This window comes from Theobroma cacao, chromosome 1 (genome assembly GCF_053813885.1).
Source record: "Theobroma cacao isolate CCN51 chromosome 1, ASM5381388v1, whole genome shotgun sequence".
Lineage (NCBI taxonomy): Eukaryota > Viridiplantae > Streptophyta > Magnoliopsida > Malvales > Malvaceae > Theobroma > Theobroma cacao.
Genome location: NC_142639.1, coordinates 35204403 through 35274090, shown reverse-complemented (window position 1 = coordinate 35274090; position 69688 = coordinate 35204403). Strand labels below are relative to the sequence as shown.

Sequence of the window (69688 nt, the reverse complement as noted above, 5' to 3'; positions counted from 1 at the left end):
TCAAAATGAGGCTACGTAACTTAAATTCTCTCATGCCAAGATAATTGGGCTTAAACGTTTTGGATGCCAACTAAATTGAGCTTAAATATCTTTGTACTAATATAATTGGGCTTAAACATCTTAGATACCAGTTCAATTGGGCATAAACATCTCGATGCCAATATAACTAGGCTTAAACTCTTTTTGTGCCAATGTAACTGAACTTAAACATCTTGGATGCTAGCTAAATTGGGCTTAATCGTCTTTATGCCAATATAACTGGGCTTAAACATCTTGGATGCTAGCTAAATTGGGCTTAAACTCCTTTGTGCCAATGTAACTGGACTTATACATCTTGGATGCCAGCTAAATTAGGCTTAATCGTCTTTATGCCAATATAACTGGGCTTAAACATCTTGAACGCCAACTAAATTGGGCTTAAACTCCTTTGTGCCAATGTAACTGGACTTATACATCTTAGATGCCAGGTAAATTGGGCTTAATCATCTTTCGTGCCAATATAATTGGGCTTAAACATCTTGGATGCCAGCTAAATTGGGCTTAAATCCTCTCATGTTCGGTTTTTACTTTTCTTCTCTTGCCAATGAAAGACTTAAATCTTTCTTCACTTTATTGCTTGAAAATTGTATCAGTCTTGACACTTGTTTGAAAATTTTCAATTTTGATGATGCATGGTCATATGCATGATTGGACATGTATGCATGATTGAATGATGGATAAATCATGCATTACTTCCCTTTGTTTTGCACCATATATTTCTCACTTGAAAGATCATTTTTCTCAACTTCGCATCTTTTGACGATGTTCTTATGTAGTTGCCAATTTCTTCACCTCCAAAGAACCTTTTTGCTAATCTCATCATATTGATTTGGATTCTTAAAATCACTTTTCCACAATGGATGTGAACAAAAGGTCACCAATTCAAATTGGATTTCAATGCTTCCGCACATCTTGATCATGAAAGCTCTTCCTCGCATTGCTTTTTCTCACTTTTTTTTTTCAAAAAATGAACTTGTCTTTTTCAAAAGAGCTTATCTTATCTCACAATGATTGAAAGATTTTCCTCACAAAGATTGTAAAAATTCTCATTCATCTTCTTTTTCTTTTGTTTTCAAAGACATCTTGATTTTGACAAAATCACAACAAAATTGCCCCACACAATTATTTTTATGATCAAAGATAGCTGGATCTTGTAGCAAAAATGTATCAAATCCACACTTTTCTTGAGGAAGTGATAAAATATCCAAGTTTGAAAAAACATGTGATATTTGAATCTCTTAAAAATCAGTGATTACTATTTAAAATGACTCGGGTGGGTCAAGTCACAATTTGATCTTTCAAATGGATTGAAAGGTTCAACAAATTAAAGTCTTGCATAACAAAAAGGTCTTGCTATTTTATGGGGAAAGGAAAGATCAATGTTTCTTCGTCCAAGCTCACAAATGTTGCATGATTTTCTCAAATTTATACTTTCTGAAAATCGAATTCTTTACAAAAAGACTCATTTCAGATCGCAATCAATTTTGACACTCTCTTAGTCTCATGATGTGTGGCATTTTGATAGATGTCAAGATTAGCTTTAGAGACTTTAGATTTGCAAGGTTATTTTTGGAAGAGAATGGTTCAAAGTTCAGCATTGGTTTTATGACAAATCTTGAATTTTACATTCTTGGACGTTTGGAGGGTCTCCAATGCACTCTAGTTGTTTTGAAATGATCTTTATCGTGCTTCTTATCAGTCAAAATCACAAATGGTTTCGTAAGTTCCCATGTTTGCTCTAAGTTGCCTTTTCAGGTTTTCACCCTAAAGCTTATTTTTCTCTCTCTTCTTTTTTTTTTATTCTCCTTTTCATCTCTTTTTTTTTCTTTTTTCATTGATTATTCCATCATGCACTTGAAAAAGATTCAAACTCTATCCAAAATGGATTGACGGATTGACATGGATCATCTTGGCAAAGAAAAAGAGACCAAGGCCTCATGGATTTTATAATGCCTTTTTCTAGAAAAAAAAAAACTCTTCAATTTAAGCATCCACACTTGATTAAAATGAACTTTTTAAAGCACGTAATGTAGGTTAAGGTTAGGGGCTTTGATAGAATGGGTAAAAAGGCTCAAAATATTATATTTAAGGGTGATCAACCAAGGATCATTCATGTGAAAATCTTCTGAGACATTTGTCTTTTCAATTTTTCAAAGCATATCTTTCCATTAATTTTCTTTTTCTTTTTCTTTTTTCATCACTTTTTGATCATCTTTTTTTCATCTTTTTTTTATGGGTTTAACCCAAGGTTTGTGCCCAAATCCGCTCAAGGGGAAATCGGATCAGTAGAAAGCCCGCTTGCCCACTTCAAAGATTCAACTTTCGTCCTCCGAAACGGTGCCGTTTCAAGCTCTTTAGTTGCCAAAACACCTTCACCCAAAACGACATTGTTTTATCTATATACCTAGCTATAAAAGCTCTCATTTTTCTTCCTCCCCTCATTTTCTCCCTTTATTTTCTCTCTCTACCTGGCCGCACTCTCCCCTCTCTCTATTTTTCTTTCTTTTCTTCTTCTTTTTCTTCTTTTTCTTTTTCTCCTTTCTTTCTTTCTAGGCACGCAGCTCTCCTTTGTCTCTTTTTTTTTCCCAGCGTCGTTCCTTTCCTGCCGACGTCTCTCTTTTTTCTCTTTTTCCTCGCTTGCCGGCGTCGTTTCTCTCTCGCTCTTTCTCTTTTCGGCCTTTTCCTCTTCCCCCTCTTTGCCGTCGACTACCCAACCGGGTCTCTTACAAACCGACGACGTAGATCCTAACTTTCTCTTCTCTAATCGGCGTCGATTCGACCCCCCATTTTGGCCTGAAATCCTTCCTTTTTCTTTCTTACTCTGGTGCCGAATCCTTTCTCTCTCTTTTCACTACTGGCCAACCACACCAACACAAATCAACTCTTTTTTTTTTTCACATTACCCGAACCCCCTTTTAAAACATTGAATTTTTTTTGTGCTTTTTAATTCTTTGATTGATTTTGATTTATTTTTTTTTATTGTGACTAAGGTAGCTTACTGGTAGAATTTAAGATCTTTGGATCTGATTTTGTGGTTTTGTTGGTTTAGAGAATGAGATTTTTCGGTTGTTTTTTTTATCTGGTTTTTGTGAAAGATTAGGTTTTTTGAGTTGTTTCTTGACTTCTCCCTAAAAATTCCTCTTTTGAACTAGAGTTTTAGGGTTCTTATAGAACCCAATTGTCCAAATCTTTGGACAATCAAAAAGGCAATCATGCTCTTCTCAGCATGAATTCTAGATGGGTGGCCTTCAAGTCAAAAAAATCCACTAGAAATGATTCCAAATCCCAGCTGCCCGAGTGAGCATTGAATGCTCTGAAGCTGGTTTGACAATGGAGACCACGTCTCTCTGTTTTTTTCTTTTTTTTTTTAATTTTTTTAATTTTTATATTATTATATAAAAAAGGTGTTTACATATTCTAATTTGTTTTTAATGTTTTTAATTGCCTGATCAACAATTAAATTGATTTAAGAATTTAAACAAACTTGAGAAAGGGAGTTTAGTATAGACTAAAATTGGGATACAATATGATCATATTAATTTATTTACGTATACGATAGGGATATAGCCAGATTAGAGCCTGAACTTAATGATTCTGTTTTAATTTCAATTTTCATAAAGATATAGTGTTTTGGTTAAATAAATATTTTTATAAGATGAGTCAGGAAACTCTTATAAATAATTCAGGATTCTAGGTTAACAATTCAATCTATTGAAATAAGTTAAGGAAGAGAGGTAAGATTTAGATGGGGGTGAGGGATATTGTAATTCTAAACTTGTTTGATTTGATATTTACTTAAATTATTATTACTTTAATTTTTCTTTTTAGTTTGAATTTTGGTTAATTAATTTTAGTTAATTAATTAATTTTGATTGTTTAAATAAGATTAAATTATTATAATTTTAATACTTAGTAAAATTTTAAATCAATTTTCTATAGGATTGATACCGTGCTTACTTATATACTATCTATTCGATACGTATATTTGCGTAATAAAATTTTAACTGACATATATATATATATATATATCTAAGGATTTTGAACTACATAAAAAAGTGACTCTCTCTCATCTCATATATCCTATCTCAGAACTGTGATATCCTCTTAAAAATTCCTCTTTCTCATATACCAAAAGAAAAAATAAATTGGACATTAAATAACGACAACTCTAATCTTGTAATATTGTAAGGTTGACATTTGATAAATATTATGAATCAATTCATATCTCAAGTTATTATATGAAAAAAATAAAACAAATCATATCAAGTTCAAGTTATGACAAGCACTATATATATTGAAATTGAAACCAAAAAAAATTATCGGAGACTAAAGCTACAATAGACAAAATTATTAGAATTTAGATATTAAATGATGTAATAAGAACTCAAAATATTGTAAATATCCTCTTGGAAGAACGTCTCTCATATTTTTTTTCCCTTTCATGGTCAGAACACCTGTGAAAGTCTTTCATAAGAGAAAATCAAAAGTTTGGAGCAAATTAAGGAGAAGCCCTGATAGGCTGAGGGTTGGGGGAAAGAGGGGCACTTTGCAGGGTCCAAATTATAATTAATTAAGCCGCCTCTCATAAAAAAAAAAAAAAAAAGAATTCTACTAGTACTTAAGCCGTACAGTATTCGAAAAAGGAAGTGCCAGACCTCATCATTTGACATGAACAAGTAACTACTTCATTGGAGGCTTCTTGATTTTGACTTTTGTGGACACAATCATTCTAGTTTATAACATCATCCCAATGGTTAATTTGCAATAAACCATCTCAAAAAGACTAATGCAACAATTCCAAAATCTTCTACGATAACAAATTAGTTCTCACCTCACTGTTTTCGATTACCCCAAGCGCGAGTCAACACTCTACTTGTAATAATTAATCAGCCTTTTTGCCTTACCAAATTATCGAAAATTGCATTAGAAAAAATTTGATCCCTGAAAGCATCTTTTTCAACTTGTGCCGTTATAAAAATAATATTAGCAACATCTCTTACCAATTGAGCAAGGTAGACAGTGAAACCCCTTGGCCTATCAAGGACAAAAGGTAATAGTATCTCGACCAATAACAAAACAGAGCAAGAAAGTGATAGGAAAAAAAGTATATTAAATCACTAATTAGTAGAGGCAATTAACAAGTGGAGAGTCCACTAAGAAGTAAACATGGCTGCTTTTCAACTTTTAAGAGAATGTGCAGGTGCCCCAGCCATTCATCTACTATTCTCTTTTTTGGATGATTTCCTTTACTTTTTTGCTCAAGACCAGGAAGAAGATGGTGAAATTTGAACATATTATCTATATTGCCATGCCCAATAGGCCAATATTAGACAAAACAAGAATTTTTTTTTTCATGTACTCGGGGAAAAACATACCTGTCCATCTACTATTCTCTATCCGCGTGAAGGTGTAGTGCTTGTCTTTTTCAGCTTGAAAATGGGTTTGGCCTGGCCCATCGTTTGGGTACTGGAATCAAGTTGTCAAGCCTGCCCATTTTTTGGGCCAAGAGACGGATTGGGTGGCAGGCTCACCAGCTCATGCCCCATGTGATTACAACGATGAAAATAGAGCGCTTTGAATAATACCTGTCCAATCAATTTGTCTAATCTATCATCATTTCGTTTGAGACATGGCCTAAGCCGGACCAGACCCAAAACCATCAAAAGGGCATTAAAATATTGGCCTGGGTGCATTAGAGGGCGTCAGGACAACCACCTCAATTTATGAGAACGGCTGGTGAGAAGGTTAGGAGGAGATTGCAGAGGTCGCTGCACTAGCACAAGTCTAGCTGAGCCTCGGGCTGACCATCTAACATTCTTAGTTTAATATGCCAGAGCTCTTTTCAATGACATGACATTCATGGACGCGTCTAGGCCACGCAGTCTACTTGCAGAAACCTGTTTGTAGATGGCAGCTAAGGAGTTGAATTGAGCTCTTACAGCACACAAAGTTTAAATAGCTACCGTTAATTTTAGGACTTGATTCATGAGCGTTACGTAGGTTGACAATGAAAAGAAACATTAGAAACAGAAATTCTAGCGCAAGTGCAAGCTTTGATTCGAGGTTCATAGATATTTGGGATCTTAATTTGCCAAACTATTGGAAGCAAAATAAGGATCAGCACTTCATTTTATCCAAGGGCCAGAATCTCTCTACCCTTCACTTGCGCTATTTGGCCAAACTTAAAATCACCTGTTGGAGTTTAATGCTATTCCGTACGATCCTGCCCCACTCATTGCTTTGAATTGCCTCTTAATTAGTTTTCGTGATGGTTAACTTGTCCTTTTCCGCATCCAAGATTTAACTATTCCAATTAATTAACTTGATCATCGAAGCCAAGGGATCTAACTAGAACCTTCCGATGCCCCTAACCCACTTGTCTACAAATAAAACCCTAACTCATCTCCATCCTTGGTGCTCGAACTAGTAGCTTACCTCAACAAGAGGATCTGTATTCTTTTTTTATTTTGTAAAAGCTTTCCAATCCCATCTATCCTAGTTGGGGTAAGTTAAAAGCATGTGGGAAAAGCTAAAAAGTTTAAAGGAATAAGAAAAATTCTGAACTTTTTGGCAACCGTTCTCGTACATTCTTGTTAGGTGACTTTACTCTGTAGACATCTTTCTACAGCTATAGCCATCCCGTAGCATCTGCTGCTTTCTACCTGTGAATTAAACAAAACGAAACAAGAAAATCGAACGCCCAAAGATTTGCTGCAAAAAGATTGGTCATGTCCAGACACGGCATTTAATAGCTATGGTTGGTTAGCGTAAAGCCGCACATGCTAGAGACAAACTACTTCCAATAATTATGCTAGGGATTTATTCAGTGTGTTGGAAGAGGGGGGGGGGGGGGTGTTTACGTTGATTTTGTTGGAGGTAGGCACCTTTGATCGGCTAATTTGAGACTTGAGAGTTGAATTTTGCCAGTGACAGATATTTAGGCTGTTGTAACGGTAATGCCGTCAGTAAGCTGGGCAGCAGACTTTGATCGGCACTCATGTTATCCTTAGTTATGAATGAAATAACCATTTACTTTTAAACAAAAAAATACATGATTATTGAAAAGAGTTATTTAATTGTCACTCTTATCGCTTAAAGCTGATCCAACAACAAAATCTCACCAGGTTTCTAAGTACAGAATTATCAAATCAGAACACCGTAATGACAAACACCTAGTACGAAGACCAAGAAGGAATAGCAAAACCGTTGAATAATTCAAGGTTGGCCACTAACAAGAAGCAGATCAAAATGGAAAGCACAACAGACTTGTGAAGGCTGTCTATATATATGTTAATTCTACTCTTATTAATTCATTCTTGCTTCATATTAAGATTGAGACTTACAATCATATACAAAAATTTTATACTCACAATCTCATACTGGAAATGACTATTGAAAACTGTTGAGAAATGTTTGATTTTGTTTGTAAGTAGAGAAATCAAATTATTGAATGAGGGGCCAGAAGTTGAGAAAAATTCTTGGGGTTTTTCTCATTGAACCAGGGGCTAAAGAGCCAAATATATACAAGAGCTTAAGAGTAAAATGTGAGAGAGAAAATATAAAATAATTATAAGGTTAATTAACAAAATTAAAATTTAAACTTTTATTACTGAAATACTACGTTTCATTCGTTTGCTACCTTCCTTCTTATTTTATTTAAAATTATGCGCTTTGCTTGTTATTTTATTTCCAGGCTTGCTTCTCTTTCTTTTTGTCCAATCATTTCTCAGTCTAGTGCTCAATTCATTTCCATAGTTTCGAGCTTATTAACCTCTAAACTGTCTAATACTCCCCTCAAGAGGAAGTGTGAACATTATGAACACTTATCTTGCTCAAAAGATTATGAAATTGCCTAGGCTGTAGTGGCTTGGCAAACACATCAGCCAGTTGCAAGTTAGTTGAAATATATACTAGTTAATTTGATCACACCTTCAGGCACCTTTTCTCTGATGAAACAGTAGTCCATCTTTATGTGTTTAGTCCTCTCATGGAAGATCGGATTCTTACTAATATGGGTCGTTGATTAATTGTCTGAATAAAGCATTGTTGGATCATCATGTTTGACTTTAAGATTGATAATAAAGGCTTTAATGAGATAATTTCACAACTTGTTGATGCCATGCATCTATATTCAACTTTTGTTGAACTTCTAGCCATAATCGATTGTTTCTTGGACTTCCATGTTACCAAAGAACTCCCAAATAACACATTATAACTTGTGATTGATCTTTTAGAGTCAGGGCATCCTGCCCAATCACTGTCATAATAAGTCATAACCTTTAAATCTGATTCTGATTTCATAAAAATGCCTTGACCAATTGACCTTTTTAGGTATTTTAATACCTTGTGTGTTGTTGCTAGATGTTCAGGTCCATGAATTGTGATAAAACCCGGACTACATAAGATATATCTGCCCTGTTAAAAGTGAGATAAAGTAGCTTACCAACCAACTACTTGTAATTTGTTGAATTAGCAAGCTTTTCTTCATCTTGAGTCTTTGCTAATTTGTGATTATAATCAATAGGAGTGGAGACTATTTTAGCGCCCAATAAACCATGTTCTTCTAAGAGATCTAATTTGTACTTACTTTGACATATGGAAATACCTTTAGGAGACCTTGCTATTTCAAGCCCCAAGAAATATTTGACTGCTCCAAGGTCTTTGAGCTTGAAATGAGAGCTTAAGAACTATTTGACATTAGTTGCAGCTTGTGCTGAAATGCTTCCAATTAGTATGTCATCTACATACTATAGTAGGACAATGAAATCACTATCATTTGTCTTCATAGTGAACAAGGAATAATCTGTAATAGATTGATGAAAACCATATTACAGGGTTAATGAAGTAATCTCTGCATTCCATTACCTAGAGGCTTGCTTGAGTCCATACATTGATTTATAAAGCTTGCAGACCAATTTTGTCCCTTTTATGTGCTCCCCCTAGATTTCATACCCCAATGGTATCGTCATGCACACTTTTTCGTCCAGGTCTCTAATCAAAAAGTATTTTTCACATCTAATTGTGTCAATTTTCAATTAAGGCTGCTGCAAAAGCAAAGAATACTCTTTCAGTTATTTGCTTAGCAACTAGACTGACAGTTTCTTGATAATCAAATCCTACAATTTGAGTGTATCCCTTAGCAACCGGGCATGCTTTATACCTCTCCACTTGTCCAACAACATTTAACTTTACTTTATAAACCCATCTGCAGCCTATGACATGACAATTTGAAGGCCTAGGTACTATGCTTCATGTTCCAATATCTTGCAAAACCTGTAGCTCAGTAGCCATTGCCTCTCTCCAATGAGAATATTTGGCAACTTGATGATAAGTGTAAGGTTCAAAAGAACGTGATAAAGAAGCAGTAAATGTCCTATGTTTAGGTGATAAATTCTTAGCAAATAAGTATTGTGTGATGGGATATGCAGTGACAAAGTTTGATTATGATGGCATGTCAATATTATAAGCATCTAGATACTTTGGGGTATGTTTAAATCTTGTACTTTTTTAACTTGTGGATTGACACTTGTATATATCATTAAAATTTTGAATATTTTTACTACTAGTAAGATCACTTTCACTGTTAGCTGCAGTAGCTAGACTAACTATACTTGGTGATTTTTGAGAAAAATCATTTGAATTTGGAGTTGAAGGTGTTTCTGAAGTTGAAATAGTTCAGGACAATGTAACTTAGCAGGTGTAGGTTTTTGCGATGGATAATTTAAGAAATTGGAATCAAAATCATACTAATATCTGGTATACACACCAGATGTTTACTAAAAAGAATATAGTTGTAAGACATGTTGCTTAGATTGGAAAGGAAATGTTCTTTCATGAAAAACAATATTCCTTGATATTATGATTTTGTTTGCACTAAAATCATATACTTTCTAACCTTTCATGTTGCTAGGATATCCCAAGAAAGCACAATTAGTGGTTCTTTGGTCCAATTTCTTCCTATGCTGTGATAGTGTGGATACAAAATATAGGCCACCAAATACTCTTAGGTGGTCATATGTAGGAGGTTTATTATGTAACAGTTCAAAAGGTGATTTTTTCTTAAGCAATTTGATTAGGACTCGATTAATGATATGCATTATAATCATGATTGCATCTCCCCTGAAATGAACAAGTTGGATTGAAACATCAAGGCCCTAGCTACTGTTAGAATAAGTTGATGCCTACGTTCAACCATTTCATTTTGTTGAGGTGTCTCAACGCACGAAAGTTGATGAATAATCCCAGTATTAGCAAAAAACTCACTCAGTTTAAACTCAAATCCATTATTTAACCTGATACATTTGACAGGAAAACTGAACTGTTTTTCAACATAGTTATTAAAAGCTGGAATGATTGATAAAACATCATATTTACTTTTCATGAGAAATACACAAGTAAAATGTGTTATAATCATCTATCACAGTTAAAATATATCTTGGGTTTAACTATGTGGGAGTCTCATAAGGACCCTACATATCCACATGTATCAATTCAAAGACCACTGTTGTGTTTTGAACATGAACTGGAAAGAGTAATTTCCTCTGCTTAGCCAATCGACAAATCTCACAAAGTAAATCATTTGAACAATTAAAACTAGAAAATTGTTTTTGAATAACATTCATCCTTCCTAAAAGGGTGTGTCCAAGTCTAAAATGCCACAGATCAAAACATTTGTCTACTGTATTACAAGCATTAACTGAATGAATAAAAGGCAATTTGATGAGTCTGTCAAAACAGAACTTTGGAAGATCTTGTCATCAGATTTTTCTTGCATCAAGTATAATCCTATGAATGCCTTAGTAACCCTAATCACTGTCCATAAGAGTATGTCCTGAACAATACAATGCATATCATTAAAGAGAACACAGGTTTTCTTGTCTTTGGTAAGCTTATTTATTGAAATAAGATTGAATTTGAAGCTTGGTACACATAGGTCATTTTCTAAGGCCAGTGTTGAGTTCAACTTAACTACTTCTATGTGAGAAACAATGGCTTTTCTATCATTTAGAAGCTGAACAAAATAATTTTTGACTGCTTTACCATGGGCAAAAACATCCAAGCTATAAAATATGTGATCTATGGCACCAAAATCTATAATCTAATGATTTTGTCTTGTCATATGAGCATTTGCATTCCTTAGGTAAATTATTTAATGTATTAAAACAAAAATGACCAGCATTTATACTTGTAAAGGCTAAGTTAACAAGTGAATGATTTCCTTGTTGAGTGGTTTGTGAAGTATCTTTATCATCGTTGCTGCATATACCATTCTTATTCAAAAGCCTGCATCAACTTACTCATCTAATGCTTTATAATAGAGATCTAAGACATGGAGCCTATCCCTACTGACTCATCATCTTACTCAGCTTTGCCATCATCTGATCTTGGTGCATTATGCATTCTAATCACATGTTAGCTATAGCCTTCTCTTTCTTGAAGTTTGGTTTTGCCTTAGTGAATTTGAAGTCTTATAAAAACTCGATAAGTCTGTAACACTTATCCTTGGTGTGACCTTTTATTTCCACAGTGGTTGCAAGTGAAATTTTTTTTGATTTTCTTCTTTGCATCAGCTGAAGTCATCATAGCAAAGGATTCAATAACTGGTTGTGCTTGGATTAGTAGTAACTTGTCAAATAGGCTTGGCCCATTGGGCTTTTTATTAAAAATGGGGTGGCTTGGGGTATGAAAATTCAGACTCATATTAAAATCGAGTCTAAATAGGTAGCCCATTTGATCAATGGACTATCCCAAGTTGGTGCGAGCCAACCTTGTTGGCTAGAAAAAAAAACTATTAAGCATAGAAAGCCTCCATATACTGTGACCTATTTATATTCAGCCTAATAATGAAAGTCCAAACTGAAGAAGAACTCCAAGATTTTTTACTTTTATCACTAGACATTTAGGCCTCACATTGTGACGTCAAACAATTTTTTATTCTTTAAAGAGTTAAGGATCTCTATTGATGAAAACTTGAGCAAGAGCATCAGAGGTGACAAGATGGGCCAACCTCTTTTAGGTGAAAGTTCAGTTTCATGCACACAACATTTTTACTTTCAAGTTGACAAACCTTTTTTTTTTCTTAATAATCTAAAGTGAAAAAAAAAAAGTTTACGAGTGCTCTGTTTTCTCATTAACTCATTGCTTTTTTGAGAAAAGTGATTTTGTTGTTGCACCTATAAAGAAAGAAAATACAAAGCAAAAATGTTAAGGAAAATATGGTCTATGAGAAAATTAGACAACCTTACAAAAGGCGTGATGAGGAACATATTTGTTCCATTCCCCCTACTCTCCCCCATGCCTCTTTCTTCCTTTAATGTTGACAACAATTATCAATCTATCACAATAGGAAGTACTTTGTCAGATTTGTATAGAGCTTGAATGACTAAACAAAGCAAACCATAACTTGTAACTTATTACCCACTAAACTCAATCACTTAAGTTCTCTCTATTGGTTTTTCATATTTTAGTAACATAACTCATGAAAAGATATATTCGCTCTCCACCAAATTAAGTATTTAATAATTCAAAAATGTGTTTTCAAGTATTTACTATTTTACCATTTAATTTTTTTATTATTCAATTTATGAATTAAATCATGGAATAATTATATTTATAAAGAGTTTGTTAGGTAGAATTGTAGAAATTAATTTATTCTTTTTTGAAAAAAAAAAAAAAGTGGGTTGGCTCAACCGGACCCATGGGCTGAGTTAAGGTTTTGATAGCCCATGTAAAAAATGGGCTGGCCTAGCCCAACCCACAGTGTTTTGGGCCGAGTCAGCCCATATTGACACCTTTAATTAGCAAATTCTTTTGGGTCTCTTCCCTAAGCACAAGGCTATAGATTTTGTCTAAAGTTGGAATAAGGTCCATCAAGATAATTCGTGACCTAGTGGCTGAGAAGGACTCATTTAATCCATTAAGAAACCTGAAGACCATATCTTTTTTTATGTTTTTCAGAATACTTTCTAAAGCAATTTGGATCACAATTTACATACTCACAACGTGGCAAAGGCCTAGAGCTCCTTAGTTCTTCCTAGATTCCCTTTAATTCAATAAAGTAGGAGTCAATTGTCCTAATACCCTAGCTTACATTTCCTAGAGTATATTATAAGTTGTATACCCTGGTATCATTAGGTCGAGAAAAGTTCTATTTCAAGGTATTCCATATGTCCACTATTGAGTCCATATAGAAGACAGTACTATAAGCTAAGAGATTGAATCTAGTAACCAAGCAACTATGAGATTGTTGCATTTAATCCAAGGTAAGTAAAGAGGGTTTGTGAGTGCTAGTTAGATGATAAATCCATTAATGAAACTAGTCTTATTTGTAACTGACAATGCTAGGAGGAAAGATCTACTATAGGCAACATAGTTACTGGTATTAAGTTTGGGATTAATGAGTATTGATCTTGGGTTGTTAGTGTGATGTAAGTAATAGAGAGATTGTGGATTTGCTGTTGGTAAGACTTGGGTAATTTGTGTATTAACCCGTGTACTAGCCTGAGCTCTTGATCAAAGTTCTCAGTTGTGATTCACCGAACGATAAAGATAACAAATAATAAAGAGCTAAGATAATATCGATGATGATTTAAGAATGTGCTGAAGATGTGTAAATAAGAACCAAACAGCAAAAGCCTTTAAGGCTTTGTCAATATTCAATGAACCTTTTCTAGGTATTGAAAGCGGTACGTTGATGGCCCACTTGGACTTCTCTTTGATCTGATACCATGACAAAAAAAATGCAGAAGAAAACTACAATTCGATTCTCATTGAATCAAGGGCTAAAGAGCCAAATATATATACACAAGAGCTTTAAGAATAAAGTATGAGGGAGAAATGTAAAATGATTACAGGGTTACCTAACAAAACTGAAATTTAAACTTTTATTATTGAAACACTGCATTCCATTCGTTTGTTGCCTTTCTTCTTGTTTTATTCAAAATGGTGCGTTTTGCTTGTTATATTATTTCTAGGCTTGCTTTTCTTTCCTTCTACCCAATCACTTCTCAATTTGATGCTGAGTTCATTTTTGTAGTTTTAAGCTTATTAACCTCTAAACTGTCTAATATCAGTCATATGAAAAGAGATTAATTATCAATTATAAATGTTCCACCATCCATGGTAAGCATTGATCACGATAATCATACACAGGAGAGCTAGAATTCTTTGGTGTGCTCTGCCATTTACATTAATCAAAGATTTTCATAACAAATAGAAATGTACTTCATCATTTTACACTAAAAAAGAGACTAACAGACCTTAATATTTTGTATTTCCCCTTTAGTATATATAATAATTTAGAAGCGACCTCTTACAACAGCTTCACTTGTTTCATCTACTCCAAATTGTGTGCCTGCAACATATATAAATATCCCTCATCCCCATTGCCAACTTGTTGTTATGAAAAAATATATGTATATATATAGTAGTATTCTCACTCTTTTTGTCTTAGAGAAAAAAATGTACATTACGTAGTTGTAGCTAGCCAAGTGTGTAATTAATTTATTCATAATAAAGTGATGTGCAGCTACCTAATTAACCTAGCTAGCTTAATTGTTATTTTCTTAAAGTTCCTTGATTTTGGGAATATCTCCAATTTAGTCCATTCCCTTAACAACATCCAATTTGACTGTTAAAGATAATGATGTTAGTGCTGACATGGCACACAATACTAGCATCGTAAGTAAAGGTGACTTGGTAGTGCCACATCAGCAACCCATCTTTTTCTTTTCCTTCTTTTCACTAAAAATTTATACACTTTAAGGTTTGAACTAAGGACTTCAAGCACACGAAAACCCTTACCACCACACCTAAGCCCTTACTTTCGATTACTTCTTGCTTTTGTTTCTTTCTATTACTTCTTGCTTTTGTTTCTTTTCTTAGTTTTTTCCTTCTTATTTTTTTTACTTTCTTCCCCCAAAACTATGTCATTTTGGTGCTTTCTTAGACTCTCAAAAACTCTATCTATAAAAGTTTGTTTTTCTCATTTTTTCCTTTCCCCTATCCCTACCTCTTCTTTTTTTTTTTTCTTTTCAGGAAGAAAAAAATGAGAAAAAAATACTCTTATAGCTAGGGTTTTTGGTTTGAACCTATCACGCCTCGATACCAAATCGTGACCGATTGAGAAGGTCCAATGATATTCATATCTATTCATTTGTACAAATTCATCATCCATAACTCAAACACACGCCTTATATTCCATTCATCATAACCATGTACCAAACTATTATTTCACATATTCATAGTATAACTTTGCAACCTTTCAGCACATATGAATGTAGTGATGCCCATATCTATCAACAACAAAAAGGGGACACTGCAAACTAGACAAAAGAACAAGACAATAGAGGCCATCTAAGTGGTGTTGGTACACTTAGTGAATGCCTTTAAATACCTACCCAAGTCACTGAAAAAGAGTCCACATCAAAGCTAAGCTTTATCTAACTCGAAATCTGAAAATAAAACATGAAATTTTAAATATAAAATAAATACTAAATACTTAGTGAGGGATAAGGAAGGAAACGAGTATTAACGAATTAGTTTAAAACCATCCTAAATATTCATATTTCAGAGACCTAAATTTCTTAAGTCACAAATCACATGAAAAGAACCATCTTTATTGAAAACATGAAGAAGTATTGATATATAAGCAATCAAGTCTAGAAACATCATTCAACAATCTGTATACCTTGATGCTTTTCTCATTTCAAAATTTCACCACAACTCAATCCAATCACATAAGTCAATAAATATTTAAATTCCAACACATTCATATAATTGTAAGTAGTGAAAAACTTATAACATTATATATCATATAGTTTCAAGCATCATGATCAAAATTTAATATACTTGTGGAGCAACATAAGAAGCACAAGATACCAACATATCACACATGAAGGATGGCCAACCCATATAGTCAGTGCACTTTGACCTACTAACTCCAATATCACTTGTGCCATCCTCTAGCCACAAGGCTAAAGCCATTTACCCCTTGCTAGCTAGAATGGTCCTATTGTGCACAATAGTTAGCAAAATTACTACTATCCCAAGTCTTCAATTAAGTGCTCCACCTCCAAACATTTTCCTAAAAAGTTCCATGTCTAACATGAGCAAAAAAATTATAATCATACCACAGTTAATATTTCAGATAACAAATCGATCATAGCATCTTATATACTGTAAACATTTAATAACTTTCAAACCAGTTAATAGCACTTCTAAAATAAACATAGTTGAAGGTAAAACATACAATTCCAATAGTCATTTCCTATGTGCATTTTTTAAAGCATTGATCATAACATCATCAAATACATTGTATGCATTTGTCAAAAAAAAATTTAAATGCATATCTCTCATCTTTTATGCTACCTTACCCAAGCCAACACCAACTAGCTTAGTTCCCTTAACTTGAACTTTAGAGCTTTAAAAGAGCCTAATAATTTAACAGATAAAATCAACTTTAAATCAACATTTTTAAACTATAACTCCAACTAATAATCCAACACCCCTAAAACCTCAACCCAAGTTGAGTCATAAAATACCAATTGAACCTATAATTGCCAATAAATAATAATAATCCCAAATATATTATAAAAAATTAGAGTTAATAATTCTAATAATTATACATTAAACTACATCCTAACCAAACACTTACTCTAGAGTCCTAGTCTAATTCACAAACTCATTAAACCAACTACTTAAGTTTAAGATTTCCCTGCCATGGTAGCTTGGAGATGTAATTCTACTTAAAACCCTAAATCTAGAAATAAAAAATAGAAATAAAAAACCCATGGATATAAAGATTAGATTTGATTTTTTTTTTACTTTATTAGAACCTTAAATCTAGAAATTTAAGCTTTTGACTTTGTTGCTTAAAAGTGACAAAAAGAATGGAAGAAGTAATCTTCCTTTGAAATTTGGTTATAAATGGAAAGCAGAGAAACAAAGCTTTTTTGAAGAAATTTGTGAGTTGTCTTGCTAAGTGAAAGAAAAAATGGAAAAGGAAAGGAAAAGTTGCAAAAAATGTGGGAGAAAGCTACCTTAGGGTGACCAGCCTTATGAGGAAGTAAATGAAAGAATGAAACTTCCTAAAGAAGCTCAAAAACTTTAAAGAAAAGTCTAAAGGTTTAAGTTTTATTTCCATCAAAATAATACACTTTATTATTTTCATCAAAATAATACCTTGTTTTATCTCCATAAAAATACTACATTGTTTTATTTTCATCAAAATACTACATTGTTTTATTTTCATTGAAATAGTACATTGTATTACTTTCATCAAAATAATACATTGTTTTACCTTCATCAAAATATAGCATTGTATATGTTATTTTTTTATGTAAGGTTCAGTCTTGACATAGACAAAAAAGGAAAGAGAAATTTCTTAAGGCTTCTAGAAACTTATCTGAATAAAATTTCCTTCCAAATAATATTTTTGATGTACAATATTTGATAAAAAAAACTCACTAAGGAATGTCTATTTTTACCCTTAGGTTCAATTTTATATATATATAGAATTTTGGGGGTTTCACAGCACCTCAGCGAGTGCACAAATTTTTGGTGAAAAGAAGGAAAAAAAGAATAACTATCACATTACCTATGACACGCTGACGTGGTAGTGCCACGTCACAACCCAAATCAAGATGGAGATGTAGCACTGCCACATCACCTCAACATGGCAACCCACCCCTAGATAGTGATGTGGCACTGCTATAGTGTCACGTCACCTTAATACGTGGACGTGGCAGTGTGTCACGGACTGCGCTCTTTCGCTTAAGTATGCGATAGTCCGTGAGGCGCTTAAGTGAACGATTCTACACAAGTCAACTAATAACTCGTCTAGATCTGAACAAACATCAACAATAGCCACAAATTAAATTAAGGCAACACATCAAAATAATAGGGCATACGGAATGCCATACATGCAACTACTAGAGCCATATAAAGAAAAATGTTTTATTAATATGGAAATGAGTACAAAGGGACCAAGACATGCCATCGTTGGGCCATAGGTGCAGTCTTAGATGGTTTGCTACATACATACCTTTACTAGTGAGGTAGCCTAACAATCCGCTGACTGCTCACCTCCTATAAAGAGTTTACGAGATTTTACAAGCATTTTACCAATAGCCATTACAATGCTTGAAATGAGAACATTCCTTTCCTAAAAGGTCTTTCCCCCTAAAAACTTAACAAATATTTCTAGAGATGTCACTATGAGCCATTACAATGTTTGAAAGGGGAAAATTTCCCTTACAAGTACGAAAAACTCACTTTCTTAGATAACCCTACCCTGTCATAATCTAATACGAGGTTGGCTTATGACATCCTCCCTCACTCAATCTGTCAACATCCTCGTTGATTAGTTAGCTTGGAATTGTTCAATCTTTTACTAGAATGCATGAAGATCAACTTTCTTCTTCCTAGTCATCTCATCTGACCCCAAACCTGCTCATGTCACCAAGTACTCTTATGTCAGTTGCTGGCTAATTATCATTGTCTTCCTTGCCAGAATCTCCTCCACTCGATTCAGTGATGGTGGCTTAGTGCTGATGGCGACTCTTGTGGCTTGACTCCTGCTTGTATCTACTAAATCTACGTGGAGCAACTTCGAGTTGCTGACAAAAAACACGAGGTGTACCTTCATTTACTTGGGTGGATCAATCCTATAGGAAGTTTTCCCTACCTTGGCTACAACTAACACTAGACCTTCATACTTTTATATTAGTTTTTGATCTCTTTTCTTTAAGAATCGAAGTTGTTTAGGTACCAACTGCACCAGCACCAAGTCTCCTACCTTAAAGTGTTGCTCCTTTTAACCTTTATTTGCCTATTTCTTCATGCAGTTGGAGGCTTTCTCTAAATAGGCTCTGCAATTTTAGTATTTTGTCCCTACTCTTTAGTAAAGTTGAACGCGCGGGGACTCTTCCCGCTATACGATTCCATTGAAGTATAAAGAAGTCTAGGTTGTTGTATGGTGACGACCTTGAAAGGAGCTCCATTAGTGGTTTAGCTCTTCTGTAAATTGAAACATAGTTGTGCCACATTTAGTAGGTTAGGCCAATTCTTTTAGTTCACTTGTACAAAGTACTACAGGGGGTTCTAACAACCCATTAAAGCGTTTTATCTGACCATCTATTTGCGAGTGATAACTAAAAGATATGTTGAGTTCTGACCTTAATAACTTGAAAAGTTCTTTCCAAAAAAAGGTTGTAAACCTTGGATCTCTATCATTGATAATGCTCTTAGGAACACCCCAACATTTTACCACATATTTACAAATATAGTACAAGTTGTTTCTTTTACGGAGCCAAACTTCTGCACTGAAATGAACATTGTGTACTTGGAGAAACTGTCCACCACTACTAAGATCGCTGTCATATCCCCCACTTAAGGAAGTCCTATGATAAGTCCAGAGAAATACTTTCTCACGGTTTAATTGGCACTAGTAGAGGTTCAAGCCTTTCCGTCAATCTTTGTCTGTCTACATTGTCTTATTAGCAAATGAGGCATGTCTTCGTATAATCCATCACATCCTACTGCATATGAGGTGAATAGTAACCCTATTTCAATAGTGCAACATTTTGCTTCCAACTTGGGTGTTTTGCCCGATGAGTGTCATGACATTCCCGCATTAATTTCTGCCTAAACTCTCTTGCTCTTGAAACCAATATGCATGGTTCTTTCGTTAGTAGGAGTCCATTTTTCACCCAAAAGTATTTCGACTTTTCACTCTCCACCAACTTCATAATGGTCATTGCTTAGGGATCTCGATGCAAGTTTTTCTTAATAAGATTACGGATATTTGTGGTCACTTTGCTAGCAGTCATTGGTGTGATTACCCTTAAAGCTGCGAATTCAACTTTCCTACTGAGGGCGTCTATCACACGGTTTGTTTTTCCAGTTTTGTGCTCGAAGGAGAAATCAAACTCGGCTAAGAACTCTTGCCTTCTCACATGCTTAGCTGTAAGTTTTAACTGTATGAGGAAGTGACTTATTGTTGTGTTATCAATCTTAACCATGAATTGTGATCCTAGCAAGTAGTGTCGCCAGTTCTGTAAACAATGAATCATTGATAGTAGTTCTTTCTCCTATGCTATGTATCTCCTCTCAACTTCATTCAACTTCTAACTTTCGAATGCAACCAGGTGTCTTTCTTGTAAGAACACTCTTCCAAGGACAAAGTCTGATACATCCATCTGTACCTCGAAGGGCTTTGCAATATCAGGGAATGATAACATTGGATCTTTCATCATCGCGTCTTTCAAGCTTTCAAAGGCTTATTGGTACTATGAAGTTCAACTCCACTTCTATCCCTTTTTTAGCAATTTTGTCAATGCTAATGTCTTTCTCGAATATCCTTCCATAAATTTTCGATAATAATTGGCTAGCCTTAAGAACAAACGAAACTTTGTTGTATTCTTAGGGGTGGCCCACTCTTTGATAGCCTTCACCTTCTGTAAATCCATCCAAATGTACCCTTGTTCAATTATGTACCCAAGGAATTGAATTCGGGTTTGCGCAAATGCACACTTTTTCTTTTTCACAAACAACTAGTTGTCGCGTAGCCTTTGGAAGACCTACCGCAAGTGCCATTGATACTTTGCACTACTCAGCTGGTCAAAGAGATTTACTATAAGAGGGATAGGATATTTATTCTTAACTATGACTTTATTTAGAGCCTGGTAATCCACACACAATCGTAAACTTTCATCCTGCTTCTTCTGAAAGAGTACTATGGCCCTAAAAGGTGTCTTTGATGGTCAGATAAATCCAGCTTGAATCAGCTCATCTAATTCCTTAACTTTGCTAACTTTTAGGGAACCATCCTATATGGTCTTTTTGCAAGCTGCTTGACTCTTGAAAGTAATTTTATCTCGTAACCGATAACTCGTCAAGGTGGTGGACCCTAGGTAGTTGTTCTGGCATCATATCTTGAAATTCTTCCAAAACAAGTTTCACTTTTTCGAGTATTGGATTCATGTTATCTTCACCTTTATAAATAGGCATGGCCACATAAAAGGGCTAACTTTTCTTGATCCCTTTCTAAAATTGTATAGTTGATATAATCCTCTTCTCACTCTTGAGTAACTGATAGCACATATGGTTGTTCTCCAAAAACATTAGACAACTCGCAGCAAGGAAAGAAATGGCTTATGCTTTTGTCATAAAATCCAAGCCTAAGACAAAATCAAAGTCATCTATAGTGGCTATAGTTATGTTCACCTTCCTTTCCCAAGATCCAATCTTAACCTTTACATCTTTAGAGTTCCCCATAATAGTTGAAGCTAGTAGGTTAACTACTTTCATCTATCTAAAGTCTTTCTCAACTTTAAGACCATATCTCTTTGCCTCTCTTGGGGTGATGAAAGTGTTTGAGGCCCTTGTGTCGAGTATGGATTTGGTTCTTTTCTTATTCAACAACACCTCTACATACATTAAACCTCGTTGGGGTTCTTTCTCCATCTTTTCTAATTGTGCTTGTAAGGCGTTGAGGAAACGAATAAAACCCATTTATGCTGGCCCTTCCTCGGCTTCCTTGACTATGGTATGGGGTGGTGGTGTCTCAACATTCATAGTGCATATCGCACTTAAAGCTACTTCATGAGGACAATCGGTTGCACAATGTGGTTCTTTGCATAGAAAATAATATATTAAAGGTCATGGCTTGTTTGTTCTCGGTTAAGGTGAGTTTGTAGCATATGGTCTCCTATCGCCTCCTCCACTCGAAGGTCTGCTAATTCTGTAAAATTTTCTCCACTATTTGAGCTAGAGCTACTAATCTTGAATGGAGGGTCTTTTTTTTTATTAGAATTTTCATTATAATCAGTAAGGCGCTCGGCGTCCGTCATCATCGAAGTCACATCCTATATCTTTTATCCCCATAACTCCATCATCGCCAATGGTTTCAGACCTTCGAGGAAATAGAACAGTCTATCTTTTTCAGTCATATCCCTAATATCTAGCATTAAAATAGAAAAGTTCCTCACGAACTCCCACACTGATCCCGTTTGTGACAACTCTCACAACTTTGTCGTGCCATATACTCAACATTATCAAGGAAAAACTAGTTCTTGGGTTCTTACTTAAGGTCCACCCAAATGTTGATGTAACACTCACCATCAATGAATTTGGACCACCACCATAACTTTGCGTCCTTACTAAGATATATTGAAGCCATTGTCACTTTGTCTTCCTCTGACTCTGTGCTCACAACTCAAAAATATTGTTCCATATCAAAAAGGAAGTTCTCTAACTCCTTAGCATCTTTAGCCCCTTCGCATCACTTAAGCTCTAGCACTTTAACCCTTTTACCTCGATCTCCTAAGGTTGCATTGGCATTACCTGTAGCAATAGCCAAAAGATTGTCCTAAGCTTTCAATTCTCCAATCTCGCCTTAGAGAGTGCTCAACGTATTCCTAGTCTCATCACTTAGGATATTAATTATCTCAAACAGTTTTCATTAGATTGTCTCAATTTCATCTATTCACTCGTGCAAGACCATCTGAAGTTTTAATATGGCCACCACGACCTCTAGCTCATCGATCCTCTGATGGTCTTTTAGTGAAATTCGCATGGTCACCATGTTTACTCTTTAGCACAGCACATCTCGACCGTGCTCTAATACCAACTGTCATAGACTACGCTCTTTTACTTAAATATGCAATAGTCCGTAGGGTGCTTAAGTGGACGTTTCCACGCAAGCTAGCCAAGAGCTCATTTAGATATGAACAAACGTCAACAGTAGCCACAAATTAGATTAAGGCAAAGCACATCGAAATAATAGGGCATACCGAATAACATACATACAACCACTGGAGCCATATAAAGAAAAATGTTTTATTAATATGGAAATGAGTGCAAAGGGACTAAGACACGCCATCGTCGGGCTATAGGGGCAGCCTTAGATGGTTCGCTACATACATACTTATATTAGTAAGATAGCCCAATAATACGTCAACTGCTCACCCCCTATAAAGAGTTTACAAGATTTTATAAGTATTCTACCAATAGTCATTACAATATTTGAAATAAGGATATTCCTTTCTCAAAGGATTTTTCCCCCTAAAAACTTAATAAATATTTCTAGAGATATCACACCAGCCATTACAATGTTTGAAAGGAGAACATTTCCCTTACAAGTACCAAAGACTCACTCTCTTAAACAACTCTACCCTGTCATAATCCAATACAAGGTTGGCTCATGACACAATGCCACATCATCAATCCGAGCCACCTTAGTTGCCACATTGGCATTGTGTGCCACGTCAGTGTTAACACCATCATCTTTAACAGTCAAATTGGATATCGTTAAGAAAAGAGATTAAATTAAAACAATTCTCAAAATCAAGATAATAAAGTATTTCGATTTGGAATACAATGACTAAATTAAACAAAATGCACGAATACAAAGACTTGGTGAGTATTTTGAACCATAATTATTAATTATCTCAAACAGTTTTCATTGGACTGTCTCAATTTCATCTATTCACTCGTGCAGGACCATCTGAGGTTTTAATGCGACCACCACGGCCTTTAGCTCATCGATCCTCTGATGGTCTTTTAGTGAAATTCGCATGGTCACCATGTTTACTCTTTAGCACAGCACATCTCGATCGTGCTCTAATACAAACTATCATAGACTACGCTCTTTTACTTAAATATGCAATAGTCCGTAGGGTGCTTAAGTGGACGTTTCCACCCAAGCTAGCCAAGAACTCATTTAGATATGAACAAACATCAATAGTAGCCACAAATTGGATTAAGGCAAAGCACATCGAAATAATAAGGCATATCGAATAACATGCATGCAACCACTAGAGCCATATAAAGAAAAATGTTTTATTAATATGGAAATGAGTGCAAAGGGACTAAGACACGCCATCGTCGGGCTATAGGGGTAGCCTTAGATGGTTCGCTACATACATACTTATATTAGTAAGATAGCCCAATAATACGCCAACTGCTCACCCCCTATAAAGAGTTTATAAGATTTTATAAGTATTCTACCAATAGTCATTACAATACTTGAAATGAGGATATTCCTTTCTCAAAGGATTTTTCCTCCTAAAAACTTAATAAATATTTCTAGAGATGACACACGAGCCATTACAATGTTTAAAAGGAGAACATTTTCCTTACAAGTACCAAACACTCACTCTCTTAAACAACTCTACCCTGTCATAATCTAATACAAGGTTGGCTCATGACACAATGCCACATCATCAATCCAAGCCACCTTAGTTGCCACATTGGCATTGTGTGCCACGTCAGTGTTAACACCATCATCTTTAACAGTCAAATTGGATATCGTTAGGAAAAGAGATTAAATTAAAACAATTCTCAAAATCAAGATAATAAAGTATTTCGATTTTGAATACAATGACTAAATTAAACAAAATGCACGAATACAAAGACTTGGTGAGTATTTTGAACCATAATTATTAAGTTGTGCAATTAATAATTTGTTAATTTAACTTTGAAATTTCATGCTCTATTCATATAAATTGTATATATTAAATTTTAAGTTAATTGAAGATAAATATTCTAAACGTCAATAAAACTTCAACCGGGAAATAAATACTGAAATAGATAGAAGTCATATCTAAAACTTTGCTTGACAGACGATACTTAACGCATACCAAAATGTGGCCGAAAATGAAAATGATTTCATTTCTCTTTTTGTCCTGTTTGAGTTGGTGGACCATTCGTAATGATTTTTAATCTATTAAATACACCAACTGCCAAATTTAGTTTCTTTGAATATCTTATGAGGAACTTTATTTGAAAAGAAAGAATAATTAAATAATTGTAAATTATGTAGAATGAGTTGAACATTGTCAACGTTTACCTTAAAAAGATATCATAAAAAAAAAAAAGATTTACCTAAAAAAGAAAAAACTTTGGAAAAATGTTTTTCCTCTTTTTATTTGATCACGGTGAAATTTTATGTAATATATATTCATTTAGATACAAATATTTAGTAATAGACAGAGGTGAAGGGAGGGGGGCTAGTAAGGACCCCATCTCCCAAAATTTTAAAAATTTATATTTTTTTGTTTTATTTTAAAATTTTAAAATTTTATTTTTTAAAAAAAATTATAATTTCACCTCCTCAAATATTAAACTTTTCATTTTCACCTTCTCAAACCTAAAATCTTAGATTCCACCACTGACAATAGAGAAGAATCAGATTCGGTTACATAATATTCAACTACCCAATAATGATTCCAAGGCAAAGAAGTCTCACAGGTGGATTTAATTTGGAGTTAGGTGGGATCCTTTCCATCATCTGATTTGAAAATTAACCAAATAATAATAAAAAAAAAAGTATGCAATAGCTGATTGCAACCCAACGATACACATGTGTTGCATTTTTTTCTTGAAATGAGATTTTAAAAGTGGGGTAGTTCTCTTAAAATTGAACGTAAAAATGGAGGAATTAATTCGGTCGGATCGTGAAAATAGTGGGAGGACTCGTAGTTGGAATCTGCCATTCCAGCTAAAGTCAAATGTGCTCGTTTAATTAAAGGGGTATGACTTGAGGCGGCCCCTGCTTTTTGCTTATGTATAGTCCCGGCTCTTCCTCCACTTCAATTCCTCGGCATTCATTTTTCAGATTCCCACACGTTTCTTTTTCTTTTCTTGGTCAACCTATCTATTTCAATTTTCTTTTGAATTATATATTTATATACATATATATATATATATATGGCTCAAAATTATTTCAATAAACTTGTAACAGTAACATCAACACAACTTGAAGAGAAATGATGACAACTGAAACGGCTGGATCAACAAAAAGAAAACGCTAAGTTGGAAGAAACGTATATGCCAAATATATTTTAGCATTCAAATAATCGAGCGTAATCTTTGTATTGTACATTTATAACAAATTTAATAACCTCAACATTTTAGCTCCAATACGTACTATGCATGTTATAATCATAAAAGGCATCCTGATATAGGTAACTCTCTCAAGTTATTTTCCCTTAATTTTTATATTTGTTAGAATATTAAATGTTTTTCCACAAAAAAGTCATGTTTTGTGTACCACATGGGAAGTGTCAAGGAATACTAATTGTGGTACATATTTTAGTTCTTTAAATTTTGAAAAAGGAAAAAAAAAATTAAGGACGATTGCATGTATGAATTTAATTATGAATCTCAAACGTTGACAAGATAAAAATGGTTACCAATCCAAAGATAGGAACGTGCGCTGAGGGCATCAAATCTATAAGTTAATAATTAGGCTCTATTTGATCATAGAAAACGTTAAATAAAATAAATCTGTGGAAAAAAGTAAAAAAAAAAAAAAAAGAGAGAGAGAAATGGAATAGAGTATTTTCATTGCCTTCGATTTAAAGTCATTAGATATATCTGTTTGGTATTATGTTTAGTCTCAACAAATACAGTGCCAAACAGAGCTTAACTTGGTAGGATAAACTGTGGCGTTTTCTCATGAAAGTGTATTTTCAAATTAGTAAAAATAAAAGAAGGGGGAGATAACTTTTATGGTCTCCAAAAGCAGTCGCTTTGGGATACCACCAAGTATATATTATTTTTACAAAAATTTGATTAAGAAAGTAAGACTAATTCAAATATAATAATTCTATAGGAAATAAAACATTTATTTTATGCATGTTAATTTTTTTATTTAAAAAAGAAAAAATCGAAACCTAATTTTTTGAATAAAAAAAATACATAGATTTTTAACCGATCCAATGTAATATAATAACAACAAAAATAGTTTATTTCATTAAAATAGTAAGATTAATTCAAACATAATACTAATTCTATATGAAATTAAGAAAATAATATACCTTTTCCATTTTTTGTGAACGTTAAAAGTTTTGATTGCTGAATAAAGGATGTTAGTTACATCCACTGAACTGAACGAATGTTTACAGCCCGCAGGGTTCCAAGCTCTTCGTCACTTTCATCACAATAAACACTATACAAGAATCAAAGAAGGCAAGTAGGCAACCAATCCTATGTACAAATTTCCCCGAGCCTAGGCTTAATTTGCCCAGCACGATTAAGTAACTGTACATTCAGTTTAAGCCACACCTTGTCAATATCAAAGACAATCAGTATACATACACACAATTTCCACCAATTAGATTACAGTGTCACGGGTGCACGTTTGCAATTCAAAAGATATACTTGATAGGTGGAAAAAAAATTTTATTCATAAATCAAGACCTACCCTATCTCGCATTGCACTATCTTTTTACCCATAAAGAAGAGGGACCTTTACACTAGTCCGAATTTATCTCAATCCGACTATCTCTCATAAGGTCCCACATCAATTAGGATTTAAGTATGTATGTCACTTGTCATGGGCTTACGTGTCTGTTTTTCAAGCAAAAAGACATGTCTTTTAGAGTCTACCTCTATTTTAATATCTCTCATGGAGTTCCACATCAATTAAGATTTGAGTATGCATGCTTTGATACCACTTGTCACGAGCTCATATGTCATAATATCTCTCATATGGTCCCACATCAGTTAAGATTTGAGCATGCATGTTACTTGTCACAGGCTCACATGTTCGTTTCCAACAAAAAAGATAGGTCTTTCAAAATCTACCTCGATCTTAATATCTCTCATGGTGATTCCACATCAATTAAGATTTGAATATGCATGCTTTGATACCAATTGTAATGGGCTCATATGTCACGATATCTTTCATTGGATCCTACATCAGTTGAGATTTGAGTATGCATGTCACTTGTCATGAGCTCATGTGTCTGTTTCTAACCAAAAAAACACATCTTTTAGAATCTATCTCGATCTTGATATCTCTCATGGGGGTTCTAAATCAATTAATATTGGAGTATGCATGCTTTGCTACCACTTGTCACGGGTTCATGTGTCTTTATATCTCTCAATAAGGTTCCACATTAATTAAGATTTGAGTATGCATGCTTTGGTATCACTTGTCATGGGCTTATGTGTCCATTTTCAACCCAAAAGACATGTCTGATAAGTAGAGGAAGCCCCTTATCTATAAACCCATTCTACCATAATATAGGATCCATGCAATTCTACCTTACTCAATTATGCAACACCTTCGTTATACAAGAGAGAGACTACACCTATCTTTCATGGGAGTCCCACATTAATGAAGATTTGGATCTACTCAGGTAGCATTTATCACAGACTAACGTTTGCAACTCAAAAGACACACTTGATAAGTTGAGGAAAGCTCTTATTTATAAACTCAAAACCCACCTCATATATTTACTAATGTGAGATCCATGACAATAGCATCATAATAGCATTTGTTAACAGGAAGTTAGTTCCAGAAAACAAAGACGCCCAAGACCCTTCCATAGTCTTACATGGCGTTTGGTACTTTAGTAGGAATGTGATTGCTGGAAAGATAACATTGTAGTATTTAGTATACATGAAAAAGTCCTTGAGCTATTCAAAAAATTCAAATAAGTAATTGTTCATTTATTGCATCTAATTAAACCCCTGTTATCCAATATTTACGTTAGCACCATGTGGTAAAAACTGATAAGTGGTATATTTTTGCTAATGATACTTAATCAACCGTTAATCATGAGAATTTATTTGATTTAAAAATATAAAAACTTGATTGAACATAATAAAAAATAAAAATTTTTTAAATAATTTAGAGATTTTTTTAAGTATTATACTTTTAAATTTCTTATCATTTTTTATTCAAAAAAATTGTATAGTTAATATTTTGGACCTTATCTTAACAGTTTGAGTTTTGAATAGTTAGGTATTTGAATTTTGAACTCATTTTCGATAGATTTTTGGCCTTTTTCGATGAATTTTGACTTTTTTTGATGAATTTTATAATTTTTTTCCAACAAATTTCTACTCTTTTCTTATAGATTGTTCATCCTTTTTCTACGAATTTTAGATCAATTTCCAATGAATTTTGATCCATTAGCAGCGGAAATGGTTTATTATTTTATTGTGTTATTTTTGTTTCCTTATCCATGCTCTCTGCTCCACTCTATATGGCTTCCATAATTCACACTTGCTTATAATAATGTCTCTCTTACTCTCTCGGGCAACCCCCTACAAATCCACTTCAAGTTGTTGTATCTCCCCTTCTAAGTTTCAGATTTTCAGTTGCACATCACCAAATTGCCTTTTCTGTCACCGCTTAATCGTGAGCTTGACCTCTCTAAGGCTTGACCATATCCTTGTTTTCCCAGATCCCCTTATTTGTGTGGTCTCTCATGCTTCCTTGAACATCGAATATAAACCACCTCTCTAGAGCCAATGATCAAGATACGGAAAAGCTTTGGACCCCAATTGAGTACCTCTTCTATGATTGCTATTATTATGCAAGTTAAATATTTTAAATTTAGTTTAAGAATGAAAGATTTGATCTCAATTTTTCAAACAGAAAATATATATATTTACTATTGAACCAAATATTCAAATACTCTTTTATTTAACTAAATCTTAAATTTTAAGATAAAATATTCTCACTACTCTAACTTTTAACCATAATTCCACACAGGTCCAAAGAGATCCAAAAGTATAAACATCATTAATAGAAAATGCAAAAAACTAAAATATCTTTTTTTCTTTTTCTCTTATTTTTTTCTCAAACAATGTGACCGGCCGACGGTACTCCTATTCATCAACTGTCCATCTCACTACAGGTGGGAAGCATCAGAAAGGGAGCACCTCTAGGAACATCGAGCTTGGGAGCACCAAATCGGTGCTGCCTTCCTTTTGGAGCACTAGATCGGTGCTTCCCTCTCCTAAGGAGCACAGATAAATGCTCACTCCCTTAGAGCACCAAATGTGCTCTCTCCTCTCAAGGAGTAGAGAAATTTTTTGTTTTGTAAAATAGAAAAAATTTTAAAAATAAAAAATTATAATTAATATAAGATAATTTTTAAAATTAATGAAAGGTAATATTGTCTTTTTAAGATTGCCACATCATCAATTTAATGAAAATATTAATAGTTGATTAACGGATGAATTTACGTGTTCAACGGAAGATATTCTTTTAGAGCGGATTATTTTTTAAAAAAATAAATAAATTTATGTGAAATTATAATTAAAAGTTAAGAAAGTAATAGTATTTTACTCTAAATTTTAATTTGAAAAAAAAAAACAAGCCAATAAAAACAAAAACAAAATCCAAGAGACACGTGAAGAAATGGGTAAAAAAAGTTTTTTTTTTTTCCTGTAATTGTTAATAGTAGAAGTTCTGGTATCTCCACACCCAATTATGAATTCCCCTTTGAAAATGAAGAATGGACAGTTCCCTTGCCCAACGCCCAGTCTTCGCCACCTACTCCAACTACACGCTCTGTCTCTCTCTTCGATGATGTAAACAGCGAAGAACGCGCGCACGTAGGCTAAGGGGCGAGACCACGCAACTAACAAAATCCACGCACACACCGTAAACTTGTCAGGTTTCATCAAACTGTCTGGTAGACCGACCAGTCAAATCTCATTTCCCAGACAATATCACAGGTGGTACTCTCGCAGTTATAAACCCTAACTACTTCTACTAAATTTTGTTTTTTCTTTTTTTTTTTAATTTATATACATCAATCTCTAAGCTAACGACCCTTCAATTTTTCTTTCTTTCATCGATTTCATATTACAAAGTGGGTCATTTCTTGGGCCACTAAAACAAATCTCTCCTCAAAGTCATCTACCTTTTAAATCTTTCTGTGCCATTCTTTTCTCTCTCACCTGTTGGTCTCTTCTTCTGCTATATACCTTCTCTTCCTTCCTCGGACTTCTCCGTCTACCCTTCCTTTTGTTCCTCCTTTTTTTTTTTCTCTTTTTGCAGTTAGGGACTAAAGGGTTCTTTGATTTCAACTGAAGATGATGATAGGATGATTGATGAATCTCCTTTCCGTTTCTTTACTAATCTTAGTGGCTCCAAAGGAATTTTTTTTTCCTTTGTTCTCTTTCTGACATTAATATCCTTGCTCAAATTTGAAAGCAAGTAAACATTTGAGAGATAGTAAAGTTGTGAGTAAAGTTGGAAGAATGGCTGCGCCGCCTAGTAGCAGGCTTCAGAATATGTTGCAGGAGGCGGTGCAATCAGTTCAATGGACGTACAGTCTTTTCTGGCAAATTTGTCCACAACAAGGGTAACCTTTTTCCTTTCAAATTACTAATCAATAACTACACTAATTTTTTACCTCTTAACTACAATTGATTTGGTGTGTTAGTTCTGCTTTCCTGAAAATTTTGTGATAATGATCAATTTGATTGTGTTTTAGGATCTTAATATGGTCAGACGGATACTACAATGGTGCAATTAAGACTAGAAAGACAGTACAACCTATGGAGGTTAGTGCCGAGGAGGCATCTTTGCAAAGGAGCCAGCAGCTTAGAGAGCTATATGAGTCATTGTCTGCAGGAGAGACGAACCAGCCAGCCCGGCGACCTTGTGCAGCGCTGTCACCGGAGGACTTAACCGAGTCCGAGTGGTTCTATTTGATGTGTGTCTCCTTCTCTTTTCCTCCCGGAGTAGGGTAAGTTCTCCCACAATAGCTTTCTTCACATAGCTGGTTAGCCAATTGACTTTTGTGCTCTCCTTTCTATCATTCAGTTCACTTGTTTCCGTTAACTTTAACCTGAATTACTTATTCTAGTGAACCTCAGTGCTCGAATCTGTAAGTAAAAGTAGAAAAAAACTTATGGGTGGATGATCTATTTTGTTTTACACTCTTTGTCAGTAGGCAGAAATTTTCTACGATGCCTATTCTCTTCTATTTGTCTTAAAACTCTTCTATAAACAATTTAAAGTTTCCATTCCAAGATAGTAGGGCATTTATCATATTGAGCACACAATTCAATTCTTTTTTCCTATTTGAAGAGAGCAAAGTAAATAATGGAGTAGCCCTTCTTCCTCATCATTACTGACCAGTGTAAGAACTAAGAAATGAGTCGGTCACTGTGGGACTGTAATTGCTGGAATGTTAAGTGGGGCAATTACATACAAGAAGAGTAAATGAGACAGTTAGGATCGCTATGGCAGCTGTAATATTAAAGTGGTAGATTGAAGAATTAATTTATCTACAGCCGAGTCCACTGATATAGATGTATTAAGTAGTGACCATTTGTTTTGTCCTGTGAAGAAGTTGATCCACGGGTCTTGGTTTTAAGGCATTGATGCAGGTTCATGTGCCTTTACAAGAGGTTAGGTGAGAGCCTTCATATCGTCGTCTTCTTCATTTTTAGACGACGTAGGAGATTCTTGTGTTTTTCTTTGCAATTTAATACTGAAAGTTAACGTGCTTGAATTTGTCTTTTGACAAATTTAAGACTGAAAACTATTCAAGGAGCTCTTGAGGAATAGAATCCGGAAACTGTTGTCAAGGGACTTGAAATGGGTAAAGTAGCAGTAATAAGTTGATTTTACATATTGGTTCACTGTCACCAAATGTTTTCTACTATGAGGATGTTACTCCGGCGGAAAGAACCAAATGCCATAACCCTTGAAACCCACATAAGCGACCACAGTAATCATTGCTCCGAAACTTTCCAAGATAAGATTTACTATGAACTAGTAGCTTTTAGGCCTGCAATCCTTTTGTTTTTCTTTAAAGCCTCGTTTAATGTCCAAATCATCCTTATATTACTCTTCGAGGGCAGATGAGTAGGCTTGTCTCATTACCAAGAACAAGAAACTTTACGTAGCAGTAGCACTATATATTGAGTAATGGCAAGGATGCTCCACTATCACGTTGCAAAACTGTGAACCGGTGTTTTGCAGATCATGAAAAGAAGACATAACCGAATGTCTTCATTAGCTACAGGAATTTGCCTTTATTTTCTTTTTTTCTACTTTAAATTAAAGAGCTAGTACGTAACATTTCTTTTCTTTCTTCTAATCTCTAGTTAATCAATATCTACAGCATTTATCTTGTATTCAAACATATATATATTTATATTTATATACAAGAACATCAAAAATGGGTGGTGATATGCAGGTTACCAGGGAAGGCATATGCAAGGAGGCAGCATGTATGGCTTACAGGTGCAAATGAAGTTGACAGCAAAACCTTTTCAAGAGCTATTCTTGCCAAGGTATCATGACATTGCCTTTTTTCTAATTACAAGGTTATAATTTCATAAAGCCATGCTGGTCTTATATATATATATACAAGTGCGTTCAAGTAGTTTTTATATCTGAATTTGGAGCTTCCTGCTGGGATGATTTGCCTTGCTTTTTTTATCATCATCGATCAGAAGCAGGCCATGCATTTTTTTTGAGCTAATAATATACCACTTGGTCACCACCTGAAAAGAATGTACTTGAGGGTTAAACAAGAAAAGCATGAATGAACTGCAACATAGTTAATTATATCTTTCAAGAAAGCTTGTTCTTTGTTTCTTACACTTGATTTCAGTGCACTAACTGTATCACATCTTCCTGTTTGTCAACGTAAATAATACCGTACGGTTGCAACAGAGTGCTCGCATACAGGTATACCTCCTGATTGACCCATGCAGATTAAAATTAAATGAATGCTTACTGAACACTTCTCTCTTTCATTCTTCTTGTATATTTAAGAGTAAAATTGAAGCATTTCATTTCTGTTGTTTTTTGCTGCAGACTGTGCTTTGCATTCCTCTTCTTGATGGAGTCGTTGAACTCGGCAGTACAGAAAAGGTGATTAAAAAGTTGCCTTTTTGTTTCACTTTGTACGTGTAGAAAAAACACAAGGCTTATGAATACGAAGCCACTTCTTCAGTCAATATCCTGACAGCAGATTGGAATTTAACGTTATTTCAGGTCCAAGAGGATCTAGGGATGGTCCAACATGTCAAAACCTTCTTCACTGATAGTCACAACCAAAATCCTCCCCCGCCAAAACCTGCTCTCTCCGAACACTCTACTTCCAACCCCGCCACCTCCTCGGACCACACCCGCTTCCGCTCTCCTTCCATTCCTCCCATGTACGCCGCGGCAGACCCTCCAGTAAACGCTAACCAAGAGGACGATGATGATGAAGATGAAGAAGAAGAAGAAGAAGAAGAAGAAGACGACGAAGAAGAACCCGAATCAGACTCCGCCGAAACGGGTCAAAACAGCCGCCAAGTCCCCGCGCAAGACACTCAAGCAGTAGCAGCCGCAGCGGAGCCAAGCGAGCTAATGCAGTTGGAAATGTCTGAAGATATCAGGCTAGGGTCCCCAGACGACGCATCAAATAACTTGGACTCAGATTTCCATATGCTAGCCGTGAGTCAAACCGGGAACCCAGCGGACCAGCAGAGGCGAGCCGAGTCGAGTAGGAGGTGGGCAATGCTACAGGAACCAACGGGGAGTAGCCTTCAACCACCATGTTCAGGTAAAGAGAAAATGATAGTTGGACTCGTTATAAATTTTTTTTTTTTTTAACGCACTGTCAGCCAATAAGAAGAAATCTAGTGCAAAATCTTGGTTGAAACATAGATGGCCGATAATAAATTGATTCCCTAGAATGGTTTCTAAATTGTGGGACCAAATTGATCATCTCACTCGCTTGATGAGGGTGTGCATTGGATGCGCCTGTCCAAGCACATGGCCTTCACTCTCCCGCGGAAAATGAAAAATTTACCCATGTGGAGACTTTGGTCTCAGTTGGGGGGACAAATCAGATAGCTTTTTGTGAGCAAGAGCGTTGGAAATCTATGATCCTAGGGATGGAGTTGTGTATTTGAGTTGAGGCTTTCAGCAGAAACGGCGTCAGCGTCAGGCTGAAATAAAATCTTTTTCTCAGCGTACTTAGAAAAGCCTGGAGTGGGGTCTGGCGCATTTTCTTGCAACCTGCCCAATCGCTTTGACAAAGCGAATTTCAGCTAACCCATAGAAGATCCGGTCCTTGTGGTTGACAAAAAGCCCCTCATTGACCCCAGAAATCTACTGCATTCCCCATTAATATTAACATTGTCATAGGGATATGAAAGATGGCACGTAAATCAACCCTAGATTAATTTGTTCTTCTTCTTTTAGTTTAGTCTAATCAATTACCATTTTGCTTTGATTTTGGATATCCTGCAGGGCCCCTTCCATTGGATGAACTGTCTCAAGAAGACACCCACTATTCTCAGACTGTCTCCACCATCCTCCAAAACCAACCCTCTCGTTGGGCCGACTCATCGTCAACAGGGTACCCCACCTACTCCGCCCACTCAGCATTTGCCAAGTGGACAACCCGTTCGGACCACCACGTCCAAGTGGCAGTCGAAGGCACGTCCCAGTGGCTCCTCAAGTACATTCTATTTAGCGTGCCATTCCTCCATAGCAAATACCGCGACGAGAACTCCCCAAAGTCACGTGACTCCGACGCCGCCGCTCGGTTCCGCAAGGGAACCCCTCAGGACGAGCTCAGCGCCAACCACGTGCTCGCAGAACGGCGACGACGCGAGAAGCTCAATGAGCGGTTCATTATATTAAGATCCTTGGTTCCGTTCGTTACTAAAATGGATAAAGCTTCCATACTCGGGGACACCATAGAGTACGTGAAACAGTTGCGTAAAAAGATTCAAGAACTGGAGACACATAACAGGCAAATGGAAGCTGATAAACAACGATCGAGATCAGCGGATTCACCGCAGAGAACGAGCAGTTTCAAAGATCAGAGAAGTGGGGTGACGGTGTCAGAGCGGGCGCGATCGGTGGGCCCGGGGACAGGGTCGGATAAAAGGAAGATGAGGATAGTGGAAGGGAGCGGCGGTGGAGCGAAGCCGAGGACGGTGGAGTTGTCGCAGGCGATGGAAGAGACGTCGGTGGAGGTGTCAATAATAGAAAGCGACGCGTTGTTGGAGTTGCAATGCGCGTATAAGGAAGGGCTGTTGCTTGATATAATGCAGATGTTGAGGGAACAGCTCCGGATAGAGATAACGGCGGTTCAGTCTTCTTTGAATAATGGGGTGTTTGCAGCGGAGTTGAGAGCCAAGGTGAATGACTTTTTACTGCAAATTGGCTAGTTAATTAATTTAATTAACAAAGACTGACGGTTATGTTTTGTGAATGGCAGGTGAAGGATAATGTCAACGGGAAGAAGGTGAGCATAACGGAGGTGAAGAGGGCAATAAATCAAATAATACCTCAATGCTAAGTTTTTGAATGTAGATTATTTAACCTAAAACTGACTTTTTAGTTAACAGTGTACAATTTTTTGTTTTCGAGGAGGGTGACGCGGTCATTTCTTAACTGTAATAACCTCTAATGTAACATAAAATGAAATGAAATGAACGGAGACATGATGTACCAATTCCAAGTTGCTCTCTCTTTTCGCTTTCCAACGACAGATGTGCAATCATACCGTCTAATTCATTACCGTCGTACTCTCCTTGTCGAGATCATTCATGTTCATCGTTCGTTTTCACTGAGAAACCAGAAAACTTTGTCGGCTGCCATAGGTTTACACGGACTACTAGTAACTCATCATTACAATTAAATACCTTTTCATTTTGTTTTTACTCATTTGGTCATACTATTGCATACCATTCAAAGGTTCCGCAGACAAGTGTCGCTCATTCCCCCCGCGCCCCCATAAAAAGAAAAAGAAAAGCTTAATAAAGCAGTTGGACAAAAAGCAACTAACGAGCAATCACCATTGCAACTAGTTAAATTTTAAAGCCTATATATGCCATGAATCCGCTAAAAAAATGACAAAATTTCAGGGCTTTAATATAAAACATGGATATACAGAATAGACTCAAAATTTGTTCATGCCAGAAACATCCTTAATACAACATTTCATGCACGCTTCCATCACCCATCTTCTCCAAATCCTCTTGTGACAGTAAGGTCTTCCTATCACTGCCACTGGTCTTGTCATAAGGTTGAGCCATTTTTCTAAGGAACTGCACCAGAAAAAGAACACCCAAGATTACACCCACATTGTGAAATGTCTAGCTCCTTAATTTCTAATATGGTATTTCCTATAGTTGAATATTTAGAATATGTCATAGTCAATCTCATCATATACAAAGTAAACCCTAAACAAGATTTCAACCTTTTTCTAGGGTGCAAACACGTTCACCTTGTAACTTTTCTTTTTTTTTTTTTGTATCAAGCCACCTATTAAAGACACATAAGCAGTTGGACATGCCTGCATTGCACTTATAATCTCACCACCTCAGCGATTCAAAGAAAAATTATTGTTTTAAAGGAATTAAAATTACTTCAAATGTCTAAAACTACTCCATTTCATTATTCAATTCTTAATTTAGCTCATCATATATGAACTACATCAAAGCAAACCTCAATACGTAAGCCGTTTATATTAAAACTATGCTATAGTCTATAAGACATTTTTATCTCTCCAAAGTGCTAACAATATCAAAAAAACAAAAAAAGGACACACCTCTCTTGCTATATGCAGTGCCATGTCAGTGCTCAAATTCAGGTTTGCATCTCGTAAGTGAGACAGTATCCAACTTGGCAATTTTGAGCGCTTATCATGTCGGCTGTACCTGCATTAATTTAAATCAACTACTGTGAGTTGAGCAGGAAAGAAATAAAAATTTTCATGCCAAGACGTTATCAACCCAAAAAGAAAGACATAAAATCACCATGAGCAGTCTAAAATGGGTCAAACTTTCATCTGACAGAACCCTATAAGCTTTATTATTGGCTTCTTACTAGCTAAAAACATGACGATTACCAAATTATTCCTAAAAAAGAAATAGATTCAGCAAAAAACCAACACACTCCCAGGCTCTTTTACATAGCCCTCACTGAAAAGTAATTAAAAGAATAATAGCTTTTAAAAGGTTATAAACTTTAGGAGGGTACAAGGAGGCAGAAAAATCAACAGCCATAAAATAAAGACACAATAAAAATTCTAAGTTTCAATATAAAATGAAAAAAGAGAGTCAATAGATATATACCTTTTATCAGCAAATATCATCATTCCATAATCAGCCTTTGAACGGATAACTCGACCGACACATTGAGCAGCTTGCCTCTGCTTAATGAAATCAAATTATTCAGTTGTCTCAGAGAAGACTTCATAACTATATGATCAAGTAAATCCAAGTTTCTTTTAGGACAAAGATCGATGTATAATCATACCAAGGCATCAAAAGTAAGAAAATCTCCTTCCTTTATCTGGAATGTATCTCGTAAGTACTCCAACCTTGCCAGCAATATTCTGCAAGCAGACCCAGGTTTATTGACATGCAGGCATAGAAAATATAACAAATGATAACTTAATTTGTAAAGCTGTTGTATCTATAGATCACCTATGCCTACAAGTGAAAAAAGAAAACTGGAAACCACAAAGGCATAATCATATGATGAAACTCACTTGCTCAACGTATACTGGAAAGGAACACCAAACATGATTACCAGTCTGCCATAATGTCGATCAAAATCTATACCTTCAGCAACCTTTCCCCTGTAACATACATAAGCATTCAAGGTGATTTCATTAGAATGTGATAATCTCTTTATACTAAACAAACTACCAGTATCACAACAAAATACTTCACCAAGACTACTGTTATTGGTTTTTGGCAAAAAAAAACAAAGACAACATTTTAGTTATAGGCCAAAAAAAAAAACACTGTTTTAGGTTATTACCAAAGACAGTAATAAAAGTCCAGAACATAATATGACTGTAAGCCTACTACCCTGTCTAACTGACACAGGGATATGATCCAAGTGCCTGCCCTATTAAAAAGGATTTATCATCAATAGTACCTGGCAACAGAAAAAAAAACTGCACCTCTTCCACAATCACAAGCCCTGCGATAATTGTCAAGAGCCAATGTGGTTTCTACAACATCTTGCGTCTCAATGAAGACAAGCTTATGTTGCATTATCTCCTACAAGGGATAGATCAATAAATATTTCCCCAATTTAAAAATAATCAAGACAATTGATTTCTTGTAAATTGAGAAAAATTGAAAACACAAATGAGATTAAAAGAGTAAGAAAGGAAGGAAAATCAACACAATAATTTTATAGAGGTTCGGCCTCGTTGCGTACTTGTTCTCCTTTAGATTCACTAAGGAATTTAAATCCATTATTGAAATAAAGTTTAATATAATGTTTTTTGTGGATTAACCACAACCTTTTAATATAATGCCTTTTATGGTTAAAGCGTAACCACTCTACCTTCTACCTTGGTTAACGTATAACCACTCAATTTCAACCTTTTTAATTGGTTAAGGTATAACTACTCAAGTTAATAGAGTAGGAAATGAAAAGTGCAGTTGGGATGCCTCTTAAAGGCTAAACAACAAATTGAGTACAATGTTTGGTGAGAAAGGAAATAAGCAATAAAGGCACTGTAGATGGTACAATGGAAGACTTAACTGTAAGAAGAAAAGTACAAAGAGTGTTTAATTATTTGAGCTAAAATCTTCTCTTGGAGTTATGTTTCAAAGTCTTCCAACCTTTATAAATGCTATGGGAGCTTGAATTTATGATTGTTGAAGCTTCAGAGGTAGTTGGGGGTGCATTTAATGTGAAAATAGCCATTTAGCATACTATTCCAGACTCTAATGGCACGTTTGGTTTGCGGAATAAATAGAAATAGAATAGAATAGTTATTACATGATAATAGAATGAGGTGAGAATATAATAGAATAAGGTGGGAATATAATAGAATAAGTATTACATAGTTTGATATGATGAATGGAATAGAGTAGGAATAATTATTATGACTTATTACAGTGTTTGGTTGGTAACAATAACTTTGGAATAAGAAAAGAATAGAAAATAAAAAGATAAAAATACCCTTTATTATATGTATAATTATTTATTTTTATTTTATTTTTTAAATATTAATAATTTATAATTAATTAAAATATTAATAATTAATCAGGAAAAGGATATACATCTACTTCCAGCAAAAAGATAACATTATTCTCAAGAAAGTTAATCTGCCCTATACATAGAAGCAAGGTGTTTTTTAAGTGATGGAGATCAGAAAAAAGGGAAAAGGAAAGAAAGAAGGATGGAGATCAGAAAAAAGGGGTTTTTTCACTTGATGGAGAGACCAGAAAAAAATGACCAGCACAAGTTCTTTCTACAATTGATAACAAGAGAGCGCACAAGATCCTCACCTTCAAAATTCCACTATCATTCCAAGTGTTGATAATTCCATCCATGTAGGAATAACTGACAAAAAAACATACAATTCCATCAGGGACGACAGAGACCATCTCCAGCAAGAGCTTGCCATAATTCCTCACAACACCAGGATCGCTTCTCATATCAAATTTGGTACTGACAGGAAGTTGATCACTGCAAGAACAAATCAAATGGTAATTGACATAAAACAACTTTATTTATAAGGCCTTAATCTCTTACAGGTTACAAACTTGTAAGCTGTCACAACTCAAGGGAAAAGATTACAATCTGTCGACCTTCCACGTGTGAGAACCATTGGACATATGCAATCTCTTGTCAGGGACATTGTAAAGCTACGACTAACAACTGGATGGAAATTAAGAAGGCGTGGGTACAGATCAATCGGGCTAAGCGTGCCAGATGTAATAACAACTGATTGGAATCGGTCAAACACAGGCTTTATGGCAAGAGAAGCATCATGACAGCTAAGCTGGAATGCAAAATCATGCAGAAAGATTAGTATATGAAAAGACAAAATAAAAGGATTATATGTTTATGATATGTGAGTAAAAGGGAAAAATGAGTAGGATTCACTGCAATGCAACCACTGCCCAAACACCATAAATTATATCTCAAACTGAATAAATACAATGAATATCAACATGGAAGACAAAGCATCTACATGACCACCTCTGACTGATAGATATCATGATATCGCAGATCATATACACAAATAAACTAAAAAGAAGGACAAACTAGCAGCTTCATTTTCTTTCCCCACAAAACAATACAAAGTGAAGCTTTCCAATATAGTGTCTCTAAAAAAAATAGAGGTTCTGAAAATATTATCACTGGGACATGTTAATGGTAGGGAGAAAATCCTTATGTCATTTCCAGAGATATGGAAGTTTGCCAACATATTGAAACATCGGTGGTTCAGAAAAGAACAAAACAAACAAAGACCAACCTGCAAGACAGGATCTGGAATATGTGGCATCCTTTCATCAAAAGGTTCAATAATAATTGAAAACCCACGGGCATAAGTGCCTATAAGAGTGGCAAAGTCACATATTGTTTGGATGTGTAAGAACTCATCTGTGTCAGTTATTTCTAGAGTCAACATGAGTGAATGCAGACGGTCGTAACAAAACTTCAATGTTTTCTGGTCAATTCCAGCATGACTACTAATAGAGGCAACAAAGCCAACTGGGCTTTCTTTCTCAACATTGTCAGTTTCCAGTCGCCCTCTCAGATACTGAACCAATCTACGTAGAACATGCAAAAAGTGCTCAGCTCGACGGATATTTCCAGGCACAGCTTCCTTTAGAATATCATCAGGCAAGGCAGGATTTGAAAGCCAGGTGTCAGTGACTGCATAAGAGAAGAGAGTAAAATTGATGAACTGGGACTATCATCAAACCAAAGCAATAGTTATCAAAACATTCGCAAAAAAGGATTCTATTCCACATACTAGGTAGGTTTCCTCTCAGTGCCAAACCCTCTACTAGTCGGTTGTATTCAGAACGCAGTCTGCTTGCATCAGTGGCCTTGAACCTTCCTACCATGATATACAATTTAGATAAACATATAAAAAATTTCAGCTTCAGAAATTAAGGGATGATATACTCCTCAAGAACTAATCCAATGATTACTCCTAACGAATTACAGAGAACAGACTTGAGGCATTCAAATATTAGGACCATGAAAAAGACCAACTGCATAAGTGGGTTTTGGGCCCAGCTTATGAAAGAGATTTTTTCTACTACAAAAGCAGAAGCAAGGTGTTTGGCTCTCAAAACTTGCAAATTTTTAGCTTAGGCAACAAGCCCATTTTGGCTTTTAGACAAAGCTATAAATCAAAGTTTCTCCAAAGGGTGGCAATGCATAATGACAAAAATTTAATAAGATTCTTTTATATTCTCATTTTCCCTTCAAAATTCACAAAATTATACAGAGAATTATATTTTTCATTTGGCTCAATTTTTTTCTCTTCATTTCATTTATATTTATATGTCCAATTATTTTATGTAGTTTTTTAAAACTTACATCCGATGTAATAAAATTGAGTCTTTTCTTTTTTCATTTATTAAAAATGAATTAAAATATTATCAAATAGTTCGCTAAATCAGACAGCACTTTTGCATTACATGTGCTAAAAGCTATTTTAGTTTCTCTTTACAGTACATTTAGAACAGTTATGTAGTTGAACAGCATTTCGTATAGAAGTTTCAGCTGGACCAAACAGCCCTTTTAAGTCCCAATACCTTAAACTTCACTAGTTCTAGGCCACTACCTTTCAGTTTCACTCTCTACATTGAATCAAAATGGTACATTTTCCAGATGCAGTGAAAACTTATCCAAAGTACATACCTATCAATCTCTTGACTTATCCGATTAAGATTCCTGGTAGCTCCTTCAAGTGTCTGTCTTCTAACACTAACACTAAGTGCTTCGATACACACATTGTCAATATTATGTGCCTCATCAAACACCACAACAGACTCCTTCTGCATTTCCTTGGATATAATCCCAGCCACTTTTGGATCAAGCAAATACTGATAGCTATAAACAACCACATTTGCAAACTGTACCATATGTCTCGCCAAAAAGTACGGACACCACCCTTTCTCCTTCCCAAACGCCCTCAAGTCCTAAAAAAACCCAGTGTCAAAAACACAGATTCTAAAGTGTAACATCAATTATAATCTAACTAGTCTATATAAATGGAAAACCATGCATTTTCTTTTATCTAAAAAAATTCTACTTTTTATTTTTAATTCTTCAAAAATATTGTTTTTTTTTTTTTTTATATCCTTTGTGCGTTTTGCTTGCTACTTTTGGGAGCAACAACCAAATGGTCACCTAAATAAACTTCAAATCCAGTTCACAATTGAAACTCGAAACTAATATCATACACGTATCCAATAATTTTTTTTAAAGAAGAAAACTCTGACTACCTGAAGGGTATACACACCGGGTGGTAACACGGCCGCAGAAGCGGCCTTCTCATAATTCTCAAAAAACTGACATGTAGGCACATTGGGATTCTCCGCCGCCATGGCTCGAACCCAACTCGCCGTGAGCTTCCTACAGCCGGCATCCACCGAATCCCGATTCTCGGCCGCTAAAACCGTCGGGTTCACGCACAAATTCTTCCTCGAAGAAAGCCCGATGGCAAGAATCCTAGCTTGAGGACCCAAATGCTTAATCTGGTAATTGTGCAAAAGCTTCAATTCGGCCAAGGTTTTTTCCATCTCGTGGACAGTGCGGGTACAGTAAATGAGCTTGATGGGGCTTTGGGGTTTGGAGAGAGAGTAGCTGGTGATGAGAGAGAGTAAGGCGATGGTTTTGCCGGTGCCCGTGGGCATTTCGAGAAGGCAATGACCTTTGGCGTCTAGGGCTCGCTTCAGTTCGATCATGTAAGAGTATTGTTCAGGGTAGATGTGGTCATAGGGGAAGTAGACTGTGACGTCTTCGATTTGGAACTTCATGGTTTTTCTGGGTTTTGATTTGTTTAAATCGCTATATATGTATTTATACTGGATTCAGACGGGAGTGTTTTAAGGTTTTGAGGTTTGAGAAAGAAGAATGGAGAGATAGCAGAGAGAGTTCATTCAGTTTGTCTTGGTGCTCGTTGATCTTGGCAATGACCTTTTGTTGTCTCTTGCTTGAGTTGCTTCTTCACTTCCCAGTTCCCAGAAAAGAAAAGGAGAATGGACCCTATAGTGGGCTCGTCCCAAGGCGTGTGCAATGTATATTCATAAACCTCAGCCTTGGGCCCTTGGCCGTTTGGCTTTCCAGTCAGATAACCTTAGAAACCAATGGCGACTTTTTCGAGTTTTTTGTTTTTTATACTTTTCTAATGAAAAATAAGTTTTTTTTTATAATTTTAAAAGGCAAAAATAGAAGCAACCTTGCACTCTTCCTACGTGAACCAGCGTCACTTCACACAAACGTTTCAAAGCTTGTCTTTCTATGTTTTAACTTTGTAAGCTTGTGCCAAAGAAAAAAAGAAAGAAATTTTTGTTATCCGACGTCTTCAAGCCAATTAATGCCTAATTCTTGACAAAATAAATTCAATTCCATTACACAGTAATTCACAAGTTGAAGATAATGCAGAATGCAGGTTAGCAGCTGAAGTTGAGTGCTGTAATCGGTGGCCACTTATAACCACAGCCACCAAACTTGTAGCTTTGTTTATCAATATGTACGAGCTCTTACATCTATGCATATGAAAAGTTATACTAAAAAACCTCCTAAGGAAACAGAACAAGGTAATAAGGCAAGAAGACAAATCTTTCATCATGGGAAGATGAACTTTCTCATCCTTCTTCGGGTGTCTTGAATGCTATGCCCTTAATTGCATGCCGACATTGAAACCTATAAAGAATGAAATACATATAAGCAAGGTTGTGACAACCTCAATTGCATACACTCTGAAATGCCCCAGGATAATTTGATTGAATACTGAACCCTATGTAACACTGGCTTCCAAGCTATGCAAGCTCCAACTAGCTAATCAGCTGCCAAATTTTCATTTGTAAATGCATTAAAACAACATTGATAAAACCAGTGATACACACTAAACAGTTTCCGAGGGCAAAGGGTAGTCCAGATGTTCTAGTAAGTGGCCAATAATCATATGTAGGAATAACATTCTGCTAATGGAACTAGAAAAGTATAACCTGAACATATAGCTGGAGAGTTGAGAAAGACTATGTTTACAATGTCCTTAGTTCAGATCAATAAGTCAAAACCTTGTTATGAAGACCGGACTATCTGGAGTTTGCCACCTTAACATATTATTAAACTTTCCCCTGTTTATATGTTTTACAACAAGGTTTAGTACCTAGAAGGGGGATATGATAAAAGGTTTCCTCTGAGCTACATCACTTACAGCAACTATGATATGGTGTAAATAAGTTAGGTGAAAACAAGATATCAATAACCATACCAAATGAAATCACTTGAAGAAGAATTTATCAAACCAGTTGATCTGCTGGACAGCGAACCATGACCAGAAGCATCTATTTCCAAACCTTGGGTTCTGCATCTAAATCGTAGTCTGAAAGGCACAATCTGGGACGGAAAAACGCATTAAAAATTAAAGCTTAAAAAAATGGAAATAAACATGCATATCTCCACCATTAGTGTGTAAACAATTTGTTAAATTGTAGTTTATTAAGATTCTTAAATGATCACAGGATGTAAATAAAATGGTCCAATCATGAAAGGCTCCTGTGTAGCTTCATCTTTACCTTTTTGCTGTATCTGAAGTCACGCTTTGGAAGAAAATGCAAAGGCAGATTAAATGAGGTGGGAGCTTTAACCATTAGAAACAACTTCGTAGGGCCTAAAAAACAAAGATAACAGACAACCATCAACTTGACTTCCACGGACTGACTTGCATTAACAACAACAATGCTTCAAGTAACTACCTGGATAGGAACTGGAACCTGCACCTCTTGAGATCAAAGCCCTAATAGCCTGTAAAACAGAATTACTCTTTACATGTCCCAAAAAATGTGCAATGTTACAAGGAAGTAGAGATAGCAATCCTTAGATACCTTTTTTGAAAGCCCTTCTGCTGTTTTGCCTTTTATGAAATCAGCTTCAACAGAAGGAGCAGCATTTGAATGTGAAAAATACATCTGATAAACATGCTGAGGTCGAATTGGACTTGTCCCAAGGACCAAAATAACCTCCTGGATGTTAGGGATTTCGCTTATCATCAATTGCAATGCAGTTTGAAGACATGAAACTGAATTCATAAACTTTTCCATCCTTCTAATCCCTTGTTTACACTCTCTCATTCTGCCAACGTGCTTTCTTCGCAAAGATGCCTTTACCTCAGTTTTTGCAAGATCCATCTCCTAAAACTAACAATTCTTAGGGTGCAAAAACAAAAAGACTAGACAAAATAAAACAAAGGCAAATAATTGACTCAACAAAGCTAACATACCAACTCTTTATATTCAGCATGCATCGACTCGAATTCAAGACTGATATCCTGCAAAATGCTGGATATAAAGTAATTGGTTTTATTATTTCTGTCCCCTTAAGCCAAATATTTCATTAAAATGACTATATTATCAAGAAAAATAAACCTTCAGTGCCCGAAGCAGATTAATTTCCAGGCAAACGATGAAGAAACTTGGAACGAGCAATTCAATCAAATTCATAGAGAAAGATCAAGAAAATTTTGAGTTTCTTTTTTTTTTTTTATTTCCGATTTGTGAGTAAAGGAAGGAAGGAGTAAGAGAGAACATACGAAGGGATTTGCTGGTGCATGTAGAGAACGAAACCAATGGCGTCCTTGACGAGGTGGAAGATGACAGAGCCGTCCAAGAACTCAGCAGTCGTCTCAATCTCCGTGAGATCCATCTCTGAGCTTCCTTCTCCTTCCGTCAACGCCATTTTCTTCGAAGTAGAAAGGGTGTTGGTACTGTTTGTTGATTGGATGGGGGGTTTTATTTGAATTGAAGTTTTGGGCGGGATGAGAACTAACCGGAGCGGAACGGAATACGAATAAAGATTAATAAAATGCCCCACCGCAAGTGCTTTTTATCAAGAGAGGAATTAGGAAGGTCCGACAGTTTCCACCGGACAAAGGACCAAGAGGAAACGAAGATCGAGACTTCAAACAAATGTGCTATGTAAAATTACTACTAAAGGAAAAATGTTATCTAGCTGAGAATGACACTTATTTTTAGCTTATTATTTAATGTTATTTGAGTGAAATTATGTCTTTAATTCTTATATATTCTGTCTAAATGATAAATTTAATTTATATATAATAATTTGGAAAAATTAGGTGCATAAACTTTTCAAATTTAATTTATATATCAATCCAATCATTAATAATTTTAAAATTTTTTTGTTATCTGATTTATATTTGATTATATTGACATATCATTAAATTTAATAATATAATATTAAATATGATACTATAAAATTAAATTTGATAACCTGACGTAATAATTATATTTTTTTACAATAATTATTACATCATTTATCAACATATTCAATATAACGTTAATACAATTAATGCCTATAATAACATAAATAACGAAAAAAAATTTAACAATTAAACTGACATTATCAATTTAGAAAAATATAAGAATTCAATTTTTATAAATTATTATATAAAGATTAAATCTCCCACTTTAAATATGAAAACTAATTATATAATTTTACTTTAAATAAGTTAATTCAACTCCTATATAGCTTAAAAGTGTGCAAAAATCACTTGTTAAAATCGTGATGCATATGCAGCTTCCAATACCAGTCATCAATTATCAAAATATTTTGTGAAACTCTTTCCACATGCCAAAAGAAACGCAAAGGCGTGGCCAGTTAGCTACACTGGCCTACTGGTAACATCATTCTTAATCTTTACAGGTTAGAAGAATCATAGGCCTTGAGATGCAGGATTTGGTTGGCCATCTACACCACCAATCTGTCTACGGATGATCCAAGCCACAATATTACAAAAGTTCGTACAAACTATGTAGTGTGTAGTGTAAATGAACATAAATTCATACTCTCTCGTACAGTTATTAGCCCTGTGTGTAAGATGAATCAAACAAAATTACAGCCGTTTGGCTCTCAACCATAACCATGTCTACTCAACCGGGACTCCCACATTTTACATCAAATTGCCTTGCCTTACAACTTACATCAACCTGCGGCTCAAATCTATAGAAATCTGCATATTCCATGTCCCTTCCCCATTTCTACGGGGAACCATGCTGCACCTGTTGTATATCTACTAAGCATATTATAACAACTCTAAAATGTAAAATTCACTTCTCAGACACTAGCGAAGCCATGTCCAAATCCAGAAATGAAGATTTGGAAGAACTGGAACCTGTTTGCGAGTTGTGTTGATTAACTAAATAACCGAGTCAGGCTTTCCATCTTTTACTTCCAATAGCAGCAGCTCAACTAACTTCTATGAATGAAATTGTGTTCTTATGTGGAACCAAGTATTTAACTCAAGGTACCACTTAACAAATCAATACCAATATCTTGAGGAAGCTCTGTGCACCATAGGAATAGATTTTCCTAATCATTAGCCAGTAAGAAGCAGGCATAACATTTTAAGGTGAAAATAAAATAAAGAATACCTGGAAGGCCGAGAAGAGCCTCTTGTTGAAATGTTACACACCATATCGCCTTAGAGCTTTGCTTAAACTTGGCATGACATTATATGCTTGGTAGGACCTTCTTAGCTCAATTATGGAACCCACCTAATGAAAATGATGGGGGGATGCATTAGACAAAATGCAGAACAGACGGTACGCTCATAATCACTCAAAAAGAATGGTATTTCATAGAAATTTACTGTAATTGCTGTAATGGTTTGGCACCCTAACAAATGTTCTAAACAATGTTAACAAACTGAGAGCCTCGGTGCATCTACAAACAAGGCCTTAGAAATGCACTTACAATTATTAAAATTGATGTAAACCCAATTGCAAATCCCTCATTGATACGCCGCAAATAATGATCAAGTATGGTAGATGTAGTTGCCAAAATACTTAACAGTAGCCCTCCTGCAGATGTGTTCAAAAGAAAAGCCAAAAAGCCCACAAGAAATGGGAAGTGGTTTCAACATATAGCCCTGACACTGGCATAAGCTTTCGAACTAAATACTGTAATTATTTCTCAGGGAGAAACATACCCCAAAAGCGGGTTGATGCCTGAATCTTTGAGAGATATTCGATAGTAGCCTTCCCAGGCTTTATATTTGGTATCCTGGCACCCATCTTATTCAGGTAATCTGCAATTTCCTTCGGCAAGTTGGCCTACACAGGAGTTTCCACACAAATTACAAATAGAAAGAATAAGCAATGAGTACTAGCATGACTTAATAGGCCCAAAGTTATATAATTCTTTCAGACAAACACATTTCATGGCTTAATTAGTACATTTCAAAGTTTAATGCAATTGTATACATATAGAACAAATTGAATAAGACAGTGGACCAAAGCTTAAAGTTCAAGCCCTGCAAGTATCAACCACTTCTGTTCTTTGTGGTAAGTACTCAAGCTTCAGGTTATCCCTACACTTCCATTGTCCATTATAAGAAAATACAGACAACACTTTGACAAGCTTTTTAATGCATTTTCATGCATCACTTGGTTCTCCATTCTTGTATTCGGCTATAAGGTGGGGAATGTTATGTTTTATATTCCAACTGTATATCTTTTCAAAATATTTCTCACCAAGAGTCCATCAGACCAGCTAATACTGAAGATTTAAAGAAATAATAAAGCAAAATGAAGTATAAAATACTAAAGAGAATCAAGCTTTATTTTCTTTTGACATTCAGATACCCAATTAACAAAGCAATAGCCAGAAGGAAGATATCATGGCAAGAGAAGCAATAGCAGAGCAGGTGACAATAAGCACATTATCATCAGAAACTTAGAATCATCAAGGCTCAAAAATACTCACAATATCAAATATATTGAACAGAAAAACAAAAAACGCATATATTGAATAGTAAACCCATGGCTCTGCACCAACAGATGTTCCAGGGTCCAATATCTCCTTAACATGCTCCCAAAAAGGCGAACCAAGGATACTGCCAAGAATGCTCAGTGTTAGATAATTGCAGGGTTCAACAATAGAAGACTTAGGTGAGTGCATGGGACAATGAAAACACCCAGCCTATTCTAATGCATCAAAGGGATATTACCCTGAAGATGCAAATAGAACAAAGGATTCAAAAAAAGTATTTAAATCACTTCTGGGCACAATCACCTTGCAAGAATACTTGGAAATGCTAAGAGATAAGTGGTGGTGAGAACAGGCTGCATTCCTGATGGATTAATATTGAAAGGGATATAGGGCTCTACTTCAGTAATTGGGGAATCTTCCCTGTTCAAAACACAAAATTAAGAAAAAGTGAATGAAAAACAATTGCATGACCATTTATTATCAGTTAATGAATGAATAGCCAAAGTTACAATCTCCTGGAATAAATTCAACTATAGTCACTGTTCACACAATTAGTCATCGTTCAGATTAGCCATAGTATATAAGATTACTAATATACCAAGCTCCTAAGGGACTATCTGGTTTTCACAACTAACCACAGAAATCCTCTTTTTCCTTGGCGTGCAAACTAAATCAACCAAGAAGAATTGAATTGAAAGCGTCTCTCTCTCTCTCTCTCTCTCTCTCTCTCTCTCTCTCCAGAGAATGCATCTAATGTCTAGGCAGTAACACTGGCTTTACCTTGCAGCAGATGCTAGTTTGAATCCATAGTACTGCAGCTTTATTTTCCTACAACCCTCAGTTACAACTACTGCCCACATTGTGACAACAGTAAAAACACACAGTACAGCAAGCATGTATGGCCACCAACTCACAGCACTACCTGCAACCACTTGAAAACAGTGTTATACACTGAAAATAAAAAATATGTTACTAAAAACCAAGAATAATTGCAACAAATTCTGAGGGTACATGCTTTGTTGATGTAAAAATATACAGAAAATCAAGAATAATTGGCAGTTTCTACATTATAGCAGAGCAATAATCATTAAAAGGCTGATCGATAGATAAATTTCACACCACTGCCCTCACCTTCCTCTAACCCACATATAGGATTATTTTCTTGAAAATATTTACAGAATGTAAGAACTGATCTCAAAAGGACCCACTCTTACACTGAAATTAAATGTTGGTACAGCACAAAGAGGCTGCCCACCTAGTCAAACCTTAATTTATTATTTAACAAATGTTCAAAATATTTTTATTTAGTGCAATTCAGAATTTTGCAAGGAAAAAAAATCCAATAATCATTTCTTATATTAAAACATTGATATATATTTCGAACTAAAGAATTACAATTGCGACAAAAACTCCACCTCACTTAAACAGTAGTACGACCTCACTCAGCACACATGACATACCTGAGAGCTGAGTCAACATCTTGTATAGTGTATCAGTGTATCCGGTTAATATTCCAATACATATAATTAGAGACGAACCTTGACCTGGAACATGCACAAGCAGTCAATTAAGAATACTACCAATGCTCAAACTTTGAACTAAGATGTAACTTCATCACTTTCAACATCTAAGAAGATGGGCATCTATAAATAATCACTCCAACCCATTTTCAATAATTTTCCTTGACTTTGGACAAGCCAAAGGCCAAAACTAGACCTTCAGAAGCTGAAACTTTTGATGAATCTCTTCTGTTTATGATATGATCTACAACTTCTAAAAACAAAACTCATTTTTTAGTGATGATAAATTGTTGATTTCAATGGTTTACAGGAGCCACAAAGTTTTTTTGCCAACAATTTGTTGCCTTGATATGGAGTGATCAACAAAAGGGTAATAGAGGCCTCACAAAAACTTGACAAATACATGAAAAATTTATAATCTTTAAAATGACATTTACTTGGAGTTCAACACAGATGTTAAAAGATGAACTATTAATGACCCATGTTACCCTTATCCGCAGAAAAGAATGTCTTATCCTTCGTGCTGATAATGACATAAAACAAATGTCTCCAGTGCTAAGGTGCACAAATTTTTTAGAGTCAATCCGACTATCCTATGGCAGCCATTATATATATTTGCCAAAGTATAGTAGGTGAAAATTATATAATATTCAGAAAACATGGAGTTCGAATTGAGAATATGTATTTGCAGCTTGTATCTTAACAATTATGAAAATTTTTTATAGAAGCATATTTCCCCTATCTCAAGGTGAATATATTACATACAATGAGAAGATTACCACTATCTTCCATCATTTCCTCTCATCCAGATAAGTCCTTCTCATATCCTATAAACCTTTTTGCTTCAAGCACTATTTCCAGAGCTGTCTTTTAAAATTAATTCAAGAGAAAATGAACCACTAGCTGTTCATTAAATTTGGCTAGTTGTTGTTATTATCATAAAAAGAAAAAATTGTCCATATATATTAGCAACAATAAGGAATAAGGAGAAAACATATTAAGAGTGATACCGAATCCAGATTCTGATATCGTATCACAGATCCATGTCATAGTCATTGCACCACAAACCAATAGAAAAGCAGTCACCATCACATGCTTGACCCTGCAAGAACCATAGACTGTAATCAACAAATAAAGGCTCAGAAAGAGCATGCAGATGAAAAGAACACGCATGGAGCACTGGTGCAAAAATGGTTTTGACATTGACTTCACATGTAAATTATTCCAGGAAAGGCTGAATGTGTCTCATATCCTGCCAATTTCTTGCAAGAAACTACAAAACCAGAACATTGTTGACATCATGTTCAAATTGCTAATGTACCTGTAACTGGCTGCATAGATTGAATATGGAAGAGAATAACAAGCAACTATAATAGCTTCCAATATTGCAAAGCCAAGTGAAATCCACCATCTACAATAAAAATTGCATGCTTTATAACTTCCAAGAAGTTTTATCAGGAATAATACAAGTAAAAATTATGTAGCAAGGGCTCGTCTCACTGCTTGAGATGAAAAACTAGACACACATATAACTCTTAATCTTCTCGTGGCCATCCAATCCTTCCTTTCGCAACTTCACTAAGGACGGAACAACATGACAGAGCACCTGTTTTCAACCAGTTCATGAGAATCCACAGTATGAAGATATTCAACAATCAACACCACAAGGTGAAAAAGAGAGGGAAAAGAATTAAGGATGCACCAACAGTAACAAAAGAAAGTTGCGCCAAAAGAAAGACTCTCTTCGGTATCTTTCTCTTGGCAGAAAAAGCATGTCTGCTTTTTGTTCTTTTTGAAGCTAAGTTAACAAATATCTCTATAGAGATCACAGGCATTAGTCACCAAGATTAAATGAATAAGAAAACATTACAACCATTCTTAAAGACATAATAGAAGAACAAAAACTAACACTAATTATGAAGATTTTTTTTTGTCCTGCACATTTATCCTATCACAAGGTAGTAGTTACACCAATTATCAGAAAGAACTTCACAAACCCTAAAATACCACTAAACTCAGTACACATACCAAAAGATGAATAACTTGGCACATCATGTGAGCTTCATATTAAAAATAATAACCTTTAGCCAATTGTACAACCATTCAATCTTATAAGAACAAAGCAAGGCCCCTCAACATCTATCTACTGCTTCAACAGTTCAATGTATAAATTGGAGGGCACCAAAATTGAATTCACAGCAAGAAAGGACAAAAATCAAGTATCAAGTTACACAATCAAGTAAATAAATAAATAAATAAAATATAGCCAAAGAAGAGTTACAAACCTGCATAATTATGGATGCAATTATCTGAGGGCTGATACCAAGCTGAAAAAAGGACAGTTTAAGCTCCGCAGAAAAGTCACCCAGCTCATCTACCAAAAGCAAAATGAATGGCCATACATTTGTTAACTTCTGCAAAATTATTTATACTGACAAGAAAAAAAGACAGACAAAACTGCAAATAGCTTAAATGGCATAAGAATACATGCAAGTTTTGAATAGATTACATAACTTACCAACAGATCCTGAAACAAAGCTAAGGTAATCTTGAGGTATCAACCTTCTATCAAATCCAGGGAGAGGAATAAAATATCCAACACGACTAATTACTAGCAGTACAGCTGTCACAAATAGCCTACGTCGAATCTCACTCTTAAAGAATGATTCCGCAGCATTGTTCAGGACAGAACTCAGGCGTACAAAGTTTAGAAACCTATTTCTAAAATATTTTGGTCTAACATGCAGAGTGTCGATGTTATTAACACCATTAAAATTTGAAACATCTGACCCCTCGTCCGATCTTGAAGGAACAACTTCAAGATTTAGAGACTCCGGGGTGGACTTGACATTCATATAGTCACTTCGAAGCTGGTCTGAAGAATTGGTCAACCATTTTCTGTTTGTTCTCGACTGTAAAAATTTATTTGGCAGCAAGAAATGGCTTCTACTAGGGTTTACCAATTTTATCTTGAGAGTATGGTGGGGTTTGGCATAGAGTGAATGATAAAATCGTAGGTCCGGAGCCACATGTCCACCTGCATAACAAATCACAGTTAGTGCACTGAATCGCTACATTAATACATAAAAGTTAACAATGCATCATTCCTCTTAGTTAGTTAAAATGTATGAGATACTGCCTGAAAATAATTCGAGAAGAGTTGGCTTAAGAAAATAAATATAAGCTGCAAATAACTTTCTGCTCAAACAAGCACCGAGTAAAGTTTCAATTCCCTTCCACCAAAAGTATACAGTGGCTTGCATTCAACTTCTACATCACCTCTCCCACCCACCCATTTTTGAACTAGCTTTTACAATTTTATCTAGAAAAATGAAGCACAGTTAAAACAAAGAGAAAGAATCCATTTTTAGAAGCCTTGAGTTTCTCTAAACCTGAACCTAAAAGCATTTGTACTCAAAGCCACAACAGAAACAAGTAATAGCTCCAATTTACCAGAACGGCATTTATCAATCAAAATGAAAAAGCACGATATAAGCATGTAAACTAAGAATCCTTTCAAAAAAATTCCAAATTTCAATAAACTGGACATAAAATCACTAAAAATCATGCGCACATAAAAATTAAACTGAAATATCCAACTGATAGAAACTCTGAAAATTTGAACCGGTAGTTAACTCTGTTCTTTCTTTTTTTTTTTTTTTTTTGCTCACTCCTTCTTCTTTTAGGTTTTCTAAGGAACCAAACAGTGGAAGACTGACCTGGAACATTAAGAGGTTTTGTTGCAAAGTGGGGAGGGTGGTAGCGATGAGAGCTGAGCAGAGTTGCTTCCATTGTCGACCGAAAGAGGGAGGCAAATGACCGTATTTCGAGTATCGGAAAATGTTAATACCAGTAATCTCTAAGGGCGTGGATCTTCTACTTTGTTGCCTACTTTAGAACCTCAATATAGCCTTTCCTTTTCTTATCTTTTTTTTCCAATTGGATTACATTCCGTCAGTCCACTACGTGTCATCATTTTATTGGACAAGAATAATAAGACCACGTTTGGTGGAAATATGCTCGCGTTCCTAATTTTATTTTTACTCCTTTGCATAAATAACAAAAGAAAAGAAATGACAAATTAGATAAAAATAACCATTGAGAAAGTCACAGAAAATTAATAAATTATACTTTAGGGATAAAGTAACCTCCCAAGCTAAATTAATAAATTATATATAATAAGTTTAATATTTAATTTGAAAGCATGAATATGGGTTTGAAATTCAAGTTAAATTTCATTGCATAATGAGGAATAACAAGGAAAAGAATTTTCTTAGTTGCACTCAAACAAAACTTAACGACCCAATAAGGGAATTTTACTGTTTGAGATATATAGTTCGTGTTTAATCACAATAATAAAATCACTATATATTATACACCAACAATGGAGTTTTTAAATTTGTTTTATACACATGCTTGTCCACATGTCTATTTAATTCTAAATAAAAAAAATTGAAAATTACTATAATTTGAGACTTATCTGTAATAGGTAGACTAACTGAATTAATAGTATCAATCTGAAGCATTGGTTATAAACTTTGCTCAACTTAGCTAAACAAGGCAGTACGGAAATGGCGATTTAAAGCATCTTTGTGTAGGAATTTTCCGTAGATAATTAAGCCACAAGGCCCACAACTTGTTTCACTCGCAGCTTTCTTCCACGCTAGTTATTATTCTAATACAAAACAATAAAAAAAAATGGAAATATCCTTAAACAGCACATTCCAATCTAGCTTTACAAATTAAAGGGCCTGTCTCAATAGCTTCTGTTTTTTTTTTTTTTTTGTATCATCAATTATTTCTCTTTTTGTCCGACATGTTTGATGGTCTTTGCCTCTTTCTATCTCAAGTTCTCTAAGGAATGCACGACGAGAGAAGGTCATTAAGAAATTTGGTGGAGAAAACATGAAAGCTCAAGTGTAAAGTATTGCCAAATCTGCTTGAGGTTCAACCTTTAGGCTTTAGGGCATTTTCTGTTTGTTTCATCAAGTTTTGAGTGCTCTCTCTTTGTTTCAATAAATGGGTATTTTACTTGTGAAGAAAATGGGTTGGTTCTAGGACAAAAGTTATCACCTAGCATTGTCCCCAACCAGCGACTTGTGGATAAAAGTGGAGAGAACAGAAAAGTGAGAAAAGATTATAAGGATGTCCATGGATAACATATTTGTTATTTTTGAGATATTTTATGTCAAATTTTATTATTTGATAAGGTATTTGAATTCTATTAATACTTTATTAAATTTTGAAATTGTTACCCTACATATCTTAAACACTATCTTCTAAATATATGAAAAAAATTTATCAAATAAAAATTAATATATACAAAATTAAATTTTAATATTAGTAATTATTGTTGATAATCGAGTTCGACAGTAATTACCCTAAGATGATTACTCGGGTATCCTTACCTTGCTTATTAGAGTTGAGTAATGTAAGACATCCATTCACGTATGTACAATGAGAAAAAAGTGTAAAATGGTAAAAGTAATAAATAAATTTTTTTAGTGCCATGTGTCATTTGATAATTGGAGGACAAAAAAGTAATGGATGTCTCCAATTTTTTAGAAGTGGAGAGCATCTTATCCCAAAATTCTAAGACTAAGAAATGAATGGAGTATTTTTATTTAAAAAAATTACGATAATCAATCACATGGATGATTTGTGCGGTCATTATTTATGATACATTACTCGATCATTAGCAGTCAGTAGCACAATCATAAACCTAAAGCTTTAGCTTTTATGAATTTTGGGCGGGTAACGGATAAAATAAAGTTGGCCTTTGGAAGTTTTGAGAGCCTAGTAAGTCCATTCCTTGGGAAGAAATATCTCCGGCGAAGTATTTTCATTCTGGGAAATAACACAACGTTTGGTTGATACATCCTTCCCATTTTTATTATTCAGTGAATTCAAGTCTCCACGTCTTGTGTTATTTTTGGGATCTGCATGCAAATATATACCGTTTTAGCAACAAAAATCAAGATTTAAAAAAACAAATTAATTATTATGTGGAAACAAAAACCAAAGCTTGTAGTTAGAGGTATACCTCGCCGGGGAGAAATTTGCAGGCCTAATTCATGAACGTTCAAGTTGAGAGCTTGAACAACCCGGGAAGGGAGGAGAACCGGAGAGCAAGCTGCACCAAACAATGAAACGTTTTAACATAATCGATAATCACATTTCACAAATCTATTTGAAGCTCTATAATTTATGTTATACTGGTCTGGAAATGTTTACCTGGTTTTCTGCTTGACTGAAAGTTGTTGCCAGCCCTTTGAGGAAGGAAAACACCAGTCCCGCATGACTTCTGGCCAGAATCTAGGAAAAAAGCCTGCATTCCAGGTCCTCCTGATGCCCAGTTGCTCCAATTTCTTGGTTTGTGATGTCGTCTTGAGCTAGCCTTCGAGTGCTTATGAAATATATGCATGTTAAAAGGAAAAGAAATCAGAATCTCAGTGAGTCAAGACCATTGGTTATCCAAGAAAATCAATGTGATGATGAATTGATCAGAAATACTAATAAAATATTACCAGAGAAATAAAAAAAAAACAGCTCCTTCGAAATAAACTACATATTACCAGAAAAAAAAAATGGCCAAGGCCAATGACATAAATGGCCCCAAATATGTTTTGATTTTATTTACCATCCTTACAAATTCGCTTTATATAACCACTCATTCAATTCGGTACATAATTATATTCAGTTACAATACATCAGAGGAAAGTGCTAGTTATAATTTTTTTAAATAATTATCATTTGTGAAATAAATTGCAAAATTAACCATAACATAAAAAATTTGATTTTTTTGCATTTGTAAAAACTTTGATGAATGAACAAATTTAATGTTTATGTCTTCCTATGCACTTCGTCACAAATTTTGTTTATATTAGGACCATATGCATGTAAATGAATAAATTCGAAACAAATTTACAAGATTGTGAATAAAAAAAATCAAATTGTTTTAAGTGACATATGAGAAAAAAAAAACATCATAAAGAAAATTACAGCTAATGATGTAATTTAATTGTCTTTTTTGTGGATATAAAAAGAAGAATACGGTCAATATTACTCATATTTCCTAATTAGGAGTCATTGCTAGTTGGAAATTAACTTAAGGGAAGCTCAGACCAAATTTTGCTGTATAAAAAAGAAGAAGAATACAATCAATAGTACTGGTATTTCCTAATTAGGAGTAATTACTAGTTAAAAAAAAGGGTAGATGAAACCAAATTCTACTATAAAAGAAAATAAATTACTACAAATTTCCCAATGGATCCCATTTCCCATATGACCACTGAGAAAGGCCAGGACTGAATGGATAGTATCCTGTAAATTATCTCTCCAGTCAACAGATGCTTGTTTTTCATCCCATAATTTCCGGTCTTGAAAATTTTTATGATTTTCTTCCCAGATCCCAACATTCCCATTCACTTGTTTCAGAATTGGCAGCATCATAACAATCCAAAAATATCTCAGAAGAATACCAACTTTATTTCCCAAGAATATCCCAGAGCCGAAAGAAGAAAAAACACAGAAGAGGAGAGAAAGTTTTGCAGTCTCCATCAACGAGACGATCAAGATTCTTTCATATATCTAGATATATATTGGTTTAAAAAGGAAATGAATAGAAGAGATGAGTACCGATGAAAAGGGCTCAGTAGGTAACTTTGGACGATGGCGATGAGAATGATACTTCATATCATCCTGTAATTAACAGAAAATTACAATAAATGCACATAAACTTTCTAATGAATCAATCAGCAGACTGTTTGAGCGAAACGACACTGAAGAAAGAAGATTTAGCTGTAAAGACATCGATGAATAGAGCAAGATTCAAGACCCTATTCTTTTTGGTGTCCCATACTGCCTCATCGAGAACGTGAGAAGGCAGCCACGACATTGCTTCTTCAAAGCCAACCTCAATATCTTCGACAACAGCAGCCATTGTCTGAATCTTCGGAGAGAGAGAGTTTCTTTCTTGATTCTTTGGGAGAGGAAAGCCAGAGAGGCTTTTGAGCTCCAACTTCGAACCTGCAACTTAACTAAATTTTTACGTTGGAAAAGATTGAGAGAGAAAACGACGGATATATAGGAGCCGAGTGAGGCCAGATGAAGAGTTGCGTCTAATTCACTTTCAGGACGGAGCGCGTACAATCCAGTTTCGGATTAGAAAATCCTGAAACGAACTCGTTTCTCATTCATTCTATCGTGCGTGCAAATTAGCCTTGATTTGCGACTATAATTACGCATCAAACCACGGAACTTTCCACTTTGCCAAAATTTAGCAAAATTCCATGTTGCATGTTTATGTAAACTGTAAGAGGTAACATAATGTTAATTCACAAGTTAAGTCGAAGGGGTAAAAAAATAAAAGGGTAAAATTATCAATTGGTCATAATTTATAACCACAAAATCTAAACCTTGAATAGTTTTGTAATTTTTGAAAGTTTGAACAGTTATTGTTTCAAATTTGAATGTAGGTCGGCAGTTTACATTATGATCCCTTTCAAACCATTGACCACCAGTTTTAATTTGAAATCTGCCCATATTGACCATCCGCTAAATAAATGTGCTGAGATCTAGTATTTGTGAGCTTAAAAATGATTGTAATTTAAATACTAAATCAGAATAAATATTTCCATACTAGAGAGAAAAAGGGCATTTCAGTATTTTTGATATCATGCCAATCAGTTCAGTGGTATCAATGGACGTGGATTGGGTTGGGTTCGGTGAACCCCTCTTCCTATTTTGTTGTAGCAGTTAATAGTGCATGAACACCTTTTCTTTTCCAGTCTTCCAGTTCTACAGTTTGTTTAATTAATGGCGATTTAAAACAAAAAAATTAATGCGATTAAGCTCCAGATGGATAGACTAAGATTGATGACCATAGGCATCTCTGTAAAGGCATGCAAATATGCAGCAGCTTCTGCCTGTTCTTAACTACCGCACCAACTCTGACATTTTCACCCAAATCTTGAAAATGTTTGGTTTAGGAAAGTAGGTCCCCCCCAGCTAACAAAACTATTCAAGCCTTCATCATAAAGGGTAAACCTTAAACAAATGGGATGATGTTGGTGAACTACTGACTGCTGGTTTGGCTGGATTTTTGAGGACGTGTAAACCAGTTATTTAGTTACATTCAGTTACCAAATTCACCTCAAATTTGATGTCAACATTTATTGTCGACCTGCTTGTTGGCAGATGACTTCTGGTTCTGTCTCAAGGTAATGTCAAACTTACTAAATCTGTCAATAATAAGATATAGTTTAATCAAGTCATCCAATTATCCAAAGCTTTAGCACTTGTCAGAGTGGTCATGTGATGTTCTTTTATTGGGTTGGCAAAGTCAGGTGAGATTTCGTGCTTCTGCTTTTATAGGTAACAACTGCTAGTATGCTAATGTTCTTAGCACAAAGTAAAAGTAAACCATCCGCTTTCTTGACAAAACTTCTGCTGGCAGTAAACAATTAGATATGTCTGAGTAAAACACGGAATATGTACTCATGCAATCACAACACACACACACACACACACACACACATACATACAAAAGAGTAAATCATGGACTGCAAGGTGATGTTATTCAATTCTGCTAGAAAAAGGGTGCCGTTCTTCATTGCTTTCTTTGTACTGTACATAGCAGGTAGTAGCAATTAACAGAGAACTTCCATGTTAACAATAGCAGTTAATAGACTGAATATGAAAGATGGAAATTCTGGCTGAATTTTTTTTTCTTTGGCCAAGGAAATTCAGACAGAATGATCCATCATTTCTGCAATTGTTTCAGCATGATAACATTCCGTCCATTCACAACAGAAACAATCAAATTAAGCGTGCTGAAAGTCACTGCTAGTACTCAACTGTAGCCGTCAAAACAACTCTTCATTTATCTCAAAGTAATTTCACTCTGCCCTGCACTCATCACAGACTACTTGAAACTTCACTGACACACATTTTGCTAGTTAAGTTTATGAGTTCATGCGTTTCCTCATCCAGTGGTACATTATCCTTCCGCATCCTCTCAGCAACTATAAGTGGCATTTTACCTGCTTTTGCATAAGCTCGTAGAAGTGAATTATACACCTTCGTACTGACATGGCCAGCGTTCCGAAGAATAACTAACAACTTCTCCACCCCTTCAGTATTGCCTAGCTCCTCAAGTTTCTTAAATACTTCTCCAACCAACCTGTCATTGGGATTCCATTTTCTCACACTACCAACAGCTCGCTCAAAACAATCCAATACTTTTTCAATTCGCTGATTCTTTAAATAACCCCATGTAAGCAGTTCCCAAGTAGTGTAACAAGGGGAGATACCCTTCTGCACTATTCGCTCATAAAAGTCTTCAGCAATTTCCATCCGTTCTTGATTGATGTAAGCTGCAAGGAGTATGTTTGGAACTCTAGCATCAGCACTTCCAGAAACAGACTCCCACTCATTGTAGAGTATCTCAGCTTCTTCAAAATCCCCAAGTTTCACAAGTGAAGATATCATACATGTATACTCAGCATCATTCATTTTGCGGAAGCATGATTTCATCTTCTTCCAGATTCGTTGAACCCCATCCTTATCCCCCATGTTTGTATGCAAACTGAGAAGGGAGGAATAGGCAACTCGATTTTTCCGAGAAGCCTTCTTCTCCATATCCTTCAAAGTAGATGTTGCCTTCTCAAATTCTTTTCCTCTTATATAAAGATTGGTCAATGCACTACATGTCATCCAGTCAGGATCTATTTTCGCCTTCTTTAGGTCATGAAGGATTTCTTCTGCAGTTTCGATTTTATTTTGGGAGGCACAAACAGATAGCAATAAATTATAAGTAACGATATCTGGCGAAGTATTTTTCTTTAATTCCTGAACTATTCCAGGAACCTTTTCTAGTTGCCCTTCCGAGATGTATAGAGATAGCATGTGGTTGAAAGGAAGCGGACACTTCACAAAACCACATTCTGACATTTTCTTCATCAGAGTCTCCGCTTTAGCGAACAACTTGTTCTGGACATACGTGTGGAGGAGAGCTGTACATGTGGCTTGACCTCTCATCTGGTCAGGAAGGTCTTCAAAGAATTTTTCCGCACTAGCTAAACCGCGGACCTTTGCAATTAAGTCCAAGTGAACGGCATAGTCACCAGGTAACAGCTTGATATCTTGCTGCAATCTCATCCATTCACATATCTACAAGAAAATAAACCACGGTGGCATATGGTCAATTCTCGAACATAAACATTTCCAAGCAGTTCTAGGTACCCAGTTTCAACAGGCAACAATTATTCTATAAATAGTACTCATCTCACAATAGGGGCAAAGATCTCATAGTAAAATATAATTTTACTAAACAATCTGTTCAAGCTTAACCAGAATGCGAGCAGCATTTTACAATTTTTAAGCCTATTTCCCAACCGAAACTAAAATTAGTTCACAATTCCAAGGATATAAGCGTCAACAAATGAGACAAGAAGATAAAAGGAGGGGGTAATAAGCATTAGACCTCGAGGGCGTGCTTATATCGCTTGAGCTTGCGAAGCTCTCGAACGACTCTATTGAGCTCGTACTTACGTACCGTACGGCCTTCCTCCTGCCATTTCCGAATTGTAACCACAGCGCTGCGTTTTGGATACACGAGGCCTATAAGCCTCCATCCCAGCGTGTCTCGGCTGCCACCTCCGCTTTTTACAGCGCCTTCGGTAGTTGCTATAGCTTTCTCCGCAGCCGATGTCGCTTCCGCCGAGAAGAAACGTGCGGCGGAGAGGGACGCGCGAACGTAGCGAATCAACATTGCCTGAGTTCTATTTGATTTGGCAAGCAAGCGATCAGGGAATAGGGTTTAGGCGAAGTAAGAATTAGGGAAGCCAGATTAGAAAAAGAGCTTTCAATCCAGATCTTTTTCTTGTCGGCCTGATCCATAACCCAGTAAGGTCAGTGGCTCAAGTGGCTTTTATTTGGGCTTCAAAACTCAAAATGTACCCAAACCGACAAGAGCCAATAGCCCGTCAACAAAGGCGAGTACACACACTTTTGGTAGGCGCAAGAAACAGCCCCCCAACTTCCTCCCCAGGCCAATGAATTGAACTCTTCTTCGTTAACAATCGCCATTAGCCCACCACTTTTCCTACTGTCTGATTTCGTACCTCCAACGCGCCAACCAAAAAAGAGAATAAATAAATAAATAAATATCCCTTTCTCTCTCTCTCTCTCTCTCTCTCTCTCTCTCTCTGCTTCTCAGTTGCAACAGCAACATTCCAAATGCCAGGTAGATCAGCCGCCGGTGTCCGAACCGGCGTGAGAGTCGTCGTAGCTGGGGACCGTGGCACGGGTAAATCGAGCCTCATCTCAGCTGCAGCTTCCGATTCTTTCCCCGAATATGTCCCGGCGGTTCTTCCTCCTACTCGCCTCCCCTCTGACTTCTACCCCGATGGCGTCCCTGTCACTATTGTTGACAGCTCCTCCAGGTATACTAGTTTGGAACTTTTCCCAGTTTTCTATGAACGTGAATGCTAATAATGGTTGTTTTGATCCGGCCGTGCCAAATATTTACAGTAACTTTTTAAATAGATGGTCTGTTTTGGGATTGTGGTTAACATTTTAGAACCTATAATCTAGTTTTTTTCAAAAGGAAAAAAGTACCTTTAGATGAAAAAGCAAATTATTTTTTTCACGAATTAAAAAAAAAAATTGTTTGAGAAACTAAATGCATGATTTTATTTTTGTAACAAACAATAATGTACGAATTGCTATCTTATTTAAGTAGCAAATGCTAAAGCAAGTAGTAAAAGCAACGTAAGCGTTTTCTGATGAGTTTTAAATGTATGCTGATTTTTTCTGCATTGCTATTTACCTTTAGCATGGAGAGCAGAGTAAGGCTTATTGATGAGTTGAAGCGAGCTGATGCTGTGGTATTAACATATGCTTGTGATCAACCTATGACACTCAGTCGACTGAGTACTTTTTGGCTTCCTGAGCTTCGTAAATTAGAGGTTTGCTGTCGACATAATTTACTGACATAAGATGCATACTTTTTCATGTTTACTCATAAAACGACACTACTTTCATTATGTTTATATGTTATATCTGAATAGGTTAAGGCACCAGTTATTGTTGTTGGGTGCAAACTAGATTTACGAGATGAGCGTCAGCCCATGAACTTGGAACAAGTCATGGCACCAATCATGCAACAGTTCAGGGAGATTGAGACTTGTATAGAATGTTCCTCTGCTACACTAATTCAGGTTTTTTTTCGTTATTACTATTGTTTAATTTAACATAACAACTTACTGAATATTCTCATTTTATTTTCGCCAACACGCTACCCCATCTGTCTTTATGACATTGTGGCATTAGCATTTAGCAGTTCACTTTTTAATCAGTGGCTCTAGACTCTAGAGGGGTGCTGAGAGACAACCTTCCAGTCTTCTTTTGTGTTGAAAACTATTTCCTATTATATTATCTTTTGACCAATTGATAAATGTTGAACCCATTTATGTTGTCCTTATGTTTGTTAAATTCATTTACTATTTGTGTATTTGAGTAGCTACAGATATTCGGTAGGTCGAAATCTAAGGTTTTTTCTACTTTTATTGTCTATAGGTTCCTGATGTGTTCTATTATGCTCAAAAGGCAGTTCTACACCCAACAGCACCACTATTTGATCAAGAGAAACAAAGTTTGAAGCCACGATGTATCAGGGCATTAAAACGGATATTTATGCTTTGTGATCATGACATGGATGGAGCCCTTAGTGATGCAGAGTTGAATGAGTTTCAGGTTTGTTTTTCGCTTTGTTTCTCCTTTTCTAACCATCTCTCTTATGGAATTGGAAAAGTTTGACATGTTGAGCAATGATAAACAGGTTAAATGTTTTAATGCTCCATTACAACCTGCTGAGATAGTGGGTGTAAAGAGGGTGGTGCAAGAGAGGATAAGAGGAGGAGTCAGTGACCTTGGTCTTACTCTTGAAGGTTTCCTCTTTCTTCATGCTCTTTTTATAGAAAAAGGGCGTCTTGAGACAACTTGGGCTGTCTTGAGAAAGTTTGGATATGATGATGATTTAAAGCTTAGGGATGATATTCTTCCAACTCCAACCAAGCATGCCCCTGATCAGGTAGCACATAATTTGGCCTTAGACATACTATTATTTAGTCCAAATTGGCGTTAAGGTTTATTGGCTTGCTTCTCCTTGCATTTATATTGGTGAAGTTCCTAAGCACTTGATTAAGTATTCGGTAATTGTTGTTTGGGTTTTTTTATGGTTGTTAATAATGATTGGAAGATTGCTCTTTATCTGACTTGTGAGTGCTTGTTCCAAGACAAGATTTAGCCTAGTGATTTACTGTAATTGTATTCAGCATATATGTGATGCATCATCAATATCAATATCAAGGAATTATAGAGCTTTATGTTGCACATATCCCTAATACTGAAGTTTTACCTAGTTTGCAGCATTTTTTAACAAATACCCCCCCTTCCCCCGAGTAGATTTATTTGACTGTTGAATTCTTCTGCTTCCTATAATTTTACCTTTCATAATAACTTCCCTAACTGGGGATTGCGATATACTTACTTCTAGATATCTTGTAGAGTGTGGAGCTGACAAATGAAGCTGTAGACTTTTTGCGTGGGATCTTCCGATTGTATGACATTGATAATGTATGTGTTAATCTCCCAAATCCTTTTCACTTGTACAGAAATAAGAAGAAAAAAATGTTAAATCGCTAGTTCTTTATCATATTTAGAGTGTCTATAATGCTAACTTATGCACAATCACTGAATTTCTGCTTTGGTTTTGAGCTTACCAGGATGGATCCTTGCAACCTTCTGAGATTGATGATATCTTCGTAACTGCTCCGGAAAGGTGAATGGAGTTAGTAGATGTGTCTTCTTTTATTTGTAGACTCATAAGATTTAACAGTGTTCTCTTAGCACATTTCTGTTGCTCCAATTATCAAACGGTTACAGCACTTCAAGATTTGCGTTGATTGATTCCAATTAGCTTCTGCAAATGTTGGAGATGGAACAGCTAATGCTGAGGTTGCAAAAGAATTTAACCTGAACCAAATTGATTAACCTTGGTTTCGTTCATTGTTTAGATTACATTTGTTAATGTATTATTTCTAGTATTTAATGTTATAGAAATTACTGTGAAGCATGTGTTTATGTGTGCATAACACACACACAAGAGCATGCATGTATAAATAATCCTACTGATTGCTTTTAATCTTTTCCTGCAAAAACCCTTAGCTCCTAATGGTGTTATTAATGATCCTTGTTATGTCGTATGGCAAATTAACTTTTAGACTTAGCCCCCATTGCTGTTTTTCCATTTCCCCCCTGATTCTATTTGATTATCCAGAATATATTCTTATGAACATATGTGTTCTCTGTATTCAGTCCATGGAGTGTGGGCCCTTATGTAGATGCTGCAGAGAGAACAGCTCTTGGAAATTTGACTCTTAATGGGTTTCTATCTGAGGTTTGTCGTGCTTACTACTCCTTCCTTGATTTTTACTTGTGGTATAACACATGATGACATTTTTAGTGGCTATCTGGGTGAATTTTATCTATATCTTAAATTTTATTCGTCATGGACCTGGACAACACAGGGTCTTAAGGACCTTACCCATACCAGTATCGTTTAAGGATTTCGCAAGTTTTATGTGCATTTTCTAATTTGCATAAGTAATTATATTTCCAATTAGAATTGACTGCTAGGATGCTGTTCAGCAGAAGTCCCACTTATTTATAGTACATCTGACTAAAATGGCTAATATTTATTGGTTTATATTCTTATATTCTTTCACAGAATTATCTCTCTATGAAAGGGCCTATTTTACCACTTTACTACTTTGATGTCAATATCACTGTTTTGATTACATGTGGGCACAATATCATTTTATACTCTCTGACTATTTTGGGTTCATCTGTTTCTCTCTTCTCTTGGTTCTCTTAGCTTGCGACTTAATCCACAGTTCCAACACTGACATGATTTATTTCTTGTATTTCTTGTTAAATAGATTAGACAGATTTTCTTTGTCCTGTCGGATATTAATTGGTATTTGAACATTTTCAATTTTGTTTAACTGTAACTCTCATCATATATGTGGTTGCAGTGGGCCTTGATGACATATCTGGATCCATCATGTAGTTTGGCTAATTTGATTTGCATTGGATATGGTGGAGATCCAACTTCAGCCCTTTATGTTACTAGGAGAAGATCTGCAGATCGTAAGAAGCAACGGACAGAAAGAAATGTATTTCACTGCTTTGTTTTTGGTCCTAAAAGATCTGGGAAGTCTGCTTTGTTGAATTCATTTTTAGGAAGGTGTTGACTCCAGACCTATGTGATCAGTCGATGTTGATCTTGCTAGTTTCATCTGCAGCTTCTTTTGTTCATCTAGTAAAATTATACTATTGTTTTGTCTTCTCAGAGTCTAGATTCTGTGACATCATTTATGAGTGTGGAATTTGAACTGCAGGCCTTTCTCGAGCAACTATACTCCGACAAATGGTATATGTTATGCAACGAATGTTGTTGAAGAGATTGGAGTGAGTAATAGCTATAGATATAATATATGTCCTAGTATTTTCATGCAACTCACTTTGTAACCTCTTTTCTTTTCTACAACCCCATGTTTCCCCTGTGAGATCATTGACCATGACTACGGTGAGTAAAACTCTTGTTCAATAAGAAAAGGTGACTGCATATGTCCTTGTGAAAATAAACAAAAAGTTCTCTTTTTTTTTGTTTATCTATTTTCTGTTTCTTGTGCATTGAAAACATAGCTGTTCATGTCTAATGAGAAGTTGTGGTTTTGATGTGGCAATCTTTTTGACTCTATTGTCTTTGTAGGGTACTCAGAAGACACTTATTTTGCAAGAGATACCAGAAGATGGAGTTAAGAAATTCCTGTCGAGTAAGGAATGTTTGGCTGCCTGTGATGTAGCTGTATTTATGTATGACAGGTAATGTTAAACAATATTCTATTTGTCCAAAGTAGCAACATGAGAATAGCATGGTGAATATGCTAAAAGCTTACTCATAGACAAGTGGTTATGAACCTCTTTCAATTAGCTTGTTACTGGGTTTTAATGTTTTTTATTACTCAGCCTACTTTCCCCTTTTGCCTAATTCTGTATTGTACTCTATCTACAAACCTGTGGATATCTGGAATCGAGGAATAATTAGCACCTCAAAGGGCTGTCGCAATTTATTGATTTGGCAGTACATGGTCACTTATCTTACATGGCGTTGTATTCCTATTGCCAGTTCAGATGAATATTCATGGAAAAGATCAAGAGAACTGCTTCTGGATGTTGCTAGGCAGGGTGAGGAAAGTGGTTATAGAGTGCCTTGCCTTCTCATTGCAGCAAAGGATGACTTGGATCCATATCCAATGGCACTACAAAACTCGGCAAGAGTATAAATGATTTCATTGGCTGCTTTGTTTGTCCAAATCCTACAAAGCTATGATGATAGATGAGTTATGCTGTTAATTTCAATTTTCTTTTTCAGGTTACTCAGCAGTTGGGAATGGAAGCTCCGATACCTTTAGGTGTGAAATTAAGAGATTCCAAAACTGTATTTTCTAGAATCATAAATGCAGCAGAACACCCTCACCTGAGCATTCCTGAAACTGAGAAAGGGAAGAAAAGGAAGAAATATCGCCGGCTTGTTAATAGCTCACTTATGTTTGTTTCAGGTTAGTTGTATCTCACTTCCCCATCCAGCTCTTTCCTTGCAACGGAAATGAAATTTGTGTAGTACTTGCTTTCATATTTTACTTGTTCTTGACTGGGTTCCATGTTCAAATTACAGTTGGGGCTGCTGTTGCTGTTGTTGGACTGGCAGCTTATCGTGCCTATGCTGCAAGGAAGAATACTTGAAAGATGATCAGTTTGTTCATCAAGAACTATTGCTTTTTTTGCTGCATTTTGCTACGCAAATAAATGGTCGGTACATGTATCCTTGTTTGGTTTTTCTACCTAAAACCTGTATATAACTTTTTGCAATTATTTCCAGCAAGGCTGGAGGTAATCTTTTTGACTTTCGCATCGTGGACCCAATAATTTCACTTTTCTTTCTTTATTTATTTTTTGTTCCTTGTATTCTGACATATATGTAAACCGCATGCCAATTATCTGTCACGAAAGTATAAGATCTGTGAACCTTGAAACATAGTGTTATTATATATGTTGGCTTGTGGTTGAGGCATAGCCATTATGGTAGCAACGCCTCTCCCAAAATTGAGATTCCAAGTTCAAATTCGCTCCAAACTCAAAGTCTTTAATGGGCATGGATGAGGCTGGTAGGCAACTCTTGTTTGGAAGGGGCAATGTTGGCTGCTTGTTTACTTGTTGCATGCATGATCTGTTGGTTACAGTTGACACTTTGTTATGGTTACACTAAATTAACACTTTAGAAGAAATGAACGGAAAAAGGGAGGACTTGAACTGAAATAGTAGGATACCGGTTTCAGTTTATTCTTGTCATCCTTGTTTATGGTAGAATACATGGGTAATGAGGTTTACCAAAGAAGTGATAATAGATACTATTCCCGCCCCATCATCTTCTTGTCATTTTCTTTAATGTCTCAAATATATTCTCTTTTTTTTATATTGCCAA

The 69688-nt window shown here is 35.5% G+C and overlaps 7 protein-coding genes across 12 annotated transcripts; 2 read left to right on the top strand and 5 right to left on the bottom strand.

Moving 5' to 3' along the window:
- Positions 1-30647: 30647 nt before the first annotated feature.
- Positions 30648-36278, top strand: TT8 (basic helix-loop-helix (bHLH) DNA-binding superfamily protein). Of its 2 annotated transcripts, XM_018126210.2 has the most exons (8): positions 30649-31154; positions 31287-31541; positions 33003-33099; positions 33485-33499; positions 33629-33685; positions 33809-34364; positions 35057-35955; positions 36036-36278. In XM_018126210.2, the coding sequence occupies exons 1-8, from the start codon at positions 31051-31053 to the stop codon at positions 36114-36116; spliced, it is 2064 nt and encodes a 687-aa protein (XP_017981699.2). In that variant the 5' UTR covers positions 30649-31050; the 3' UTR covers positions 36117-36278. The 2 variants fall into 2 exon arrangements, with proteins under 2 accessions (XP_017981704.2, XP_017981699.2); XM_018126215.2 differs by lacking the exon at positions 33485-33499 and having other exon boundaries at positions 30648-31154.
- A 307-nt stretch (positions 36279-36585) lies between these two features.
- UVH6 (RAD3-like DNA-binding helicase protein) lies at positions 36586-43750 on the bottom strand. Of its 2 annotated transcripts, none has more exons than XM_007050575.3 (12): positions 43045-43750; positions 42458-42738; positions 41559-41641; positions 41055-41458; positions 40384-40577; positions 40081-40261; positions 38711-38835; positions 38316-38405; positions 38081-38159; positions 37897-37973; positions 37371-37479; positions 36586-36867 (listed from the first exon to the last, which is right to left on the bottom strand). In XM_007050575.3, exons 1-12 carry the CDS (start codon positions 43576-43578, stop codon positions 36748-36750), a joined length of 2277 nt encoding a protein of 758 aa, XP_007050637.3. In that variant the 5' UTR covers positions 43579-43750; the 3' UTR covers positions 36586-36747. The 2 variants fall into 2 exon arrangements, with proteins under 2 accessions (XP_007050637.3, XP_017981692.2); XM_018126203.2 differs by having other exon boundaries at positions 43062-43519.
- Positions 43581-46741, bottom strand: LOC18613369 (non-structural protein). 2 transcript variants are annotated; one of them, XM_018115929.2, is made up of 7 exons: positions 46359-46741; positions 46050-46107; positions 45655-45957; positions 45526-45574; positions 45346-45440; positions 45042-45166; positions 43581-44467 (listed from the first exon to the last, which is right to left on the bottom strand). In XM_018115929.2, exons 1-7 carry the CDS (start codon positions 46502-46504, stop codon positions 44410-44412), a joined length of 834 nt encoding a protein of 277 aa, XP_017971418.2. In that variant the 5' UTR covers positions 46505-46741; the 3' UTR covers positions 43581-44409. The 2 variants fall into 2 exon arrangements, with proteins under 2 accessions (XP_017971418.2, XP_007050632.3); XM_007050570.3 differs by having other exon boundaries at positions 45655-45960; positions 46359-46740.
- A 616-nt stretch (positions 46742-47357) lies between these two features.
- Positions 47358-54951, bottom strand: SCY2 (SecY protein transport family protein). Its single transcript, XM_007050569.3, has 14 exons — positions 54795-54951; positions 53594-54112; positions 53361-53449; positions 52602-52681; positions 52397-52486; positions 52086-52177; positions 51016-51099; positions 50336-50477; positions 49859-49975; positions 49550-49679; positions 48774-48897; positions 48539-48645; positions 48217-48339; positions 47358-48129 (listed from the first exon to the last, which is right to left on the bottom strand). The coding sequence occupies exons 1-13, from the start codon at positions 54865-54867 to the stop codon at positions 48250-48252; spliced, it is 1737 nt and encodes a 578-aa protein (XP_007050631.3). The 5' UTR covers positions 54868-54951; the 3' UTR covers positions 47358-48129; positions 48217-48249.
- Positions 54952-56674: 1723 nt separating this feature from the next.
- Positions 56675-59114, bottom strand: LOC18613367 (uncharacterized). Its single transcript, XM_018120506.2, has 5 exons — positions 58913-59114; positions 58714-58776; positions 57310-57481; positions 57119-57208; positions 56675-57014 (listed from the first exon to the last, which is right to left on the bottom strand). Exons 1-5 carry the CDS (start codon positions 59015-59017, stop codon positions 56872-56874), a joined length of 573 nt encoding a protein of 190 aa, XP_017975995.1. The 5' UTR covers positions 59018-59114; the 3' UTR covers positions 56675-56871.
- A 1520-nt stretch (positions 59115-60634) lies between these two features.
- On the bottom strand, positions 60635-62910 carry LOC18613366 (Pentatricopeptide repeat (PPR) superfamily protein). 2 transcript variants are annotated; one of them, XM_007050567.3, is made up of 2 exons: positions 62561-62910; positions 60635-62247 (listed from the first exon to the last, which is right to left on the bottom strand). In XM_007050567.3, exons 1-2 carry the CDS (start codon positions 62846-62848, stop codon positions 60994-60996), a joined length of 1542 nt encoding a protein of 513 aa, XP_007050629.3. In that variant the 5' UTR covers positions 62849-62910; the 3' UTR covers positions 60635-60993. The 2 variants fall into 2 exon arrangements, with proteins under 2 accessions (XP_007050629.3, XP_088662802.1); XM_088806676.1 differs by having other exon boundaries at positions 62633-62910.
- Positions 62911-63107: 197 nt separating this feature from the next.
- MIRO2 (MIRO-related GTP-ase 2) lies at positions 63108-69241 on the top strand. Of its 2 annotated transcripts, none has more exons than XM_018128083.2 (14): positions 63108-63521; positions 63914-64046; positions 64149-64298; positions 64657-64833; positions 64919-65170; positions 65647-65715; positions 65865-65920; positions 66457-66538; positions 67176-67387; positions 67542-67611; positions 67916-68028; positions 68333-68477; positions 68579-68765; positions 68882-69241. In XM_018128083.2, exons 1-14 carry the CDS (start codon positions 63316-63318, stop codon positions 68947-68949), a joined length of 1920 nt encoding a protein of 639 aa, XP_017983572.2. In that variant the 5' UTR covers positions 63108-63315; the 3' UTR covers positions 68950-69241. The 2 variants fall into 2 exon arrangements, with proteins under 2 accessions (XP_017983572.2, XP_007050628.3); XM_007050566.3 differs by having other exon boundaries at positions 63113-63521; positions 68333-68483.
- The last annotated feature ends 447 nt before the right edge of the window (positions 69242-69688 follow it).

Excerpts from the sequence above, each read along its gene's own strand:
- TT8 (XM_018126210.2), top strand. The coding sequence starts at position 31,051 with ATGGCTGCGCCGCCTAGTAGCAGGCTTCAGAATATGTTGCAGGAGGCG. Across the intron at positions 31,542-33,002 it reads TCTTTTCCTCCCGGAGTAGG|GTTACCAGGGAAGGCATATG; the intron begins GTAAGTTCTCCC and ends GGTGATATGCAG. Across the intron at positions 35,956-36,035 it reads CAGCGGAGTTGAGAGCCAAG|GTGAAGGATAATGTCAACGG; the intron begins GTGAATGACTTT and ends TGTGAATGGCAG.
- UVH6 (XM_007050575.3), bottom strand. The coding sequence starts at position 43,578 with ATGAAGTTCCAAATCGAAGACGTCACAGTCTACTTCCCCTATGACCAC. Across the intron at positions 38,406-38,710 it reads GTTTTTTTTTCTGTTGCCAG|GGGAAAGGTTGCTGAAGGTA; the intron begins GTACTATTGATG and ends TGTATGTTACAG. Across the intron at positions 36,868-37,370 it reads CACTGCATATAGCAAGAGAG|TTCCTTAGAAAAATGGCTCA; the intron begins GTGTGTCCTTTT and ends TTTCTGGTGCAG.
- LOC18613369 (XM_007050570.3), bottom strand. The coding sequence starts at position 46,504 with ATGGCGTTGACGGAAGGAGAAGGAAGCTCAGAGATGGATCTCACGGAG. Across the intron at positions 45,441-45,525 it reads AGGTTCCAGTTCCTATCCAG|GCCCTACGAAGTTGTTTCTA; the intron begins GTAGTTACTTGA and ends TTTGTTTTTTAG. Across the intron at positions 44,468-45,041 it reads TCTTCAAGTGATTTCATTTG|GTTTCAATGTCGGCATGCAA; the intron begins GTATGGTTATTG and ends CATTCTTTATAG.
- SCY2 (XM_007050569.3), bottom strand. The coding sequence starts at position 54,867 with ATGGAAGCAACTCTGCTCAGCTCTCATCGCTACCACCCTCCCCACTTT. Across the intron at positions 54,113-54,794 it reads AAAACCTCTTAATGTTCCAG|GTGGACATGTGGCTCCGGAC; the intron begins GTCAGTCTTCCA and ends TTTGTTATGCAG. Across the intron at positions 48,646-48,773 it reads GGCATCAACCCGCTTTTGGG|GAGGGCTACTGTTAAGTATT; the intron begins GTATGTTTCTCC and ends ACACATCTGCAG.
- LOC18613367 (XM_018120506.2), bottom strand. The coding sequence starts at position 59,017 with ATGGCTGCTGTTGTCGAAGATATTGAGGTTGGCTTTGAAGAAGCAATG. Across the intron at positions 58,777-58,912 it reads GGGACACCAAAAAGAATAGG|GATGATATGAAGTATCATTC; the intron begins GTCTTGAATCTT and ends TGTTAATTACAG. Across the intron at positions 57,015-57,118 it reads GCAAATTTCTCCCCGGCGAG|ATCCCAAAAATAACACAAGA; the intron begins GTATACCTCTAA and ends ATTTGCATGCAG.
- LOC18613366 (XM_007050567.3), bottom strand. The coding sequence starts at position 62,848 with ATGTTGATTCGCTACGTTCGCGCGTCCCTCTCCGCCGCACGTTTCTTC. Across the intron at positions 62,248-62,560 it reads GATATAAGCACGCCCTCGAG|ATATGTGAATGGATGAGATT; the intron begins GTCTAATGCTTA and ends ATTTTCTTGTAG.
- MIRO2 (XM_007050566.3), top strand. The coding sequence starts at position 63,316 with ATGCCAGGTAGATCAGCCGCCGGTGTCCGAACCGGCGTGAGAGTCGTC. Across the intron at positions 64,047-64,148 it reads CTGAGCTTCGTAAATTAGAG|GTTAAGGCACCAGTTATTGT; the intron begins GTTTGCTGTCGA and ends ATATCTGAATAG. Across the intron at positions 68,029-68,332 it reads GCTGTATTTATGTATGACAG|TTCAGATGAATATTCATGGA; the intron begins GTAATGTTAAAC and ends TCCTATTGCCAG.